We start from the raw sequence: 71,436 nt of genomic DNA on the forward strand, positions 1-71,436 counted from the left end.
AAATAAATTTTAGAAAGTGGCAACATTAGACACAAACACCCACACCCCCTCCATTGTGATTACCAACATCTCAGACTCCCATTCTTCTTAGAAGAAACAATGTGAAGAATCTAAGCTTACAGTAAATTATATAGCAACATTATATATTACACAAATATATACATAATACAGTGGTACCTCAGGTTAAAAACTTATTTCAGGGTATTCTCACAATTTTGCAGCTGTGAGCATAAAGATCCCTTGCTTTGGAATTTTGCTGATAAATATCCCCAGCCAGAAGGGTTCTGGACTCTTGGAAAAGTCAGTCTGATTTTTGATTTTTTTAAAAATCATTATATAACATGTCCAAAAAGACCTTACCCTCCTTGCAGGTCCACCCCATGTGACAGAATGACCCCCTGCAATATTTACATTTCCAAAACTTATTAGGTACATTCTTATACATTTGATCTAACCTCTTTGTGTTGAATGGTTTATTTAAATATTAAGGTTCATTATTGTTTTACAAGGTGTGTATCTCTTTAAAGGCCAGAGTAAATATCATGACCTAGTTTTACAGCTGTGAAACAGTATAGCAGATGCTGTTAAGTTCTGTTAATTAAGCTGTGTCAGCAATTGGATATAGTATACATTGGTACCTCTGGTTAAGAACTTAATTTGTTCCGGAGGTCCGTTCTTAACCTGAAACTGTTCTTAACCTGAGGCACCACTTTAGCTAATGGGGCCTCCCGCTGCCACTGGGCTGCCGCCGCCTGATTTCTGTTCTCATCCTGAAGCAAAGTTCTTAACCCGAGGTACCATTTCTGAGTTAGCAGAGCCTGTAACCTGAAGCATCTATTACCCGAGGCACCACTGTACTAACATTGCACCAAGAAAACTCTCCCAGGACATCTGTGGTGCTGCCACTCTTCATTTCTCATTGTCCAAATGCCAAATCCACATCATTCTCAATTTCTTTGAGTTTCATCAACATCACAAGAGAAACCAAAGCAAAGGACATGGAGCTGTGCTTGCGTATATCCAACCCCAGTAAAAGATAGTCCCTTAAATCTGCAATCTCCTCTGCACACAGACCTGCAATCCCCCCCCCCACCTGCTCTTAACTCTCCTTCCAGTGAGCACTCAGGGCTGATTTCTTCAGAATGGAGAGGCTTGATCTTTTTGCAGTCCATGGGACTCTCTTAACTATAACAAACCTATTTTAAAGATCAAGTGGACCAATTCCTTACCGCAAACAAGTGCATTTAATGGGAGTGAGGGGATCCGGGTCACTGTGCATTTTATTACTGTACCACAAAGGAAACTGTGGAGAGACATTTGTCCCCCTTTCAAAAAAGTTCATACTGTCAGGGATACTGCCTTGGCTTCCAGAAGCCTAATCCAATTTCAGTGCTGTAACCTGATGGAACTCGTTTCCCCACATCCAGGATTTAGAAATTGAGGCTGGCACAGATTAGGAGGGACGTGTCCTTGGAGTTATTGGAAGGGGGAAGAGATTTAATTGCTTTTCAACACTGTGCTTTACATTATGGTATAGCATAATTAGAATTCTAGCGATTTATGACACTGTCCTGAATCCATTGTTCCCGGGTGCTGGCAAAGTACTCCTTGCAATCCTCTACAAATTCCTCCAACTAAGCCTCTTCATGCATCAGTTCCTTGCTTGGCCCAGTGCTGTTCTCGAACTCCTTCCTGCCTCTTCAGCTCTCTAGAATGATGAAGACACTCCTGATCTCCTGCCTCCTCTTGGCCCTGCTTCCTCCAGGTGAGCAGAACCACAGCCGCTGGGCTGTTCGTCATGTTTCCAGGAAGGAACGAAGCGGGGGGGGGGGGTTCAGCCATTAAAGCAGGATGAGGAAGGAACCAGGACTTGTGGTTCCTTTGAAAGGGAGAGGAATAAAGCACAAGGCCAGATTACAAAGGATCCTCAATGATATATTGTTTTGTTCCCAATATTCAGTTTTTATTTAACCAAATGCGTACAGAGAGCTGTGGCATCCCCAAGTACATTGAGGGAGCGAGAAAGGCAGTAGTTCACTCTTCGATGAACCAGAATCCTAGCTCATATTTAAAGCAAAGAGTAAGTTTCTTGCATTTGTAGAAATTTATGATAGGAGACAATGTATAGGCACTATTCTTCTCATATTTTGGAGCGGAATTACCCTGCCCCCCCATGCAAACTTTAAGTTTCCTGGTGTTAAATGCCACTCCAATCTCTAAGTGGAGTCAGGTCACAGGGGTACCAGATGTGCTTATCAGAGTCTGTCATGTTTGCTGGTGCTGATGGGAGTTGTAGTACAACAACTTTAGGAGGGTTAAAGGTTTCCCCACACCTTCTCTACTGGTCTTCGCCTCATATGCAGGAGCCATCTTGGACAATCATTCTCTGGTCTATTCATTTCCCACCCCCATTCAGAGTTTAAGAACCACAGAGGGAATATATATAGAAAGCATTATGTAGCTGAACAATGGTCCATCTAGTGTAGCCTCTTGTTCTTATCATGGGTCCTTTGGGAAGCCCCTAAGAAAGATCTGAGTGCAACAGCACACTTTCTGTGGTTTCCAGTATCTAGTATTCAGACAAATAGTGCCTACAATATTGCAGGGGAAAAAATATCAATTGAGGATGGTAACCATGTATGCATCTAGTCTGCTGTTGAAGCTATCCAAGTCAGTGGCCTTTGCTGCCTCTTGTAAGATGAAGTTTGTAGCACAAAGTGTTGTGTTCATGTACCTTGACGCAGACCTATTATTCCTACACAGTTACTAATGTTTTCCAAATCCATTTTCCCCCTATCTGCAGTGGCATCTCTGAAATGTGAGTCTTGTTTCGATTCAGGAAAAGATTGCAGAAATGCCACCACTGTTGAGTGTGACGATTCCAGTGACCAGTCCTGCTTGTCTGCCAGTGGAAAAGGCAGACTGTGTAAGTGAGAAGAACTTTCAACCTCTTTGATCACCAAAACGTAAACCACCTGACTCACTTTCTAAGGCCATATCTTAGCCACAAGGCACGGAACATGACTTTTCATAAAGTAGTGTTCTAGGTTCTGCATTGCCTGTAGGAGCAGGGAAGAAATTCAAGTCAGTTCATATTTAAAGGTGCATTTACTCAATTGGCAGAGCAAAACAAAGCCATCCTTCAGAATCTGTCCTTCTCCCATTTTTGCAATTCAGTTGTCCAACCATGTAAGCAATAGATGCACATACTAGGGTAAAGTGTGCATACAATAACCTACAACAGCTTTTGTAGTTGGAGTCAGTCTGTCAGGTTCCCATCTCCCAGGCCAAGTGAAAAATGACCTGCAAGGCAGAAAGCTAGTTTGCCAGGATTCACAGCCAATATAGTCAACAAACATCCCCCCACCCCCATGGGGGAAACCATGACTACTTAAATCAGTATGACCCTGTAGATAGGGCCTAAGAGTAAAAATTACATTCACACTAAATGTTGATGGTGGGGATGAGGAGTTGGAAACTGATATGAAAATATGGAGAAATGAATTTAAAATAAGAAACCAAGAGAAACTGACACTGACATATTGCCCCTTCCTAATTGCCTGTGGTACATGCTCCCTTTATGAGCTCCAGCATCAACTCTCATTGGTCCAGTTACAGGGTGGATTTGGTTTCAATCACGATTTAAATCACAAGTCAATAAGACTTGATTTAATTATTATTTTTTCCTTTTTCGAATAATACATTTTCAGAGTGGTTTTTACAGTTATATCAAAAATTACTGATTTGGTTATACTATTAGAAATACATTGACAGATAATTATGAAATTTTTGTGAGGTTTAATAAATTAACTGTTTATATTTGGACAACTTTTCTGCTGTACTTTATTGGAAGGAAAAAATAATTATTTCCTTAATAACAATATAAACAATTTATTTAACTAAAACAATAACATTATAGCATATGTACCCATGTTTCTTAACTGATGTGGTGTCAGGGAACTGCCATCCAAAGAACCGGAGGTGCAAAGGCTCATTGAGGTTGAGAGAGAAGTAGCAGCGGAAGAGGGAACCAGTAGAGGGCGAGCAAGAACTCCAAGGGAAAGTGAGTCGGAGGGATGGCTCAGAGACGCTTCCAGCGAAAACAGTGGGGAGGTCTCAGGACCTCCTATAGGGACACCCACTCCTCGCCGGAAACTGTCACGCCGAGAGTCCAGAAGACGTGTTTCCGTTAAAGAGCTTTTATGTTGGAAACGATTCCGAAAGCAACCACTTTCAGATTCTACTAGCGATTGACGCAGCCATGCTGGAGGGGCGCCGTCACAGGCAGAGGTTTGAAAACCTGATCAAACTCTGAGGGACTTGCATTTTACGCACAAGCAGCTCATCATCCCATCACAGCAATCCGAAAGTCTCCGAAAGCCAGCTTGTGCAGGGAGAAGGCATCATGAGCAACCCAGCCGGAACTGGAGGAGCAGGAGCAGCTGGAGGGGGTCCAAGCCTGGAAGAAAGGTACAGGGCGTTGGAGATCCAGCTGGCGCTGCAAACGGCGAGGCTTGAGGAGAGGAGGGCTCAGGATGCAGAAAAGGGAAAGGAGAAAACCACCCCGCTCGCCAGAAAGGTGCCAGGATTGGTGCAGAAATTCGGGGGGGATCCCAGGAACTATCATGCCTTTAGAACAGAGATGCAATACGCTCTCAACCTGCAGTTTGATGACTTCCCCGATGAGGAATCGCGAGTGGCTTTTGTAATTGGCCATCTCGAATCGGGGGCGAAGGACTGGGTTAGACCCCTGATGGCAGCGAATAATGAGATCCTAAAGGACACGAGGAAGTTTTTTCGTGCCATGGACCTGATGTTTTCCAGCGACATTGAGCAGGGGGTGGTGCGAAGGCAGTTAATGGCTTGCCAGCAGGGAAGCCGATCTGTCCGTGAGTACTGGACTGAGTTTACTATGCTGATTCATAAATTGGGGTGGGACCTATCGGCGGAACCCATCCAGATGCTTTTCGAAGAGGGGCTTTCTTCGGCCGTCAAAGATGAACTTTCCCGGGGGCCCAGGGCGGAGTCTATGGATCAGCTGACCAAATCTGCGCTGTCCATAGGAGCGCGCCAGGAGGCGAGGGCTTTGGAAAAGCGGGAAGGGAAAGGAGACCGTTGGAGGGAGCTCCGCATTCCAGACATTCCAGAGCCACCTTTCCCGCCGGCAGAGCCGATGGAAGTTGGAACAGCGCGGGCGCGCGCAGTTTCAAATCCCAGTGAAGGGCGGAAGAAGGAGGGAAAGAGCGCCAAGAGATGTTATCTCTGCCAACAGCCAGGGCACTTTGCCAGAGTCTGCCCACAAAGAAAGGAATGGCAAGGGATGGCAGGAGCTGTTGGGGAAAAGGAAGAGGAAAGCAAGGAGCAAGTAAAAGCCAACGCCTGGCTGCCACCGTCGGGGCACAGCAGCCAGGCCAAAGAGCAGTGAAAGTGCCCACGCCGGAATCTCCCAGACCTGCTTTAGTGATAGAGGTGTTACTAGAACTGCCAAACGGACACCCACTAAAGATCAAGGCGCTTTTGGATTCAGGCAGCTCCTGTAATTTCATGAGTAAGGAGTTTGCAGCTGAGCACCAGATACAGACCATCCCTTTAAGTAACCCCTTGCAGGTGACTACGATTGACGGCAGAGAGCTGTTGGGGGGAGAAGTTAGCCAACAGACTGTCCCGATGATAATGAGGGTGGCAAGGCACACCGAACGGATAGCGTTTAATGTGGCCACCTTGGGAGGAGCTCCCATCATTTTGGGAATGAGCTGGCTGGCGCTACATGATCCGCTAGTGGGCTGGCATCAGAGGGTGGTCTCCTTTGGGTCAGCGCATTGCCTAGAACACTGCAAGGAGGGGAAGGTTCCGGGAGGAGCCAGAGTCACCCTAGCCGGGATGGAAGTAATGGACAAAGGGAAGGTGCCCCCGCAATACGCAGATCTGAGCAACGTATTCAGCGAAAGGGAAGCAGACAAACTGCCACCGCATAGACCCTTTGACTGTCAAATCAACCTACTCCCTGGGGCCCAACTCCCAGTGGGCAAGCTGTACGCCATGTCAGACAGGGAGATGCAGGAGCTGAGGGAGTTCATTGACAAAAACCTGAAGCGAGGTTTCATCAGAGAGTCCCGAGCGGTGGGGGGCAGCCCAGTGTTTTTTGTGGACAAAAAAAACACAGATAAGCCGAGACTTGTGTGTGACTTTAGGGCCCTGAATGCAGTGTCGGAACCCCTGGCTTTCCCTATGCCCCGAATTGATGACATTTTGACCAGGGTAAGGAAGGGAAAGATTTTTACAAAGCTGGACCTGCGGGGGGCGTACAATCTGATACGCATAAGGAAGGGGGATGAATGGAAGACCACCATGTTCACCCCTTTGGGAGCCTTTGAATACCTCGTTATGCCCTTCGGTCTACAAGGAGGCTCCGCGTGCTTTCAAGCTTTTATTAACCACGTTCTGGGACCTTTGCTCTACAAGAATTGTGTGGCCTTTTTAGACGACGTGTTGGTGTATTCGGAAGATGAGGAGCAGCATGTGAGGGACGTTCGAGAAGTGTTGGGCAGGCTGCAAGCCAACCAGCTGTGGGTGAAACTGGAGAAGTGCCAGTTTCATACCAAGGAGGTGGAATTCCTGGGGTACCGCTTGTCAGACAAGGGATTGGCCATGGATCCAGGCAAGGTCCAAGCGGTACTGGAATGGAAGACACTGGAGACCAAGAAGGATGTGCAAAGATTCTTGGGGTTTGGAAACTTTTATCGGAAGTTCATCAAGAACTTTGCCCACTTGACGGCGCCCATCACCGACTGCCTCAGCAGCAAGAAGAAATTTGTTTGGACGGCAGAGGCGGAGCGAGCATTTGAAGAACTGAAAAGGGCTTTCGCCTCGGAAGAACAACTTCTGCATGTGGATTTACGAAAACCCATGAGAGTGGAAACCGATGCATCCGACCGGGCGGTAGGGGCGGTACTTCTTCAACCGGGGAGGAGTACGTCGGAGTGGAGACCGTGTGCCTTCTTCTCGCGGAAGCTGAATAAATCCGAGAGGAACTACACGGTGTATGACAGGGAACTACTTGCCATTCACGAAGCGTTCCGGAGGTGGAGACATTTATTAATTGGGGCACAACACAAGGTGCAAGTGTGCACCGACCACAAGAATTTAGAGTATTGGAGAACAGCTCGAGTGCTCAACCAACGACAAGTGAGATGGGCACAGGAATTCTCCAAATTCCACTTTGAAATTTGTTATGTGCCAGGCCCAGAAAACGTCAGGGCGGACGCGCTCTCACGCAAACCAGAGTATTGGGAAGGGGAGGGGGCGATCGAAGAGAGACATGTCATCCCTGAGGACCGCTGGGTGTGTGGGGCGGCGCTGGTGGGGCAACGAGAACTGGTAGAGGAAACGGAAAATGATGAATATGCCCAGGATAAGCTCAGAGGTCTCAGGGGGGAGGGCGAGAGCCCCGGAGGTTTTGAGGAAAGAAATGGGGCATTGTATTACAAAGGGGCACTGTATATACCCGAAGGTGAATTGAGGGGGAGAGTACTCAAGCAGTTGCACGATAGCCCCACGGCGGGACATTTTGGGCAACACAAGACCATGTGGTTGGTTACCAGGGAATTTTGGTGGCCCAAGGTGAGGGAAGATGTAAGGGAGTATGTAAGAGGGTGTGACCAATGTCAGCGAGCCAAAGGGGAAAGAAGGGCGCCGGCAGGGTTATTAGAACCATTACCCACACCAGAACGGCCTTGGGAAGCGGTATCAATAGATTTTATGACGGATCTGCCGAAGTCCAAGGGGAAAACAGCCATCATGGTAGTAGTAGACCTGTTAACTAAGATGTGCCACTTTGTAGCATGCTCACATGCAGTCACAGCGGAAGAAACAGCGAAGTTGTTTGTAGAACACATCTTTAGGTTGCACGGGGCTCCCTTGAGGGTGATCTCAGACCGCGGCAAACAATTTACTTCCAGGTTCTGGAGGAAGCTCATGAGCTTGCTGCACGTGGAAGTCAATTTTTCAACTGCCCGGCACCCTGAAACCAACGGGCAGGCGGAAAGAGCAAATGGCATTCTTCAACAATATCTGAGGTGTTATGTCAATGACAGAGAGAACGATTGGGTCGAAAAGTTGGCGCTGGCAGAATTTGCCTACAATAATGCGGAGAATGTGTCCACAGGGATGAGCCCCTTTTTGGCTAATTACGGGTGTCACCCCAGGGCATTTCCAGGGGAAGGAGGGGAGAGATGGAGCGTCCCAGCGGCTGAACATTTTGTAGAAGAGATGGAAGCGATCCATCATCAGCTCCAGCTCAACTTAGAAAGGGCCAAGGCACAATATAAGAAGCAGGCAGACAAGAACAGAAGGGAAGGTGAAACCATAAGGGTGGGGAATCAAGTGTGGCTGTCAACCCAAGGGTTGCCGTTCAAAGGGGGTTGTAAGAAATTGAGGCCCAGAAGATTGGGACCCTTTGAGGTCATTCAGCAGGTCAACCCGGTGGCTTTCAAACTCCGGTTACCCAACCACATGAAATTGCACCCAGTGTTCCACAGGTCGTTACTGTCACCATACAGGGGGGGACGTGAAGGGGAGCACGTCAGGGGACCAGCCTTGGAAGAGAGGGAACGCCGCAACCATGTAGCGGAAATCCTCGATTCCAGGTGGAAGGGAAATCAGGTGGAGTATTTGGTGGCGTGGGAAGGGGAACCGGAGTCAGAAAACACCTGGGTGATTGCAGAGGAAGTCAATGACGAGGTTTTAACAGAAACGTTCCACCAAAGATTCCCGAGGAAACCTCAGCCGGTAGCAAGGTTTAGGAGGGAGTATTTCGGCACCACCGACGAGGAAGAGGAACTGGAAGGGTTCGCGGAGTCGGAGTTGGAAGAGGGAGTGGACTCCGATGACGAAGAGTACCGAGAGACCAGGGACAGCAACAAGTGGAGGGAAGTGTTCGAGACTTCGGAAGATGAGGGAGGTTCTTTCAGGGGTTTTACCTCCTCACCGCCCGTAGGGGAGGAGACGGGAGGGGGTGAAGGGGGCCCTGGAGGGGAGGTGGATGTCAGGGAACTGCCATCCAAAGAACCGGAGGTGCAAAGGCTCATTGAGGTTGAGAGAGAAGTAGCAGCGGAAGAGGGAACCAGTAGAGGGCGAGCAAGAACTCCAAGGGAAAGTGAGTCGGAGGGATGGCTCAGAGACGCTTCCAGCGAAAACAGTGGGGAGGTCTCAGGACCTCCTATAGGGACACCCACTCCTCGCCGGAAACTGTCACGCCGAGAGTCCAGAAGACGTGTTTCCGTTAAAGAGCTTTTATGTTGGAAACGATTCCGAAAGCAACCACTTTCAGATTCTACTAGCGATTGACGCAGCCATGCTGGAGGGGCGCCGTCACAGGCAGAGGTTTGAAAACCTGATCAAACTCTGAGGGACTTGCATTTTACGCACAAGCAGCTCATCATCCCATCACATGTGGTTAAATGATTTTTTAAGAAATACCTTGGAGGGAGTTATAAAGGTAAAGGTACCCCTGCCCGTACGGGCCAGTCGTGTCCGACTCTATGGTTGCGTGCTCATCTCGCTCTAGAGGCCGTGAGCCGGCGCCGTCCTCAGACACCTCCGGGTCACATGGCCAGCGTGACGAAGCTGCAGCTGGCGAGCCAGCACCAGTGCAGCACATGGAAACGCCGTTTACCTTCCAGCTATAAAGCGGTACCTATTTATCTACTTGCACTTCAGAGTGCTTTCGAACTGCTAGGTGGGCAGGTGCTGGGACCGAACGACGGGAGCTCACCCTGCCACGGGGATTCAAACCGCCGACCATACGATCAGCAAGTCCTAGGCACTGAGGTTTTACCCACAGCGCCATCTGCATCCCTGGAGGGAGTTATAGCACACAAGAAAAACTTAAAACAAATCCTTATTTCCTGATAGGAAATAGCCTTTGGATTATAATGTAACTTAAATAGGTTCTCCAAACAGCCAAAGGTTCTCCATTCCTGACTCACATTCAACAAATAGATAAAACTGGAGAAATCTCTTTCTGCTCCAAGCAGGGCCTGCTCAACACAATTGGATACCTGAGGCAAACCATGAAATGTTCCCCACCCCGCAGACCCGGAAGAAAGTGTGACTGAAGATTAGGCCTGGGTGATTTATTGATATATCACCCCAGGACCGGTATGAGGGGCAGACCGTGATGACAGCTTCACTCAGCAGTAAATCGGTGGGGGAAACCCCGCCTATCCTGAGTCCCTCTGCCTCCAGCACCCAGCACGCTAAGGAAAAACTAAGCAAGCAGCAGCCTGGAGCTGGAGGCAGAGGGACTCAGGAGGGGTGGCAGTTTCATGAAAGATATATCGCTGAGTGAAATCACCATCGTGGTCTGTCCTTCATACCAGCAGTGGGAGAAACAAGCTGCATGACGAAGTTTATAAAGATTATTCCTCCCTCCCTCCTTAAACTGCTTGGGTTAAGAGCACACCGCTGCCCTCACCTCAGCCAAGCAGTTTTGCAGAAACCCCAAATGAGCCAGTAGTGGGGCAGGGGCTCAGTTAAAGTGCTCCTCCTTCCAAGCTGCAAGAGCCTGGGTGGAGTGCAGGCTCTGGCCAGAGACAGCCTTGGCTGCCACCTGGTTGCCTTTTTCAGCACAGGAGGAAAGACGGAAGCCACTCTGCCAGTCAAAGGCAGCCAGGCACTGCAGGCAGCCCTGCAAGGCACAGGTAGGGTGGCTTTGCAGCCTGCGCTTTGCAAATGACAACCCAGCAAGGAAAGAGGCAGTGTGCCTGCATGGACACCAGAGAGGCGGAGGGAGCCTCAGAAAGGAGCTCCGAGGTGATATTTGATGCGGGTGGCACTGGGGGTTAAACCACAGAGCCTAGGACTTGCCGATCAGAATGTCAGTGGTTCGAATCCCCGTAACGGGATGAGCTCCCATTGCTCAGTCCCTTCTCCTGCCAACCTGGCAGTTCGAAAGCACGTCAAAGTGCATGTAGATAAATAGGTACCGCTCTGGCGTTAAGGTAAACGGTGTTTCCGTGCACTACTCTAGTTCGCCAGAAGTGGCTTAGTCATGGTGGCACATGACCCGGAAGCTGTATGCCGCCACCCTCGGCCAATAAATCGAGATGAGCGTCGCAACCCCAGAGTCGGTCACGACTGGACCTAATGGTTAGGGGTCCCTTTACCTTTTCAACTTGTGATGGGGGAAATCTGAAACCAGCGAGACGAACTGTTTGAAAAAGACTGGAGTAGATTTGTACAATATATTAATAGACATTGCAAACATTTTAAAATATTTGCAGGATTGATTTAAAATATTTTGTTAGGTTATGATTTGATACCTGTTTATAAATATTAGAAGTAAGTCTTTTAAGTATGGAGATAAAGTAAATAGGGTGATTTAGAAATGTGAAATAAAAGTGATTGCATATGGAAGTCAGGGAGGGGGATGGGAGGAAGTCAATGCTCAATTTGAGCAAACATATATGTGATGAAGAAATTTTATTTGGCTCTTATAAAGGGAAAAAGAAATTTTAATAAACATTATATTAAAATAGAAAAAGGAAGGAGCTTCAAGGTCCCTGTCACGAACAACAGGGACATAGGGTGGCTCAAATGGGGGAGAGGAACTGACGAGGAGGTGGCAGATCTTGCCTCCAAGGATCACACCACAGCTTCAAAGGCAGCAGCATCAGGCAATGCTTTTCTTGGTGGTCAGATCCCCTGCCCCTCTGGATCCTGCCACATAAGGTGACCATCAATCCTTGCCTCATGGGTGGACCAGCCCTATCTCCAGGTCTAGTTATTTCCTATTCCAATTCTTTCTTTTATAGCACTTATGGGGTCAAGAGTGGTTGTCAAGTCCTGCATCAATACAGAGTTGTGTGATGCAGACTATGCCAGTGTCTCCATAAGCTCATCATCGTACACCCTGATCAAGGTCTCCTGCTGCAAGACAGATATGTGCAACAGCGGACCTCCTGAAAGTAAGTATCATCATCAGGAAAGTTGGTCTCACAAAACTCAAGCAATGAGAGAGGTCATAGAAAGACAAACAAGTTTTTGGCAGTATCCTGATGTCAGGGACTGGCTAGACAATGAGGAGTGGTGGCAGCCAGTCGCTCCAGGAGGTGCCTGAGGGTGACACCAGGAAAGATTTCAAACCTGATTCAGACTGGTGGGACAGGGAGGAGCCACTGACAGAGGGAACGAGCAGGGAAGCATTGGAGCCATAGTATGGGGGTGGCGGGAACTAATAGAACAAAACCCAAAATCCCAATAAGAAGATTACCTGAACAACATACAGCATCTATTAGCAAAAATTACAAGGGAGCATAACAGTTTTGCCTTCTAGTCTATTCTAATCCAACCCTCTAACCACTACACTACACTGGTTCCTTGGTTTCCCGCAGTTCTAGCCCCCAAACCTAGAGTGACCCATTTTCTTTGATGCATTTGCATTTGTAGAGATATTTTTAGTGGGACAGGCCCCTGTCCTTCTTGTATGGGAAGGAACTGATTTCTTTTAGGTTTGCAATCAGGGAATTAATATCTTCAGGTTAAAGGAAATGCTAAGAAAAATATAGTCGATGCAATGGGCTCCAGTGCCACCTAATTACTAAGCTATAGAGGAACACTATCTACACAAAGGGGAGAAGAACCAGGTGGTGCAAAGAATAAAAAGTTTGAAAAATTACATTTGTTGCTCCACTCACTTTCACAACAGGCCCTGCCACTGGCATGTGGCCTTGAGAAGCTTGCCTAGAAGGAAATGTGGCCCTCAATGAAAACAGTTAATACGAAGGTTCAGTCTGTAAGCCCCGGCTCGGCACCTGGCATACGCCAGCTGCTGACGCAGGCCTGTATCACCATCCTTTTCAAACTAGAGACAGAAGCTAGAGTTGGGATTTGAACCAAGAACCCCAAAGCTGGAAGCTGTGCTGAGCTGGAGCCTGGCTTAGTGAGCTACCATGAATTGCATACTGAGACCCTCAGGTGCAGAGGAAGATAGGAGTAACAGCACACCAGTCCTGCTCTTTGCTTGGTATCCGATAGTTTGTTCACAGGCTACAATAATGAATGTTTTTAGCTTGATCCAGTGTACCTCGATCTTATCAGGGAATTCTGAAAGCAGATGGTCCTTAAGAGTCGTTTGGAAGCAATCCCACTTAATGGGATCTTGAAGGGCTTGAGTGCTCATTTTGCGCCTTGGTTTCCTTCCTTGAAGCCGGCGTTGAGGTAAAATTTGATAGCCATTGTCAGGGAACTGCCATCAGTGCCGGAGGGAGAGAGCAAGCTCCAGAGGGATTCCAGAGAGCGTCCTGGGATGGGGAGAGGCAGCCCAGCTTCTGGGGAAGAGAATCAGCATAGCTCCAGTGGAGAAGGGGGGCAGATGGGGGAATCGGCGAGGCGGTCCCATGACTCCTTCCCAGGGACCAGTGGGGAGAGTAAAGGTCCTCCGCTGCCTATGCCCTCCTTGCGCAGAAGGCTTCCGCGCAGGGAGAGTAGGAGGAGACTAGACGTCAAAGAGCTTCTTTGCTGGAAGAATTTTAAGAAACGCCCACTGACGGATTCTGCCAGCGATTGAGACAGCTGCGGGTGAGTGGCTGTCCGGACAGAAAAGGTTCACTCAGGCAAGGTGTTGGCACCGGCTTACGCACGAGCAACCCCTAGAACCATTACAGCCATCGTGGATCGCATTAGTCGGTGATCTGTCCAGCACTGGCACTCGTCATCGCTCTGGTAAGAAGCACATCATGGTGATCTTTAGCACAGACAATGACATAGTCTAAGAGGTGCCAGTGGCTTGATCAAGGATGCCACCATGAAGTTTTAAATTTATTTTTCTGTCAAAAGAGTGTGTTGGTAATAACAAGGTTGTGCGCTGCACATATTGTCAAAAGTTAAAATCACCCAGGAGGATGAGTTTATTTTCCTTAGGCGTTTCTGATAGGACTATATCCAGCTGAGAGTAAAATTTTTCTTTAATGCCTTCATTGGCATCCAGTGTTGGTGCATAAGCACTTATAATAGCAGCCTATTGGTTTTGGGTGAGTTTTATTTGGGGGGTTGAGAGTCACTCATTATTACTGTTAGAGACTTCTGACAGGAGCTTCACAAGATCATTTTTGATAGCGTGCAAACCCACTCACCACGACAAGGTGATGATCCAGCGAGTGAGAAGGCAGTATGATACCTCTGGATTGGTCAGGCCTTCTACAAACATCCGCAACATGGGCTCCTGTCTTCACCAACAGAACAGGGCTTTCTAAGAGGATATTTGCATTATTTAACAATATAGAATAGTAAAAGACAAACTGCAGATAGAACAAAACCAAAAACCATATATCAATAACAAGATTACTTGAATCGCATGCAGCATTCATGAGCAAATATTACAAGGAAGCTTCACAGTTCTACCTTAGTCCTAGAAACATACCTCACATGATGTTACTCACAGTCCCTCTCCTGCAGCAGTTTCTGATATTTACAACCCTACTCTTTCCTTCAAAGAGCCCTCATGCTCTCCATTTTAGCCTCAAACACCCATGTAAAATAAGTCAGGCTAAGGGGCAGTATCTGGCCCCAGGTCACCCAGCAAGTGTTGTGGCTCAAGTACAGATTTGAACTCTGGTCTACTCCCACCCTTGTTTCTGATTTAGATGTTCACATTCCCTTGTTCCTGATGTAGATCTTCACTCACCCCTCCTTCCTTGGTGGGAGGAGGCACCATTTTGTGGTTCACCTTAGCATTCCCAACACCCTAGTGTAAGCTTTTCTTGTAAAAGATATAACAACACTAGGACAAAGAATTCTGGGAGTGGTAGTTTCTTAAGGGTGCTGAGGGTTAATTGTTCTTGTTGTTTAGTCGTTTAGTCGTGTCCGACTCTTCGTGACCCCATTTACCAGAGCACGCCAGGCACTTCTGTCTTCCACTGCCTCCGGCAGTTTGGTCAGACTCATGTTTGTAGCTTCGAAGACACTATCCAACAATCCAACCAACCAGGGTTAATTGGAAAACCCCTATTCACCTCACAGAGCTATGTATTAGCAAACAAACCCCACACAATAGCTCTTATTAGCTGGCATTTTTTCTTAGGTGAAATCATTATTTTACCAAAACTAAGCACATGTTTTCCCAGATGTGATTTTTAAGGATAAAACTACTAAGAGCTTTCTTTCTCTTTACCACTCTACGAGGGCCATTTTGTAGAATTTTATCATCGTTTGTGTGCATCCATAGCTACCATTTTGTCTCTCAGAATGCCCCCCAATGCTGGTCAGTGCTAAGCCCAATTGCTTAAAGTGGTATCCCTGTGCTTGAAATGTATGCTGTGAATGTGGCCCCTGTCAAAAATCTCTTGCACCATGCCTTAATGTAGCCCTAGATGAATGGAGCATGGCTGAAGCACTCCACTTGCAGAAGTGCTAGAAGGTGGTACGCATCCATCTTGGAAGGGGAAGCACAATTCCCACCCCTCACGTACAGCAAGTTGTGGTTTGCATCTTGACTAATTGCAATGTTGGTGTGGTGTGGTGATTGTTTTCCAGTGCCTGAGACTGAGACAAGGGAGCCCAATGGGCTGCAGTGCCCGAGTTGCATCTCCATCTTGTCAGACAAGTGTGCGGTCAGAAAGGCCACCGTCAGCTGCAGAAAGGAGGAGGACCAATGCGTCTACATTAGGGTTCGCGTGAACTTTGGTGAGTCTTGCATGATGGAGTGCAGCTAGTGCCCCATCTGTACTACGCATTTAAAGCATAGATTTTGTTAAATAAAAATACATCTTTAAATTTGCACTTTAAATTGGAGGGGGAGGGGGAGGATGGAGACCCACAGGCCCAGGGGCCAAAGGCATTCCTCTAGGACTCTCTCTCTCTGGCCTTTGGGATCCACCTTAGCCACACCTCCTCTCCCTAGGCCACACCCATCACAAGCCCCACTTCATAGCCTACCTGTATGCTTTGGCCTGGCTTGATTGTTGCCCCTGAATTTTGGTTACCTGGAGTACAGAGACGGGCTTTGAATGTATCTAGAAGATAGCCTGCCATGTAAAGATGAATTTTACATATGTTTCCATTGGCATGTGGACCTCCCAGAAGGTCACCCAGACTGGAAAAAGGCTCTTGGTCTGAGAAAAGTTGCCCACCCTTCTGTTTGAGGGAGTGGGTTTTGGATTCCAAAAATATATGTGTATGTTTTTCCCAACAGCGGACAGCACGTTACCGGGCGCTCTCCGAGGCTGTGGAACAGCTAGTTTCTGTAACTACACTCAGGGGTTGATGGAGACTGATTTTGAATCATTAGGAATTGATATCATTCAAACAGAGTGCACTGACGCAATGGCCGAGGATCCCACAGAAGACACCACCGTTTCGCCTAGGAGTTGAAGAAGGGGTGGTCTCAGCCTGAGGACTCCCAGGTTTTCTTTCTAGAAGTCTAGAAGCTCCTCCTCAAAGACAGGCTGTATTTGACTTTCATGCACAAATGAGGTCATTGAATCATGCCCAAAATAAATATATATGGCAAATCATGTATGTTGTATCTTTTTACCAAAAGGAACATTTGTTGGGGAAAATAATAGTGCTTGTAGATGGCAGATAGCTTTGGCAGTGGGCAGGGATGACTTTCAGGTCCAATTTGAATCAATAATTAGTCGACTTTGGGTGGTGCATCCCATTTCTCCACTTAAGGTAAAATGGGGAGAAAAAAGAAATGGAAGGAAGATAAAGTCCCTAGCTGAGAAGAATGGCAGACTTTGGGCTGCCTTGCTGTCAAGAGTGGTCTATCCCATTTCGCCACTAGAGGTATAATGGGGAGTGCCACAGCTCATGTGCTGTGCAACCCCCACCAAAGCTAATACTTCAGGAATTTCTTTAAGAATCAATCAATGAGTACAGCATATTTTCTTCTGCAAAACCATGTAAATATTCTAAGGTATTTATTTTAAAGTTTGTTGTGGCCTGTCCCTCTTGTACAAATTCAGATACTTCTTAAAGGGTCATTTTGAAATTCCTGGCGGAGATTAATCAATCACAGTCATATACTGGGACACATTTCAGTCATGTAACAGCTCAGACTGAATGTTGAGGCAGACAATTTGGCCTCACAGTTAAAGAGAGCCAGCAAGCTTTGCGTCCATTTTTACTCCATGAAATCAGTTCCCAAGATGAAAGATCCCCAAACACCTCACATCTGCCTAAGTCTCCTCTCCAGGGCTTTTTCCATGACTGAGACTGTGTACAGCTGATCTCTCCTCTGCCCTTTTCATGCCCCGCCTGGGATTTTTTTTTGGGGGGGGGGAGAGAAGGGGAGTAGCCTCTTGCAGGAGGAGGAGGAGACACCTGTGACCAGAGGCACCAACCTGAGCCCCAGAATGTGGGTGCCCCCCCCCCCACACAAGCACAACATCACCTGCTGCCCTTCAAATAGAGATGTGTATTGATGCTCGGAAAAGTTGTATGTATTAGATATTATCCTCCCTTCCTCATGTTTGTAAGTTCAGCAGAGTGTATCCCCTTGCTGCTTAAAAAGTCTTTCGCCCCCCCCCCTTAAAAAAATAATCACACAGATTCGTGCTTGAAAAAGTTAAAGATAAACTTAACTTAAAATGGTAATCCAGTTACAAAGCCATACTTTGGTCTAGCTTATGATGGAGTCTGAGCTTTGGACCTCAGACAAGCACATATTTCTACATTGCTGGAAGAATGATGATGAGAGAGCAAAGTGCCCAAACCCTCCACAAAATGGGGCATAGTGGGTGAAATATACTCGGAGTGTGGATTTCATGCTCTTTATTCAGCTTTATTTACACAATGGGCCCCACATGATTGGCTAATTCCGGGATTCACCTGTAGGCCTATCAGGTTGTGGATTCACTACCACCTGGAGCTGGATTGGGTGGCTCCTGTGGACCAATCAGACTGCTGCATTCTGAATCCTATTGTTCTAGGACCAATCAGACTGCTTTATTTTGGATCCTATTCAACTCAGTACATAACACCCCTCCCCTCTAAGTTCCAGTCCTGCCCAGGAGGTTGCATTCATAGTCCTCAACGTATGCTAGCCACCTATGTATGCGTTGTGGCCTAGGGTGTTCCCTGGTCAGGGGTTTGGGTTCTGGCTCGTGTTCCAAGGATGTTGGCTGTGATGGTGCCGTTTGGTCTGGCGCAACCGGCTCATTCAGTCATGGCTCTGGTTCCGGTGGCCTTTCGACCTTGCGGGTCCTCTCTGTATTTACTGATTCTGCCTCCCCTGCAGCCCCTCCTGCTCTACGGGCCTCACTGTCCCACTGTTCCCTTGGGACCCCTCTGACCTGTCCTCCTCCTGGGAATCGTTTTTCCTGGGAATCGTCGCCATAGCTGGTCGCAGTGGCAGTGCCAGCATTGCCCCCCCCCTCTGTTAGCACCTCGTATGACACAGGGCCAATGACCCTGGTGACTGTGGCGGGTACCCATGCCGGGCATCCCCGCAAATTCTTTGCATACACTGGGACCTGGGCCATGAAGGTCCGGGGGTTCCTGCCTTCCCCCACCACTACCTCATCCTGAGCTCATAGTAGCGAGGACTGGAAGTTCCCCCCAACTGTCTGCTTTATATACATTATTTACAAAATGGGCCTCACGTGATTGGGTGAATCCGGAATTCTCCTGTAGGGCAATCAGGTTGCGGATTCACTTCCACCTGGAGCTGGATTGGATGGCTCCTGTGGACCAAACAGACTGCTGAATTCTGGTTCCTATTGTTCTAGAATCAATTAGACTGCTTTATTTTGGATCATACTCAACTCAGTACATAACAGTGAGAGTTCATTCTTGAAAACTTACAGGAAGAAACTCAGAGGGCTTCAGCTCCCGTCATTTGCCTATCTAGCAAACATGCATTGTTGATTTGGTTGCATGGTAAATATCCCACACTTCACAGGCGGGTGGCAGTCCCCTCACAGAGCAGAGCACATCGTCCACAGGAGAGGCGAGGAAAGTCCGCCTTCTTATTCACCTCTCACCCTGAGGACCCTGAGAACTCACACTATCTTTCACCAGGACTTCAGCGCCACGTCTCTAGATCCATGGGGAGAAGTAGGCAAGGGCATGTTAGCAGATGAGGAAGCAGACGGAGGAAGAGGCCTCATGGCATTCTGTGTAGTCTTACAAAAATATAAATGCTAGTCTTCACACAATATAGGCAAACATTTTCTGATGTCCCCCTTGTGATCCCAAACAGAAGAACGATGTACTACCTCCCCCCCCATAGGCCCTGTGGAGGGGGATGCAGTGGCTGCATTTGGCCCCCAGGTCAGCGGTTCCTCACTCCTGGTATAGATTACTAAAGGCCTCCATAGTTTCCCGATTTTCATTCTTCTTTGGCTTTCCTTACTCAGCCAAATGAACAGCTTGGTGATTTTAGAAAGAAATTGTGAAACCATGTTTCTTCAGCAGGTACATTGTGAATCCCCTCGTCTTCAGCAAGTCCATTGGGTGAGAACCACTTTGAGGCAATCAAAATTTGGGCTAATGTTAGATTTCCCACAAGCTTCAACTCGCACAGCTTCCATCAGCCTGCTGAACCAGTCCAGCTGTTCCAGAACCCTGTTGTTGCAATGGCCAGCAAGATGCCTGTGCAAAGCCTCAAAGCAGGACTGGACAGCAACACCAGTTGTCCCCATCCCGTCCCCCCGCTTGTGATTCCCACCAACTGACATCCACAGGAATACCGTCTCCAACACTTGAGGAAGAACATGGCCATCTTGGTTAGTAGGCATTGTTAGCCTTATCCTCCATTATTTTCTTCTAATCCTCAATCAAACACATCTACGTTGCTACCCATCTTTACTTCCTGAGAGCAAATTCCAGAGTTTAACCATATGCTATTTCATTTTTTTTAATGAATATTTATTGAAGTTTCCAATAATAGTACAATAAAAAGAAAAAAAGAAAAGATAAAAGTAGAACAAAAATAAAAAAATTAAAATTAAAAATAACACATAAGGTTTCCATTGCTTGTTTTTCATTAACTTATTTCCCAGACCTCCTCATACCTCCCTTTTTTGGATTCCAGTTCAAGTTGTTAGTTCAGCAAATCCTTATCAATAAATTTTAACCTATTTCTAAACCTTTTTTTCATGTTCTCTTAAAGCATTACAGCTGGAAACCACTTAATTTCTATCCAACATCATTCTAACATTCCTTAATTTTGCAATATTTCTGTAAATAGTCTTTAAATTTCTTCCAAACTTCTTCCGCCGACTCTTCTCCCTGGTCTCGGATTCTGCCAGTCATTTCTGCTAGTCCCATATAGTCAATCATCTTCATCTGCCATTCTTCCAGAGTGGGTAGATCCTGTGTCTTCCAATAGTTTGTGATAAGTATTCTTGCTGCTGTTGTGGCATACATAAAGAAAGTTCTATCCTTCTTTGACACCAATTGGCCGACCATGCCCAGGAGAAAGGCCTCTGGTTTCTTCAGGAAGGTATATTTAAATACCTTTTTCATTACATTATAGATCATTTCCCAGAAAGCCTTAATCCTTGGGCACGTCCACCAAAGGTGAAAGAATGTACCTTCATTCTCTTTACATATCCAACATTTATTATCGGGCAAATGATAAATTTTTGTAAGCTTGACTGGGGTCATGTACCACCTGTATATCATTTTCATAATATTCTCTCTTAAGGCATTACATGCCGTAAATTTCATGTAACCCAAGAGTCCACTGTAGTGTTTGAAATAGCATATGGAGATAACCATATGCTATTTCAAACACTACAGTGGATCCTCGGGTTACATGGCCTTTGGGTAACGTAACTTTTGGGTTGAGGACGTAGCAAACCAGGAAGTGAGTTTGCCACTCGAGCACACACGGAAGCGCTCTGCGCACCTCACGAATGCCCAGAAGTGCTCCACGGCGCTGTACACATGAGGAGTACAGGCGCCTCAGGTTACGAAGATTTTGGGATACGGACAGGCCTCTGGAACAGATCCCATTCGTAACCAGAGGTATCACTGTTCTTTCTTCCATCTTTCTCAAAGCTTCCAACATTCAATGTCATTGGCTGCCCACAAATTCTAGTACTGTGAGAAAGGAATAAAAGGTTTTCTCTCTCCTGTTGCACTAAAGCCTTCCTGTGAATTGAAAGCTGACTAAACCTCAGGTGTGTAGGGAGCTACAAGAACTGCCCCAGTCAAAGGATCTCAGTGCTTGAGGTGTAGCATAAGGGTTTGTGCATTCCTCAAGGCACTTTTGGCTCACATTGCTCAGGAATCAGTGGAAATAAACAAAAGCACCTTGAATGTGACGTGGCAGCAAATTGGCAACCAGTGCCACTGTCTCAGCAACAGAGTGACACGTAGGCAGTAGCCTGCTGCCATGAGCACTCTGGCTGCTGTGTTCTGCAATAGCTGCAGGTTCTGGACCTGATACAAAGACAGCCCCAAGGCATGCTGGCATGATCAAGTCGTGAAGTTACCACTGCATGAACCACTGTGTCCAGGCTGCCAAGCAATTGACCCAGAAATCACTCATTCATAAGGGCTCCAGTTTTTCACGGTTCAAGCTCAGTTTGTTGGCTGTCATGCACCATGGCATCCAAGCACGAATCATGAGTTTCACTCCAAAACTCCAGTTGACTCTTCCCAACAGCTTCATATTGATGTTCAGGAGCCACTGCATACCCTCCAACATTCCTCAGATGAAAACATGGACATTTCTCACTCCCCACAACTGACACACACACCATTTTTGTCCCCCACCCCATGCCCCCCCCCACAGCATTTTCTATCAGAAGAATGGCAAGTTCCACAACCACATCACGAACAGGACACAGCACGTACATCCTCCACTGACCTGAGAATACCCCATAATCCCAGTTTTATTTTATTTCATGTTTGGTACATTTACGAAAGAAAAGCATGCACCAATAAATAAATTTTAGAAAGTGGCAACATTAGACACAAACATAAAATTTTGGGGGGGTAGAAGCGAAATCTAGACTCTTTGCACTCCTCCCTCCAGGCCGCCCAAGGAGGCCTTGCCCTCTGCTTGCTCCTCAGATGCAATGAATTATGTGGAGAAGAGCCTCAGTTTTATCAGCCTCTCCTGCTTTACCTTTGCCATCTCTGCATATTCTAAGGCTTTCACCATCCATTCTTCCTTTCGGGGTATTCTCACAACTTTCCACCTCTGAGCATAAAGAAAAGATCCCTTGCCACTGTAGCTGCATACATAAACAGAGTTTGGAATTTTGCTGACCAATGTCACCTGCCAGAAGGGTTCTGGACTCTTGGAAAACTCAGTTTGAATCCACCCCCTCCCCATTATATATCATGCCCCAAAAGAGCTTAGCCTTCCTACATGTGACAGAATGACCCCTTGCAATTCTTAAATTTCCAACATTTTTTGGTACATTCTTATATATTCAATCTAAGCTCTTTAAAGTTAAATAAAATCGGTACATCATCATATAATAATTCCCTCTTATAGTATGAAGAAGAAGATGGTGAAGGAAGAGGACATGAGCCCAATGTCACTCTCCCCACCCCCTCCATTGTGATTACCAACATCTGGGAGTCCCATTCTTCTTAGAAGAAACAATGTGAAGAATCTAAGCTTACAGTAAATTATATAGCAACATTATATAGTACACAAATATATACATAATACAGTGGTACCTCAGGTTAAAAACTTATTTCAGGGTATTCTCACAATTTTGCAGCTGTGAGCATAAAGATCCCTTGCTTTGGAATTTTGCTGATAAATATCCCCAGCCAGAAGGGTTCTGGACTCTTGGAAAAGTCAGTCTGATTTTTGATTTTTTTAAAAATCATTATATAACATGTCCAAAAAGACCTTACCCTCCTTGCAGGTCCACCCCATGTAACAGAATGACCCCTTGCAATATTTATATTTCCAACACTCATTAGGTACATTCTTATACATTTGATCTAACCTCTTTGTGTTGAATGGTTGATTTAAATATTAAGGTTCCTTATTGTTTTACAAGGTGTGTATCTCTTTAAAGGCCAGAGTAAATATCAGGACCTAGTTTTACAGCTGTGAAACAGTATAGCAGATGCTGTTAAGTTGTGTTAATTAAGCTGTGTCAGCAATTGGATATAGTATACATTGGTACCTCTGGTTAAGAACTTAATTCGTTCCGGAGGTCCGTTCTTAACCTGAAACTGTTCTTAACCTGAGGTACCACTTTAGCTAATGGGGCCTCCCGCTGCCACTGGGCTGCCGCCGCCTGATTTCTGTTCTCATCCTGAAGCAAAGTTCTTAACCCGAGGTACCATTTCTGAGTTAGCAGAGCCTGTAACCTGAAGCATCTATTACCCGAGGCACCACTGTACTAACACTGCAACAAGAAAACTCTCCCAGGACATCTGTGGTGCTGCCACTCTCCTTTTCTCATTGTCCAAATGCCAAATCCACATCATTCTCGATGTCTTTGAGTTTCATCAACATCACAAGAGAAACCAAAGCAAAGGACGTGGAGCTGTGCTTGTGTATATCCAGTAAAAGATAGTCCCTTAAATCTGCAATCTCCTCTGGACACAGACCTGCAATCCCCCCACCACCACCACCACCTGCTCTTAACTCTCCTTCCAGTGAGCACTCAGGGCTGATTTCTTCAGAATGGAGAGGCTTGATCTTTTTGCAGTCCATGTGACTCTCTTAACTATAACAAACCTATTTTAAAGATCAAGTGGACCAATTCTTTACCCCAAACAATTGCATTTAATGGGAGTGAAGGGATCCGGGTCACTGTGCATTTTATTACTGTACCACAAAGGAAACTGTGGAGAGACATTTGTCCCCCTTTCATAAAAGTTCATACTGTCAGGGATACTGCCTTGGCTTCCAGAAAGCTAATCCAATTTCAGTGCTGTAACCTGATGGAACTCGTTTCCCCACATCCAGGGTTTAGAAATTGAGGCTGGCACAGATTAGGAGGGACGTGTCCTTGGAGTTATTGGAAGGGGGAAGAGATTTAATTGCTTTTCAACAATGTGCTTTACATTATGGTATAGCATGATTAGAATTCTAGCAATTTATGACACTGTCCTGAATCCATTGTTCCTGGGTGCTGGCAAAGTACTCCTTGCAATCCTCTATAAATTCTTCCATCTAAGCCTCTTCATGCATCAGTTCCTTGCTTGGCCCAGTGCTGTTCTCGAACGCCTTCCTGCCTCTCTAGAATGATGAAGACACTCCTGATCTCCTGCCTCCTCTTGGCCCTGCTTCCTCCAGGTGAGCAGAACCACAACTGCTGTGCTGTTCATCATGTTTCCAGGAAGGAATGAAGCGGGGTGGTGGTGGTCAGCCATTAAAGCAGGATGAGGAAGGAACCAGGACTTGTGGTTCCTTTGAAAGGAAGAGGAATAAAGCACAAGGACAGATAAAAAAGGATCTTCAATGATATATAGTTTTGTTCCCAATATTCAGTTTTTATTTAACCAAATGCGTACAGAGAGTGTGGCATCACCAGGTACATTGAGGGAGCGAGAAAGGCAGTAGTTCACTCTTCAGTGAACCAGAATCCTAGCTCATATTTAAAGCAAAGAGTAAGTTTCTTGCATTTGTAGAAATTTATGATAGGAGACAATGTATAGGCACTATTCTTCTCATATTTTGGAGCGGAATTACCCTGCCCCCCCATGCAAACTTTAAGTTTCCTGGTGTTAAATGCCACCCCAATCTCTGAGTGGAGTCAGGTCACAGGGGTACCAGATGTGCTTACCAGAGTCTGTCATGTTTGCTGGTGCTGATGGGAGTTGTAGTACAACAGCTTCGGGAGGGTTAAAGGTTTCCCCACACCTTCTCTACTGGTCCTCTCCCTCAGACTGCAGGAGTCATCTTGGACAATCATTCTCTGGTCTATTCATTTCCCACCCCCATTCAGAGTTTAAGAACTACAGAGGGAATATATATAGAAAACATTATGTAGCTGAACAATGGTCCATCTAGTTACAGATAGGTAGCCGTGTTGGTCTGCCATAGTCAAAACAAAATAAAAAAAATCCTTCCAGTAGCACCTTAAAGACCAACTAAGTTAGTTCTTGGTATGAGCTTTCATGTGCATGCACACGAAAGCTCATACCAAGAACTAACTTAGTTTGTCTTTAAGGTGCTAATGGTCCATCTAGTCTAGCCTCTTGTTCTTATCATGGGTCCTATGGGAAGCTCCTAAGTAAGATCTGAGTGCAACAGCTCCCTTTCTGTGGTTTCCAGTAACTAGTATTCAGACAAATAGTTCCTACAATATTGCAGAAAAAAAATATATTGATTGAGGATGGTAACCATATATGTATCTAGTTCGCTTTTGAAGCTATCCAAGTCAGTGGCCTTTGCTGCCTCTCATAAGATGAAGTTTGTAGCAGAAAGTGTTGTGTTCATGTACCTTGACGCAGACCTATTCCTCCTACACAGTTACTAATGTTTTCTAAACCCATTTTTCCCCTGTCTGCAGTGGCATCTCTGACATGTGAGTCTTGTTTCAATCAAGGAAAAGATTGCACAAATCCCACCACTGAGGAGTGTGACGATTCCAGTGACCAGTCCTGCTTGTCTGCCAGTGGAGTAGGCAAACTGTGTAAGTGAGAAGAACTTTCATCCTCTTTGATCACCAAAACATAAACCACCTGACTCACTTTCTAAGGCTATATCTTAGCCACAAGCCACGGAACGTGACTTTTCATAAAGTAGTGTTCTAGATTCTGCATTGCCTATAGGAGCAGGGAAGAAATTCAAGTCAGTTCATATTTAAAGGTGTGTTTACTCAATTGGCAGAGCAAAACAAAGCCATCCTTCAGTATCTGCCCTTCTGCCATTTTTGCAATTCAGTTGTCCAACCATGTAATCAATAGACAAATGGACATACTAGGGTAAAGTGTGCATAGAATAACCTACAACAGCTTTTGTAGTTGGAGTCAGTCTGCCAGGTTCCCATTTCCCAGACCAAGTGAAAAATAACCAGCAAGGCGGAAAGCTAGTCTGCCAGGATTCACAGCCAATATAGTCAACAAACATCCCCACCCCCACCCCCATGGGGGAAACTACTAAAATCAGTATGACTCTGCAGATGGGGCCTAAGAGTAAAAATTACATTCACACTAAATGTTGATGGGGGGTGGGGTGAGTTGGAAACTGATATGAAAATGTGGAGAAATGAACTTAAAATAAGAAACCAAGAGAAACTGATGTTGCCCCTTCCTAATTGCCTGTGGTACATGCTCCATTTATGAGCTCCAGCATTGACTCTCATTGGTCCAGTTACAGGGTGGATTTGGTTTCAATCACGATTTAAATCACTAGTCAGTAAGACTTGATTTAATTTATTTTTTTACAGAAAGACTCATTCTTACTGGTATAGTCTTAATATTTACAAGATGAGGGTTTTGTTTTTGGAATAATAAATTTTCAGAGTAGTTTTTACAGTTATATCAAAAATTACTGATTTGGTTATACTATTAGAAATACATTGACAGATAATTATGAATTTTTTGTGAGGTTTAATAAATTAACTGTTCATATTTGGACAACGTTTCTGCTGTACTTTATTGGAAGGAAAAAATAATCATTTCATTAATAACAATTTAAACAATTTATTTAACTAAAACAATAACATTATAGCATATGTATCCATGTTTGTTAACTGATGTGGTTAAATGATTTTTTAAGAAACACCTTGAAGCGAGTTATAGCAAACAAGAAAAATTTACAACCAAATCCTTATTTCCTGATGAGGATAGCCTTTGGACTATAATGTAACTTAAATAGGTTCTCCAAACAGCTAATGGTTCTCCATTCCTGACTCACATTCAACAAATAGATAAAACTGGAGAAATCTCTTTCTGCTCCAAGCAGGGCCTGCTCAACACAATTGGATACCTGAGGCAAACCATGAAATGTTCCCCACCCCACAGACCGGGAAGAAAGGGTGACTGAAGATTAGGCCTGGGCGATTTATTGATATATCATCCCAGGACCGGTATGAAGGGCAGACCGTGATGACAACTTCACTCAGCAGTAAATCGGTGGAGGAAACCCCTCCGATCCTGAGTCCCTCTGCCTCCAGCACCCAGCACGCTGAGGAAAAACTAAACAAGCAGCAGCCTGGAGCTGGAGGCAGAGGGACTCAGGAGGGGTGGCAGTTTCATGAAAGATATATCGCTGAGTGAAATCACCATCGTGTTCTGTCCTTCATACCGGCAGTGGGAGAAACAAGCTGCATGACGAGACTTCTAAAGATTATTCCTCACTTCCTCCCTCCTTATGACCCGGAAGCTGTACGCTGGCACCCTCGGCCAAAAAAGCGAGATGAGCGTCACAACTCCAGAGTCTGTCACGACTGGACCTAATGGTCAGGGGTCCCTTTACCTTTTAAACTTGCGATGGGGGAAATCTGAAACCAGCGAGATGAACTGTTTGAAAAGGACTGGAGTAGATTTGTACAAAATAAGAATAGACATTGCAAACATTTTAAAACATTTGCAGGATTGATTCAAAATATTTTGTTATGTTATGATTTGATACCTGTTTATAAATATTAGAAGTAAGTCTTTTAAGTATGGAGATAAAGTAAATAGGATGATTTAGAAATGCGAAATAAAAGTGATTGCATATGGAAGTCAGGAAGGGGGGTGGGAGGAAGTCAATGCTCAATTTGAGCAAACATATATGTGATGAAGAAAATTTATTTGGTTGTTATAAAGGGAAAAATAAATTTTAATAAACATTATATTAAAAAGAAAAAGGAAGGAGCTCCAAGGTCCCTGTCACGAACAACAGGGACATAGGGTGGCTCAAATGGGGGAGAGGAGCTGACGAGGAGGTGGCAGTTCTTGCCTCCAAGGAACGCACCACAGCTTTAAAGGCAGCAGCATCAGGCAATGCTTTTCTTGGTGGTCAGATCCCCTGCCCCTCTGAATCCTGCCACATAAGGTGACCATCAATCCTTGCCTCATGGGTGGACCAGCCCTATCTCCAGGACTAGTTATTTCCTATTCCAATTCTTTCTTTTATAGCACTTTTGGGGTCAAGAGTGGTTGCCAAGACCTGCATCGATACAGAGTTGTGTGATGCAGACTATGCCAGTCTCTCCATAACCTCATCACTGTACACCCAGTTCAAGGTCTCCTGCTGCAAGACAGATATGTGCAACAGCGGACCTCCTGAAAGTAAGTATCATCATCAGGGAAGCTGGTCTCACAAAACTCAAGTAATGAGAGAGGTCAAAGAAAGACAAACAAGTTTTTGGCAGTATCCTGATGTCAGGAACTGGCTAGACAAGGAGGAGTGGTGGCAGCCAGTCACTCCAGGAGGTGCCTGAGGGTGACACCAGGAAAGATTTCAAACCTGATTCAGACTGGTGGGACAGGGAGGAGCCACTGACAGAGGGAACGAGCAGGGAAGCATTGGAGCCATAGTATGGGGGTGGCAGAAACTAATAGAACAAAACCCAAAATCCCAATAAGAAGATTACCTGAACAACATACAGCATCTATTAGCAAAAATTACAAGGGAGCATAACAGTTTTACCTTAGTGCTAGAAACACCCCTCCCATAATGTTACTCACAGTTCCTCTCCTGCAGCAGCTTCTGGTGTTTACATCCTATGCTTTCCTCCAAAACACTTTAGCTCCTGCTCACCTTTTTAGCCTCAAAATATCCAGTGAAATAGGTTAAACTGAGAGATGGTTCCTGGCCCCAGGCCACTCAGCAAGTGCCATGGCTACAGTGGAATTTGAACCCTGGTCTCCTAGATTCCAATCCAACCCTCTAACCACTACACTTCACTGGTTCATTGGTTTCCCGCAGTTCTAGCCCCCAAACCTAGAGTGACCCATTTTCTTTGATGCATTTGCATTTGTAGAGATATTTTTAGTGGGATAGGCCCCTGTCCTTCTTGTATGGGAAGGAACTGATTTATTTTAGGTTTGCATTCAGGGAATTAATATCTTCAGGTTAAAGGAAATGCTAAGAAAAATATAGTCGATGCAATGGGCTCCAGTGCCACCTAATTACTAAGCTATAGAGGAACACTATCTACACAAAGGGGAGAAGAACCAGGTGGTGCAAAGAATAAAAAGTTTGAAAAATTACATTTGTTGCTCCACTCACTTTCACAACAGGCCCTGCCACTGGCATGTGGCCTTGAGAAGCTTGCCTAGAAGGAAATGTGGCCCTCAATGAAAACAGTTAATACGAAGGTTTAGTCTGTAAGCCCCGGCTCGGCACCTGGCATACGCCAGCTGCTGACGCAGGCCTGTATCACCATCCTGTTCAAACTAGAGACAGAAGCTAGAGTTGGGATTTGAACCAAGAACCCCAAAGCTGGAAGCTGTGCTGAGCTGGAGCCTGGCTTAGTGAGCTACCATGAATTGCAAACTGAGACCCTCAGGTGCAGAGGAAGATAGGAGTAACAGCACACCAGTCCTGCTCTTTGCTTGGTATCCGATAGTTTTTTCACAGGCTACAATAATGAATGTTTTTAGCTTGATCCAGTGTACCTCGATCTTATCAGGGACTTCTGAAAGCAGATGGTCCTTAAGAGTCGTTTGGAAGCAATCCCACTTAATGAGATCTTGAAGGGCTTGAGTGTTCATTTTGCGCCTTGGTTTCCTTCCCTGAAGCCGGCGTTGAGGTAAAATTTGATAGCCATCGTGGAGCGTATTAGTCGGTGATTTGTCCAGCAGTTGTTGGCACTCGTCATCGCTCTGGTATGGAGCACATCATGGCGATCTTTAGCACAGACAATGACATAGTCTAAGAGATGCCAGTGGTTTGATCAAGGATGCCACCATGAAGTTTTAAATTTATTTTTCTGTCAAAAGAGTGTGTTGGTAATAACAAGGTTGTGCACTGCACATATTGTCAAAAGTTAAAATCACCCAGGAGGATGAGTTTATTTTCCTTAGGCCACAGATAGGTAGCCGTGTTGGTCTGCCATAGTCAAAACAAAAAAAATTCCTTCCAGTAGCACCTTAAAGACCAACTAAGTTAGTTCTTCTTCAGATGCACACTTCTTCAGATACCCTAGTGCAAAGTTTTCTTGTAAACGCTATAACAACACTAGGACAAAGAATTCTGGGAGTGGTAGTTTCTTAAGGGTGCTGAGGGGTAATTGGAAAACCCCTATTCCCCTCACAGAGCTATGGATTAGCAAACAAACCCCACACAATAGCTCTTATTAGCTGGCATTTTTTTTAGGTGAAATCATTATTTTACCAAAACTAAGCAAATGTTTTCCCAGAAGTGATTTTTAAGGATAAAACTACTAAGAGCTTTCTTTCTCTTTCCCGCTCTAAGGAAGAGGGCCATTTTGTAGAATTTTATCATCGTTTCTGTGCATCCATGGCTACCATTTTGTCTCTCAGAATGCCCCCCAGTGGTGCTCAGTGCTAAGCCCAATTGCTTAAAGTGGTATCCCTGTGCTTGAAATGTGTGCTGTGAATGTGGCCCCAGTCAGAAATCTCTTGCACCATGCCTTGATGTAGCCCTGGATGAATGGAGCATGGCTGAAGCACTCCACTTGCAGAAGTTCTAGAAGGTGGTACGCATCCATCTTGGAAGGGGAAGCAGAATTCCCACCCCTCATGTACAGCAAGTTGTGGTTTGCATCTGCAAAAGAAATACATTGACTAATTGCAATGTTGGTGTGGTGTGGTGATTGTTTTCCAGTGCCTGATACTGAGACAAGGGAGCCCAATGGGCTGGAGTGCCCGAGTTGTATTGCCATCTTTTCAGACACGTGTGAGGGCAGGAAGAACATCAGCTGCAGAAATGAGGAGGACCAATGCTTCCACATTGGGGCTCGAATGAACTTCGGTGAGTCTTGCATGATGGAGTGCAGTTAGTGCCCGATCTGTACTACACATTTAAAGCATAGATTTTGTTAAATAAAAATACATCTTTAAATTTGCACTTTAAATTGGAGGGGGAGGGGGAGGATGGAGACCCACAGGCCTAGGGGCCAAAGGCATTCCTCTAGGACTCTCTCTCTCTGGCCTTTGGGATCCTCCTTAGCCACACCTCCTCTCCCTAGGCCACACCCATCACAAGCCCCACTTCATACCCTACCTGTATGCTTCGGCCTGGCTGGATTGTTGCCCCTGAACCCTTGGTTACCTGGAGGGAGGACAGAGAGGGGGGTTTGAATGTATGTATAAGGTGGATTTTACATAGTTTTCATTGGCATGTGGACCTCCCAGAAGGTCACTCAGAGTGGAAAAAGGCTCTTGGTCTGAGAAAAGTTGCCCACTCTTCTGTTTGAGGGAGTGGGATTTGGATTCCAAAAATATAAATTCAAATTCAAATTTATTTACAGCTATTAGCCCATAAAATATGTACAAACATAAAAGCACAGAAGCATAAAAAACCAATACATCTAACAACAGAAGGGGAACACCACGATGCAAGGGTGGGTCATTGAGCAGTGACAAATAACAGCTTGGGGCCCGGAAAGATCCAAGGGACGGTTCACAGAAAAAGGAGAACTGGAGACGAGATCCATCATGCACTCTCATCATAACTGTCCGATTAGTTTTTGTTGTTGTTGTTGTTGTTTGGTGGTTTTTGTGTGTGAGATAACCGCATTCAGGAATCTCGCCACCTGCAGAGTTACAGAAGGATCTGTATCCTGCAAAAGCAGTGCGGCATGTGACTCAACAGGCCTGCCAACCAAGCGCAATAAAGCAGGACCCAGGAATTTAGTCCTAGCTATGCTATGTAAGGGACAGTTGAACATTATATGTGGAAGAGATTCAACTGTTTTCCCATCACACTTGCATAGCGGAGACACCAAACCCTTGGAAAATCTGTGGCTCAGCAGGTTCGATGGAAAAACATTGAACCTTGCACGAATAAATGCAAGTCGGTGTGGTACAGATGAAAGAGATGACATGTATGATGGAAGGCCAAGTGGTGGGGTTATTCCGTGATACCTGGGGGAGCAGACACCCCCACCCCTGGAGAGGTTGTGTTGATTTTCAATGTCTGCTAATCTTTGCTCGATAAGGCTTTTGGCTGAGCGTAGGTTCATCTTTAAGGAGTCCGCTGGGGAAATTCCGAAGCTCAGAAGTTTAGCATGGATTTTTCCTACCCACGGGTTAACAAAGTCATCCCGCCAGAGACACTGAAAGAGGTAATGGTTGGGAAGCCTATGCCAGCTGGACAGCCAATAGCCAAAGACTCGCTTCCAGATGACCGTCTCTAAAGATGCAATCCTTAACTCCAGACGTATGGCTGCGTTGCTCACACACATGGGGAGTTTCAGGAGGCGACGGAGAAACTGATTCTGCAATGTCCCCAGCGATGTTAAATTGGACCCTGGGGCCCAGAGCGGGGCAGCATAACAGAGGGTGGAAACCACTTTTGCGTGGTACACCTTCAATGCAGAAGGGATGTGGGAGGCTCCGTCGACCGCAAAAAATTGGAGTAGAGTGTAAAGTATTGTTTTCCCTTTGTTCAGTAAATACTGTATCTGTGGCTTCCAGCTTAGGTTGTAGTGAAAAAAGACTCCCAGGTATTTTAATTTGAAAACCTGAAAATTTGAAATACACATATATGTGTATGTTTTTCCCAACAGGGGGAACCAGCATCCCGGGCGCTATCCGAGGCTGTGGAACAGCTAGTTTGTGTGACTACACTGAGGGGTTGCTGGAGACTGATCTTGAATCATTAGGAATTGAGATCACTCAATTAGATTGCACTGACGCAATGGGCGATGATGCCACAGAAGACACCACCGTTTCGCCTAGGAGTTGAAGAAGGGGTGGTCTCAGCCTGAGGGCTCCCAGGTTTTCTTTCTAGAAGTCAAGAAGCTCCTCCTCAAAGACAGGCTGTATTTGACTTTCATGCACAAATGAGGTCATTGAATCATGCCCAAAATAAATATATATGGCAAATCATGTATGTTGTATCTTTTTACCAAAAGGAATATTTGTTGGGGAAGATAATAGTGCTTGGAGATGGCAGATAGCTTTGGCAGCGGGCAGGGATGACTTTCAGGTCCAATTTGAATCAATAATTAGTCGACTTTAGGTGGTGCATCCCATTTCTCCGCTTAAGGTAAAATGGGGAGAAAAAAGAAATGGAAGGAAGATAAAGTCCCTACCTGAGAAGAATGGCAGACTTTGGGCTGCCTTGCTGTCAAGAGTGGTCTATCCCATTTCGCCACTAGAGGTAAAATGCGGAGTGCCACAGCAGATGTGCTGTGCAACCCTCACCAAAGCTAATTCTTCAGGAATTCTTTAAGAATCAATCAATGAGTACAGCATATTTTCTTCTGCAAAACCATGTAAATATTCTAAGGTATTTACTTTAAAGTTTGTTGTGGCCTGTCCCTCTTGTACAAATTCAGATACTTCTTAAAGTGTCGTTTTGAAATTCCTGGCAGAGATTAATCAATCACAGTCCTATACTGGGACACATTTCAGTCATGTAATAGCTCAGACTGAATGTTGAGGCAGACAATTTGGCCTCACAGTTAAAAAGAGCCAGCAAGCTTTGCGTCCATTTTTTAGGGGGACTGGGGGGTTTCTTCTGGTTCCACGAAAGTTTGAGTTAACTCTTTCTTAGTAAAAACACAATTTTCACAGAGTGTCAGGCCTGATGAATACAACAGCTCATTTCCTGTGGGTTTTACTCCATGAAATCGGTTGCCAAGACGAAAAATTAACAAACACCTCACATCTGCCTAAGTCTCCTCTCAAGGGCTTTTTCGATGACTGAGACTGTGCAGCTGATCTCTCCTCAGCCCTTTTCATGCCCCGCCTGGGATATTTTTTTTTGGGGGGGGGAGTAGCCTGTTGCAGGAGGAGGAGGAGACACCTGTGACCAGAGGCACCAACCTGAGCCCCAGAATGTGGGTGCCCACCACACACAAGCACAACATGATGGTATGACATCACATAATGCCATCACCTGCTGACCTTCAAATAGAGATGTGTATTGATGCTCGGAAAAGTTGTATTTATTAGATATTATCCTCCCTTCCTCATGTTTGTAAGTTCAGCAGAGTGTATCCCCTTGCTGTTTAAAAAGTCTTTCCTCCCCCCTCCCCCCCCCCCCGCTTAAAAAAATAATCACACAGATTCTTGCTTGAAAAAGTCAAAGATAACATATACTCATTCAGAATACTTGTTGAAGAGTAACAGATACAGCAGCTTTGTCCAGAGGGGCTTAAAATGGTGATCCAGAGACATACTTTGGTCAAGCTGATGGTGGAGTCTGAGCTTTGGAGCTCAGACAAGCAAATGGTTCTACATTGCTGGAAGAATGATGATGAGAGAGCAAAGTGCCCAAACCCTCAACAAAATGGGGCACAGTGGGTGAAATATACTCAGAGTCGAGTGTGGATTTCATGCTCTTTATTCAGCTTTATTTACACAATGGGCCCCACATGATTGGCTAATTCCGGGATTCACCTGTAGGCCTATCAGGTTGTGGATTCCCTACCACCTGGAGCTGGAAGAGGAAGTGCCCACACCCTTAACAGTCGGGGCACAGTGGGAGTGTCTTTCAGATTTCCTTCTAGGAACCATACAGGAAAATACTCAGAGGGCTTCAGCTCCTGTCATTTGCCTATCTAGCAAACATGCAGTGTTGGTTTCGCTGCATGGTAAATATCCCACACTTCAGAGGCGGGTGGCAGTCCCGTCAAGAGAGCAGATCGTCCACAGGAGAGGCAAGGGAAGTCTGCCTTCTCATTCACCTCTCACCATGCCCAGTCACGCTACCTTTCACCAGGACTTCAGCGCCAACTCTCTGTTTCCATGGGGACAAGTAAGCAGGGGCATGTTGACAGAAGAGGAAGCAGAGGGAGGAAGACGCGTCATGGTATTTTATGTAGTCAAAATATAAATGCTAGTCTTCACACAATATAGGCAAACATTTTCTGATGTCCCCCTTGTGATCCCAAAAAGAAGAACAATGTACTACCTCCCCCCCCCCCCCCGTTTCCTAGGCCCTGTGGAGGGGCAGGCAGTGGCTGCATTTGGCCCCCAGGTCAGCGATTCCCCACTCCTGGTATAGATCACTCAAGGCCTCCATAGTTTCCCGATTTTCATTCTCCTTTGGCTTCCCTTACTCAGCCAAATGAACAGCTTGGTGATTTTAGAAAGAAATTGTGAAACCATGTTTCTTCAGCAAAAATGCTCCACAGCGCCGCACACATGCGCATAAAGGGCGCCTCAGGTTACGAAGATTTTGGGATATGGCCAGGCCTCCGGAAAAGATCCCATTCCTAACTACTGTACTTCCTTCCATCTTTCTCAAATCCTACGGCATTCACTGCCATTGGCTGCCCACAAATTCTAGTATTATGAGAAAGGAATAAAAGCTTTTCTCTGTCCTGTTGCACTAATGGCTTCCTGTGAACTGAAGGCTGACTAAAACTCAGGGGTTTAGGCACTTTGGGCTCACATTGCTCAAGAATCAGTGGAAATAAACATAAGCACCTTCAATGTGACCTGGCAGCAAATTGGCAACCAGTGCCACTGTCTCAGCAACAGAGTGACATGTGGCCAGTAGCCTGCTGCTATGAGCACTCTGGCTGTTGTGTTCTGCAATAGCTTCAGCTTCTGGACCTGATACAAAGACAGTCCCACTGCATACTGCCAATATCAAGTCTTTAGGTTACCAGTGCATAAACCACTGTGTCTAGGCTGCCAAGCAATTGACCTATCTCCAAGACCCAGAAATCACTCATTGATAAGGCCTCCAGTTTTTCACGGTTCAAGCTCAGTGTCATGCACCAGGGCATCCAGGCACCAATCCAGAGTTTCACTCCAAAACTCCAATTGACTCTTCCCAACAGCTTCATATTGATGTTCAAGAGCCACTGCATACCCTCCAACATTCCTCAGATGAAAACATGAACATTTCTCACTCCACACAACTGACACACACATCCCATTTTTGTCCCCCCATGCCCACATACAGCATCTTCTGTCAAAAGAATGGCAAGTTCCACAACCACATCATGCACAGGACACAGCACATACAGCCTCCACTGACCAGAGAAAACCTCATAATCCCAATTTTATTTTATTTCATGCTTTGGTACATTTACAAAAGAAAAGCATGCATTAATAAATAAATTTTAGAAGGTGGCAACATTAGACAAAAACACATATACACACACACACACATACACACACACAGTGGTACCTCGGGTTACATATGCTTCAGGTTACAGACACTGCTAACCCAGAAATATTACCTCGGTTTAAGAACTTTGTTTCAGGATGAGAACAGAAACCACGCAGCGACGGCTTGGCAGCAGCAGAATGCTCCATTAGCTAAAATGATGCTTCAGGTTAAGAACAGTTTCAGGTTAAGAACGGACCTCCGGAACTAATTAAGTACGTAACCAGAGGTACCGCTAAATGTGTGTGTTTGTTTGTGTGTGTGTGTGTGTGTGTGTATTGGGGGGGAGAATCTAGACCCCTTGCACTCCCCCCCCATGCTGTCCAGGGAGGCTTTGCCCTCTCCCTGCCCCTCAGATCCAATGCATTATGTGGGGAAGGGGCCGCGAACAGACCCGGCCAATTTTAGACCAATTAGCCTGCTAAATGTTATCGGGAAGATCTATTCAAGATTTCTACTTAACAAATTAACGGCCTGGATGGAAAGCAACAATATCATCGCAGAGGAACAGGCGGGTTTCCGCCCTGGAAGATCAACAACAGACCAAATCTTAATTCTAAATCACTTGGCTACCAAGTATGCTGACAATGGCCTAAAAGCCCTCCACGTCGCCTTTATAGACTTTAAGCAGGCCTTTGATCTAATTCCCAGGAACCAGCTATGGGCAAAATTGGCAGCGACATCTATCGACCGCCGCCTTCTCCTGCTGATTATTAATTTGCATACTAATACCTTCCTGAGGATTAGGCTAGATAGCAAGGGGCTAGTCTCCAATCCAGTTGTCACCACTAGGGGGGTAAGACAGGGCTGTTTGCTTGCCCCTGCCCTGTTTAATTTCTATATTAATTCGCTAGTGGTGCCTATGGCAAATACTGATTTCCATCCACCAAAACTGGCAGGACAAGCCTTGAATGTCCTGCTGTATGCGGACGATGCCGCCCTATTAGCTACATCCCCCATCGGATTAAGGAGGATGCTTCGAGCTCTTCATGAATATGTGACCCAACATGAGCTCCAACTAAATTATGCCAAGACCAAAATAATGGTCTTTGCCACTCAACCGAAACCTAATTTATGGTCAATTAATGGTATTCCTTTAGAGCAGGTCAGTTGCTTCAAATACCTGGGCCAGGTTGTTAGATCAAATAGGTCCTTCTTGGCGCACAGAGAATACATAGCCTCGAACGCATTGAAAGCAGCCTTGGTGATTAGAACCCTGTACTCTAAGAAACAGGCACAATCTGTCAAAGTTGCCTTGCGACTCTTTAAAATGAAAGTCCTCCCTCTTCTACTGGTGGGCATTGCCTTGGGCTCACGTAGGGACTTTGAAAAATTGGAATCTATCCAAACCCAATTCCTCAGGGCCATACTCAGGATCCCCCCCCCCCCGTGGCAGGTGCGATCATGAGACTGGAAACCGGTTGCCAAGCCTTTAGGTATGTGGCCCTGAAAGCGAAGTTATGGCTATGGCTTAAGCTTTGTTTCAGACCGGCAGGTTTGGCCCCCTTGATTCTGAGGGATAACTTTAAATCTCCATGGGAAGGGGAGATAGTGGAGGAAGTGCAGAAGTGTGGGTTGTCCTCCCTTTATATAGAGTCCATGACGTATAGCCACACAAAGGCGGTGATCGCCCAAAGATTAAGGGATATTGCGAGACAGGAGGACATAGCCCGTGTGAAACCAGGGCTGTTTCTGGGGGAACAGATGTACCGAGCTGCTCCAGCTCGCTACCTGGCGGATATCCACTACGTGGAATACCGCAGACTATTTACCGCGGCTAGGCTGAATGTCCTTGACTCGGCGGTTCTGAAGGGAAGATATGGAGGAGTCCCATATGACCAGAGATTATGCCATTGTGTGTTGGGTGAGGTAGAATCCACAGAGCACATTTTACTGAGCTGTCCCTTCTACATCGATTTGAGACAGTATCTTATAACCCCATACTTACCCCACTTTAGCCCCCGACAAAGAGGAAAGCAGACAGCATATCTGCTAAATAAGTCTTCTAGGAAAACAACTTTGTCAGTGGCTAAATTCCTTTTCCTGGCACTCAAGCGTCGGAAACGTACAATTGAATGTCTTGATGTGGGTTATCTGTGAGAGGTTTAGTGCTGTGGCCCTACCTTATTCATGTACCCCTATGATGTTTTAGTTCATAATTCTGTATTGTGTTTTATTTCTGTGTTTTATTTCTGACTATCGGTCGAATAAAGGAATTGATTGATATATTGTGGGGAAGGGCCTCAGTTGTACCAGCCTCTCCTCCTTTACCTTTGCCATCTCTGCAAATAATAATAATAATAATAATAATAATAATAATAATAATAATAATAATAATCATTTAATAATCATTTATTGTTTATACCCCACCCATTTGGCTGGGTTTCCCCAGCCACTCTGGGCGGCTTCCAGCAGAATATTAAAACACAATTCTAAGGCTTTCACCATCCATTCTTCCTTTCAGGGTATTCTCTTTTTTTAAAAAAAATAAATTTTTATTTGTTTTCCAAACACATAATCAAAACAAACAGTAGACAAAACAAAAACATACAAACATATAAACATGTATAATTTCATAATCTTATTTTCGTACACCTTACTTCTCCGACTTCCCCATACCTCCCTTTTGCTGCATCCTTGTTTTACATTTCTTTAGCAACTCCTCCAATTAATTAATTATTTAATTCACTTTCATTACATTCCTTTTTCTTTAACTTATTAATTACAGCTGCAATTCTCTATTTCTTATTCCCTGACATCTTAACACTCCTCAATTTTACAACAATTTTTAAGATATATCTTAAATTTCTTCCAGTCTTCTTCCACTGTCTCTTTCCCCTGGTCACGGATTCTGCCGGTCGTCTCTGCCAGTCCCATGTAGTCGATCACCTTCGTCTGCCATTCTTCCAGTGTAGGTAGTTCTTGTGTCTTCCAATACTTTGCCAGAAGGATTCTTGCTGCTGTGGTGGCATACATGAAAAACGTCCTGTCCTTCCTTGGCACCAATTGGCCAACCATACCCAGGAGAAAAGCCTCAGGTTTCTTAGGAAAAGTCCACTTAAGGACTTTCTTAATTTCATTATAGATCATTTCCCCCTTTCAGGGTATTCTCACAACTTTCCACTTCTTAGCATAAAGATCCCTTGCCACTATCGCTGCATATATAAATACAACTGCATATATAAATAGAGTTTGTAATTTTGCTGACCAATATCCCCGGCCAGAAAGATTTTGGACTCTTGGAAATGCCATGCCCCAAAAGACCTTGGCCTCCCTACAGGTCTACCACATGTGACAGAATAACCCCTTGCAATTCTTACATTTCCAACATTTATTTGGTACATTTTTATACATTCAAGCTAAGTTCTTTAGAGTTAAATAACATCAGTACATCATCTTATAATAATTCCCTCTTATAATATGAAGAAGATGGTGAAGGAAGAGGACATGAGCCCAAAGTCACTCTCCCCACCCTCTCCATTGTGATTACCAACATCTGGGAGTCCCATTCTTCTTAGAAGAAACAATGTGAAGAGCCTAAGCTTACAGTAGATTATATAGCAACATTATATATTACACAAATATATACATAATACTAACATTGCACCAAGAAACCTCTCCACAGATAGCTGTGATGCTGCCACTCCCCCCCCCCCGCATTCCCCCAACGCCAAAGTCCACATCATTCACACTGTCTTTGACTTTCATCACAAGTGAAGCAAAAGCAAATGACGTGGAGCTGAGCTTGTGTATATCCAGCCCCAGTAAAAGATAGTCCCTTAAATATGCAAGCTACTCTGGACAAAGCCCTGCATTCCCCCATCCCATCTGCTCTTAAATGTAACCAACTTATTTTAAAGAGCAAGTGGAACAATTCTGTACCCCAAACAAGTGCATTTAATGGGACAGAGGAAATCTAGATCATGAGTCACTTTGCATTTTATTACTGTACAACAAAGGAAACTGGACAGACACTTGTCTCCCCTTACCAAAAATAAATAAATTCGTGATTCTGACTATCAGAGAAATCTGGCAAAATTGCCTGGACTTCTGGAAATCTAATCCAATTTCACTGCTGAGCTTTGAATTCTGGTGTCACCTGATGGGGCTTCATTTCCTGGGTGGTGAAATTGAGGGTGCCACAGGTTAAAGGGGGGGCATGTCCTTGGAGCTCTGGGAAGGGGGGAGAGATTGATTTACCCCAAATGCAACTGCATTTAATGGGAGTGAGGGGATCCGAGTCACCGTGCATTTTATGATTGTACCACAATGGAAACTGTGGACAGACATTTGTCCCCCTTTCAAAAAAGTTCATGCTGTCAGAGAAACCGCCTTGGCTTCCAGAAGCCTAATCCAATTTCAGTGCTGTAACCTGATGGGACCCATTTCCCCACATCCAGGATGGTGAAACTGACGCTGGCACAGATTAGGAGGGACGTGTCCTTGGAGTTCTTGGAACGGGGAAGAGATTTAATTGCTTTTCAACACTGTGCTTTATATTATGGCATAGCACAATTAGAATTCTGGCAATTTGTTGCACTGCCCTGAATCCATTGTTCCTGGGTGCTGGCAAAGTGCTCCTTGCAATCCTCTATAAATTCCTCCAACTAAGCCTCAGTTCCTTGCTCAGCCCAGTGCTGTTCTCGAACTCCTTCTTGGCTCTTCAGCTCTCTAGAGTGATGAAGACACTCCTGATCTCCTGCCTCCTCTTGACCCTTCTGAATCCAGGTGAGCAGAACCACAGCTGCTGGGCAGTTCATCATGTTTCCAGGAAGGAATTAAGGGGGGGTGTCAGCCATTAAAGCAGGAGAAGAAAGGAACAAGGACTTGTGGTTCCTTTGAAAGGGAGAGGAATAAAGCATATGGTCAAGCTACAAGGGATCTTCAGTCAGGATTGTTTGTTCCCAATATTTGTTTTTATTTAACCAAATACATACTGAGAGGTGCAGTATCCCCAAATCCATTGGGGGAGCAATGGGAGCAGTTCCCCATTCTTGGATAAAACAGAATCCTAGGTTTTATCTACAACAAAGAGTATGTTTCTTGAACTTTTTTCCTGTTTGCTTGCCTCATCGTCTACTCAAATTCTGCCCTTTCCTCCTGAAACTTTGTTCTCAATAATATTTATTTTACCAAATGCATACAGAGGTGTTGCATCCCCAAGTACATTGGGGTAGCAAAAGAGGCAGTAGTTCACTCTTCAATAAACCAGAATCCTAGCTTAAATTTAAAGCAATGGTGTCCAAACTTTTTTCAAAGAGGGCCAGATTTGATGAAGAGAAAAGCCGCGGGGGCCGACCAAAGGGCCAACCAAAGTTGTTAACCTTTTATTTCAGAGTGGAATTATCCTGCCCCCACCCCATGCAATCTTTGAGTTTGCTAGTGTTACACACCACCCCAATCTCTGAGTGGAGTCAGGTTCCAGGGGTACCAGATGTGCTTACCAGAGTCTGTCATGTTTGCTGGTGCGGATGGGAGTTGTAGTACAACAACTTCGGGAGGGTTAAAGGTTTCCCCACACCTTCTCTACTGGTCCTCTCCCTCAGCCTGCAGGAGCCATCTTGGACAATCATTCTCTGGTCTATTCATTTCCCACCCCCATTCAGAGTATAAGATCTACTGAAGGAATATATATAGGAAGCATTATGTAGATGAACAATGGTCCATCTAGTGTAGCCTCTTGTTCTTGCCATGGGTCCTATGGGAAGCCCGTAAGAAAGATCTGAGTGCAACAGCTCCCTTTCTGCAATTTCTAGTAACTAGTATTCAGACAAATAGTGCCTACAATGTTGCAGGAAAAAAGATATCAATAGAGGATGGTAAACATGAATTTATCCAGTCCATTTTTGAAGCTATCGAAGTCGGTAGCCTTTGCTGCCTTTCGTAAGATGGAGTTTGTAGCAGAAAGTGTTGTGTTCATGTACCTTGACGCTGACCTATTCCTCCTACACAGTTACTAAAGTTTTCTAAACCCATTTCCCCCCTGTCTGCAGTGGCATCTCTGACATGTGAGTCTTGTTTCAATGAAGGAAAAGATTGCAAAAATGCCACCATTGAGGAGTGTGACGAGTCCAGTGACCAGTCCTGCTTCTCTTCCCGTGGAGTTGGCAAACTGTGTAAGTGAGAAGAACTTTCAGCCTCTTTGATCACCAAAACGTAAACCCCCTGACCTTGACAGTTCAAGAAGGACACTGACAAACTGGAACGTGTCCAGAGCAGGGCAACCAAAATGGTCAAAGGCCTGGAAACGATGCCTTATGAGGAACGGCTAAGGGAGCTGGGCATGTTTAGCCTGGAGAAGAGGAGGTTAAGGGGTGATATGATAGCCATGTTCAAATATATAAAAGGATGTCACATAGAGGAGGGAGAAAGGTTGTTTTCTGCTGCTCCAGAGAAGCGGACACGGAGCAATGGTTCCAAATTACAAGAAAGAAGATTCCACCTAAACATTAGGAAGAACTTCCTGACAGTAAGAGCTGTTCGACAGTGGAATTTGCTGCCAAGGAGTGTGGTGGTGTCTCCTTCTTTGGAGGTCTTTAAGCAGAGGCTTGACAACCATATGTCAGGAGTGCTCTGATGGTGTTTCCTGCTTGGCAGGGGGTTGGACTCGATGGCCCTTGTGGTCTCTTCCAACTCTATGATTCTATGATTCTGTGATTCTATGACTCACTTTCGAAGGCCATATCTTAGCCACAAGCCATGGAACATGACTTTTCATAAAGTTGTGTTCTAGGTTCTGCATTGCCTGTAGGAGCAGGGAAGAAATTCAAGTCAGTTCATATTTAAAGGTGTGTTTACTCAATTGGCAGAGCAAAACAAAGCCATCCTTCAGAATCTGCCCTTCTTCCATTTTTGCAATTCAGTTGTCCGGCCATGTAATCAATAGACAAATGCACATACTAGGGTAAAGTGTGTGTATAATAACCTACAACAAAATCAAGTAACAGTCACCTAATTCATAAGAAGAGATAAAATTAAAGATAGAAAAGATGGATATCAGTAACAGCAACAAAACAAGCCAAACAATACCCCAACCCAAGTGTCGGTTCAGCAGCCTCAGCTTTTGTAGTTGGAGTCAGTCTTTCAAGAGCCTGGGTGGAGTGCAGGCTCCAGGCAGAGACAGCCTTGGCTGCCACCTGGCTGCCTTTTTCAGCACAGGAGGAAAGACGGAGTCCACTCTGCCAGTCGAAGGCAGCCAAGCAGTGCAGGCAGCCCTGCAAGGGATAGGTAGGGTGGCTTTGCAGCCTGCGCTTTGCGAATGACCACGCCACAAAGAAAGAGGCAGTGTGCCTGCACGGACACCCGCAAGGCGGAGGGAGCCTCAGAAAGGAGCTCCGAGGTGGAATTTGCTTAAATGCATAGAATTCAAGATAAGGTATGTTAAAAATGTAAGGAGGGGGAACAGAATTTCTTTCATATGTGGTGGATGTGTCCTAAGATTAAAGCCTACTGGGAATTGATATATAATGAACTGAAAAAGATTTTCAAAAATAATTTTTGTAAAAAACTAGAGGCTTTTTTATTAGGGATAATAGGTGAAAAAATTCCCCAAAAGACATAAATATATTTATGTATGCTACCACGGCAGAAAGGATACTTTTAGCCCAGAAATGGAAGCAGCTGGAACTTCCAACGTTGGAAGAATGCCAGACAAAGATGATTGAATACGCTGAGCTGGCGAGACTGACGGGGGGAAATCCGAAACCAGCAAGACAAAGTGTTTGAAAATGACTGGAGTTAATTTGTACAATATATGAATGAACGTTACAAACATTTTAAATCATTTACAGGATTGATTTAAAATATTTTGTTAGGTTATGATTTGATACCTGGATATAAATATTAGAAGTAAGTCTTTTAAGTATGGAGGTAAAGTAAACAGGGTGATTTAGAAATGAGAAGATAAAAGTGATTGCATATGGAAGTCAGGGAGGGGGACGGGAGGAAGTCAATGCTCAATTTCAGCAAACATATATGTGGCTCAGCTGGGGGAGAGGAACTGACAAGGTGGTGGCAGATCTTGCCTGCAAGGATCACATCACAGCTTCAAAGGCAGGAGCATTAGGCGATGCTTTTCTTGGTGGTCAGATCACCTGCCCCTCTGGATGCTGCCACATAAGGTGATCGTCAATCCTTGCCTCATGGGTGGTCCAGTCCTATCTCCAGGTCTAGTTATTTCCTTTTCCAATTCTTTCTTTTATAGCACTTTTGGGGTCAACAATGGTTCTCAAGTCCTGCATCGATACAGAGTTGTGTAATGCAGACTATTCCAGTGTCTCCATAACCTCATCAATATACTTGCGCAACAAGCTCTCCTGCTGCAAGACAGATATGTGCAACAGCGGACCTCCTGAAAGTAAGTATCATCATCAGAAAAGATGATCTCACAAAACTCAAGTAATGAAAGAGGTCAAAGATGTCAGTGTTTGTAAAAAGCAAAAAAGAAGAAGGAAAGGGTTCTGACCTCCCTTTGTCTCTTCAGCCTGGTCCTCGGACCCTTGTCTGCATAAAAGAGTCCACAAGAATATCCTTGCAGAGTTTTATTCTTAAAAGTCTTTGTGCAAAACACGACTGAATAACTATACACACCAGCAGTAACCAACCAACCAACCAACCCAAACACCAGCCTCAGCAACAAACATTTCTCACTTATATATACAACTTGCTGCAAACCGCTGACTCATGCTGACCCAGCTTTATTCGCATTAAAGAAACAGCAGCCATTTTAGCTGTGACACCCCTTCTGTTTCTTAAATGCGAAAAACCCCAACAGAAACAATACATACATACATTATATACATAAACCCAGTTTTGTCATCAATTCATTATGGCATGTTGCTGGCAAAGGCTTGGTAAACAAATCGGCAATATTATCTTGTGATTGACAATACTCTAGTTTGATTACTCCATTCTGTACACAATCTCTAACATTCGCATGACGGATAGCAATATGTTTTGATGCGGATTTCATTATTTCTGAGCCCGCTAACGCAATGCACGATTGGCTATATTCATACACTTGGATAGGCAAATCAACTTTACAATCTAGATCTTTATCTGTATAAACCACAGGATTTCATTGCATGCTAGCGGCAGGCTTCCATATTCTGCCTCACAGGATGAGGTCGCAACAAATCCTTGTTTCTTTGACCTCCATCCAACTATGGAATTGGCAAACATCGTGACCATTCCACTTGTAGATTTTCTGGTAGATACACAGCTTCCCCAATCCGCATCAACAAACACTTCTAGTTTTTCATCTTGTGTACTAGATATCTTTAAACATACATTTAATGTCCCCTTTAGATATCTGATAAGCCTTTTCAAAGCACACCAATCAGCAGTACTGGGTTTAGATACACGTTGGCTCAGAACATTTGTAGCACATGCAATGTCTGGCCTTGACCACTGGCTTAAATACAACAGTGATCCTATTTTTGAGTGATAGGCTGATCAAATTCATCATCACACACTGTCTTTGGGAAATCTGGTGTCATGGGTGTCTGAACTGGCTTGCAGTTTTCCATGCCAAACTGCTCTATCAAATGAAGAATTTTCTCTTTCTGACTCAATAGGAAGCTTCCATCTGCTTCCTGCCTTACTTCTACTCCCAAGTGATTACTTACAGGCCCTAAGGCTTTAAGCTTAAACCTATTTTCCAGTTGACTTGTGAGCTTCTGGATCTCATCTGTGGAACTCCCTGCCACAAGCAAATCATCAACAAAGACTAAGAGCATTAGATATTTGTTGCCTGTCCCCTTGGTGTACAGGCATGGATCAGCCACACTCCTTTTAAATCCAAGTTTTACAAGGGCTTCATTTAAACACTGGTTCCAACACCTTCCACTTTGTTTGAGACCGTAAACAGCTTTTTTCAAACGCCAGACTGCACCATTCTCCTCTTCAAAACCAGGGGGTTGTCTCATTAACACTTCATGGTCTAAATTTGCATGCAGATATCCAGCATCAACATCAAAATGGTGCACTGCTAGTTTTCTTACAACAGCAATGGAAAGCATTAAACGAAAAGTTTCACTCTTTACAGTGGGAGAAAACACTTCATCATAACTCTCCCCTTTAATCTGAGTGAACCCTCTGGCTACTAATCTGGCTCGAAAACGTGGTTCTCCAGATGCAAGGGTTTTTCTCTTGTAAACCCACTTGCATGACACCACTCTGCCACCAGGTGGCGGCATTATGACCTCAAACACTTTGTTACGTTTAAAAGAGTCAATTTCTTCTTTTATAGCTTGTTCCCACAAAGCACGTTCCCCAGGGGCTAAGTCTAAGACTTCATTTTAACTTTGTGGTTCCACACAACTCACATTGCATACTCTCACTCCTCCTAGGGTCAAATGCTGAGGAGGTACACCCTTGTTTGAATGCTGGGAGCGTCTAGGCACAACTACTACTTCTTCCCCCCTTATCTCTGGCTCTTCTTCCTCTTCCTCTAGAGAAGTATTATCTATTGCCACATCTTTTGGGGAAATCTGTGCCTCCTCCTCATCCTGCTCCTGCGTTGCCAATGGCTAAGAAGAAGCCTCTTCTCTTACTTGCAGGGGCAGTAGGCAATCTGGGTTGGCATGGATCGCAGTTCATCTGTCCTGGTCAGCAAAGTCTGCACTTCGTGACAGAACCACAGGTCCTGGGTGTAAATTGAAACGCCACCCTTTGCCATAGGACTGATATCCCACAAACCGCAGTCTCTGTGCTCTAGCACCCCCTTTCTGGCGCTGAGCTTTGGGGATATTTACATGTGCCCAAGAACCCCAATTATGGAGCATTGTTCACTCCGGTTCTTTCCCAAACAACACACGATAAGGAATATCTTTTATAGAGCTAGACCAGGTTCTATTAATCAAAAAGTTCACTGTAAGGAGAGCCTCGCACCACAGCCTATGGTTGTGACCCAATCCTGCATCCACTAGCAGGCAGTCCTTTACTGTCTGTATTACAGCCCCACGTCTTTCACACAGACCATTTTCAGCAGGGCTATAAGGGTTAGTCAAGCGATGAGTGATCCCCTTATGTCGCAACCATGCCCCAAATTGTTTGTTCAGAAATTCTCTGCCCCTATCTGTTTGTAACTGCACAACAGGGCGAGCGAAGAGCTTTTCAGCTTGGGCAACCCATTCTCTGAATGTGGGGAAACACTCAGATTTCTGCTTTAACAAAAACAACCAACTAAAACGTGATTTATCATCTATTACCAGAAAAGCATATCTGGCACCCCCTTCAGTCTTCTGTGGAAAAGGGCCTATCACGTCACAATGGGCAAGTTCTAAAACATCTTTAGATACTCTGTCACTTTCAGAAGCCATAGGCTTCATCTTAGATTTGGGCATTTTACATACATTGCAATCTAGGAAACAGTTACAGCTAGGTTCTTGCACACCTTTTGCATCTCTGAAAGCACACGGAAATTGACGTGACCCAGTTTTCTGTGCAGTTCATGTACACACCCCTTATGAACTGGCAAATTATCTTGAACTACCTGGGCTGCTTTAACAGGCTTGTCCTGCATTACATATAACCCATTTTGCAACTTTGCATGGCCACATACCTGAGTTCCATTCTTTATCAGGCAACCATCCTGCATGAACTTAACACTATACCCTGCATTAATCAAACAGCTTACAGACAGCAAACAATAGTCCAAACTGCTGACAAACAGAGTGTCTGGTAGAGTAGTGTTCAAGCACTGCAGGAAACATGTTCACTGGCCATCAATCTTGCTTCTACAACCATCAGCAAGATAGATTGAGTCTTTTCCATCAGCTGGCTTCCCCAGGGTCTTAAAGTCCTCCTGACGATTGCAGATAATCCTGCTGCTGCCAGAGTCCAGTAACCATGTTCCTCAAGGTATCTTTCTCGCCTCTTGAGAAAATGCAGAAGCAAACTGAGCAGAACGTGTGTTCTTCTTCCCTGAAGAGAACCCCTTCTGCTTACGTTTCTGCGTCGATTGCTGTCTCTGCTCCACGTTGTCTCCTGGAAGTCTTGCCCTGCACTGACGTTGGAGATGCCCAGGTTGGTTGCATCTATAGCATCTCTTCACCACCATGGCCAAGTCCAAACCTTGGCGTTGCTCCATTGGCAGATTCTGCTGCTGGCCCCCTTTGCTGTAACTCCTCCGCTCTTGGAGTTCAGCCTGTCTATCTGACCTTCTTTGTGCTTCTTCGGTCAATCTTCCAACCACATACTCAAGGGTCAGATCTCGGGGACACATACTCTCCATGCTGTTAATCACAGCCAACCAGCTTTCAGGCAAACTTGAAAGGATAATGTATGTTTGGTCAGTCTCATCATAACGCTTACCTCTCTGCTGTAGTTGAAGAAACAGAGATTTCAGCGTTTGAAGATGAGTTGCCAAACTGTTCAAACTGTTCCAGTAGTTAACGCTGAGTGCTTTCCTGATCCTCAGATCCTAGCCACTCCAGCGTTGCTGCAGACAGTTACAGCTTGCCGCCAACTGCTCCAACGCACAGCCACTGGCTTCATACACCACCAGGACTCACCAGCTCCCTGCTCAGATGCTGTCAGTCGTTTTGCACTCTGCACATGTTCAGAAACACTGGGCCCATAACCTGTCAGTGTTTGTAAAAAGCAAAAAAAAAAAAAAAGAAGGAAAGGGTTCTGACCTCCCTTTGTCTCTTCAGCCTGGTCCTCGGACCCTTGTCTGCATAAAAGAGTCCATGAGAATATCCTTGCAGAGTTTTATTCTTAAAAGCCTTTGTGCAAAACACGACTGAATGACACACCAGCAGTAACCAACGAACCCAAACACCAGCCTCAGCAACAAACTAACATTTCTCACTTATATATACAACTTGCTGCAAGCCACTGAGTCATGCTGACCCAGCTTTATTCGCATTAAAGAAACAGCGGCCATTTTAGCCGTGACAAAAGAAAGACAAACAAGTTTTTGGCAGTATCCTGATGTCAGGGACAGGCTAGACGAGGAGTGGTGGCAGCCAGTCGCTCCAGGAGGTGCCTGAGGGTGACACTAGGAAAGAAGATTTCAAACCTGATTCAGACTGGTGGGACAGGGACAAGCCACTGACAGAGGGAACAAGCAGGGAAGCATTGGAGCCATAGTATGGGGGTGGCAGGAAATAATAGAACAAAACCCAAAATCCCAATAAGAAGATTACCTGAACAACATGCAGCATCTATTAGCAAGAAATACAAGGGAGCATCACAGTTTTACCTTAGTCCTAGAAACATCCCTCCCATAATATTACCTACAGTTCCTCTCCTGCAGCAGCTTCTGGTATTTACATCCTATGCTTTCCTACAAAAAGCTTGAGCTCCCGCTCACCATTTTCACCTCAAAATATCCAGTGAAATAGGGTAAGCTGAGAGATGGTTCCTGGCCCCAGGCCACTCAGCAAGTGCCATGGCTACAGTGGAATTTGAACCCTGGTCTCCTAGATTCTAGTCCAACCCTCTAAACCACTACACTTCACTGGTTCATTGGTTTCCCGGAGTTCTAGCCCCCAAACCTAGAGTGACCCATTTTCTTTGATGCATTTGCATTTGTAGATATATTTTTAGTGGGACAGGCCTCTGTCCTTCTTGTATGGGAGGGAACTGATTTCTTTTAGGTTTCCATTCAGGGAATTAATATCTTCAGGTTAAAGCATATGCTAAGAAAGATGTATTAGATGCAATGGGCTCCAGTGCCACCTAATTACTAAGCTATGGAGGAGCACTATCTACACAAAGGGGAGAAGAATAAAAAGATTTAAAAATTGCCCTGAAGGAAATGTGGCCCTCACTGAAACAATTAATACGAAGGTTCCATCTTTAAGCCCCAGCTTGGCTCCTGGCGTACACCAGCTGATGACGCAGGCCTGTATCACCATCCTGTTCAAACTAGAGACAGAAGCTAGAGTTGGGATTTGAACCAAGAACCCCAAAGCTGGAAGCTGTGCTGAGCTGGAGCCTGGCTTAGTGAGCTACCATGAATTGCATACTAAGACCCTCAGGTGCAGAGGACGATAGGAATAACAGCACACCAGTTCTGGTGTTCCTTGGTTTGGTATCCAATAGTTTGTTCACAGGCTGCAATAATGGATGTTTTTAGCTTGATCCAGTGTACATCGATCTTTTCAGGGAATTCTGAAAGCAGACTCCTTAAGAGTCATTTGGAAGCAATCCCACTTAATGGGATCTTGAAAGACTTGAGTGTTAATTTTGTGCCTTGGTTTCCTTCCTTGAAGCCGGTGTTAAGGTATAATTTGATAGCCATCGTGGAGCGTATTAGTCGGTGATCTGTCCAGCAGTTGTCAGTACTCGTCATAGCTCCGGTAAGGAGCACATCATGGCGATCTTTAGCACAGATGATGACGTAGTCTAAGAGGTGCCAGTGGTTTGATCAAGGATGCCACCATGAAGTTTAAAATTAATTTTTCTGTCAAAAGAGTGTGATGGTAATAACAAGGTTGTGCGCTGCATATATTGTCAAAAGTAAGATTCTGTTCTGTTGCTGTTTTCAATTCCTTCTTTTCCAATAGTCCCAGGCCACAGAACGAAATCTTGCCCAACCCCTGCATTAAAATCACCCAGGAGGAGGAGTTTATTTTCCTTATAGTTCCTGATAGTAAAATTTTTCTTTAATGCCAGTGTTGATGCATAAGTGCTTATAATGGTGGCCTGTTGGTTTTTGGTGAGCTTTATTTGAGAGGTTGAGAGTCACTCATTATTACCGTTAGAGACTTCTGACAGGAGCTTCACAAGATCATTTTTGATAGCTAAGCCTACCCCATGTATCAGATGTTCTTGTTACAGAAGAAAGTGTAGCCTCCTTTTCCTTCTACTCAACTGCCTCGTTCCTTGAGTCAGAACGACTGAATCTGTATCCACTGCCCATGTGCCGGTTCATGAGTAAGGACTTCCAGATTTCACGATCCTACCCCATGACCATTTGCCAATCGCCATGGGACTTTTTGGGTTTCGGATGGGTTTTTGGAAGACGCCTGTTTGTAAATTTGTTTTATGTGTGTAGATCAATACATGCTGACCATGGCACAATCTTCCCAGTAGGGCTCTGTTCCGATGGCATGAGTAGTCACAATGAACCGGTAAATTGCTATCTGCTGCAGCCTTCATCTGTCTTCACAGCTGTTCTAACATACCTGTTGTAATCATCAACCTGTTCTGCCATTGCGGACTTTTTGGGATCATTCTTTCTCTAGCTCCTTTCCTTTGACCTTACTGCCTTGGGTGACCCTGCTGGGAGTACGAGATTCCCAACGGCTTTGCTCACTCAAGTCATAAGAACGTGCAAACCCACTCACCACGACAAGGCGATGATCCAGCAAGTGAGAAAGCAGTATGATACCTGTGGATTGGCCAGCCCTTCTACAAACATCTGCAACATGGGCTCCTGCCTTCGCCAACGGGAACAGGGCTTTCTAAGAGGATCTTTGCATTATTTAACAACATAGCATAGTAAAAGAAAGACTGCAGATACAACAAAACCAAAAACCATGTATCAATAACAAGATTAATTGAACAGCATGCAGCATACATGAGCAAAACTTATAAGGAAGCTTCACAGTTTTACCTTTGTCCTAGAAACATTCCTTGTGTGATGCTACTCACAGTCCCTCTCCTGCAGCAGCTTCTGATATTTACATCCCTACTCTTTCCTCCAAAGAGCCCTCATGCTCTCCATTTTAGCCTCAAACACCCGTGTAAAATAGGTGAGACTAAGGGGCAATGTCTGGCCCCAGGTCACCCAGCAAGTGTTGTTGCTCAAGTACAGATTTGAACTCTGGTCTCCTCCCACCCTTGTTTCTGATGTAGATGTTCACATTCCTCTGTTCCTGATGTAGACCTTCACTCACCCCTCCTTACTTGGTGGGAGGAGGCACCATTTTGTAGTTCTCCTTAGCATTCCCAATACCCTGGTGTAAGTTTTTATTGTAAACACTATAACAACACTAGGACAAAGAATTCTTGGAGTGGTAGTTTCTTAAGGGTGCTGAGGGTTAATTGGAAAACCCCTATTCCCTCACAGAGCTATGGATTAGCAAACAAACCCCACACAATAGCTCTTATTAGCTGGCATTTTTTCTTAGGTGAAATCATGATTTTACCAAAACTAAGCACATGTTTTCCCAGAAGTGCTTTTTAAGGACAAAACTACTAAGAGCTTTCCTTCTCTTTCCCACTCTAAGGAAGAGGGCCATTTTGTATAATTTTATCATCGTTTCTGTGCATCTGTGGCTACCATTTTGTCTCTCAGAATGCCCCCCAATGCTGCTGAGTGCTAAGCCCAATTGCTTAAAGTGGTATCCCTTTGCTTGAAATGTATGCTGTGAATGTGGCCCCAGTCAGAAATCTCTTGCACCATGCCTTAATGTAGCCCTGGATGAATGGAGCATGGCGGAAGCACACCGCTTGGAGAAGTGCTGGAAGGTGGTAGGCATCGCTCTTTGAAGGAAGAGTACAATTCCCACCCCTCATATACAGCACATTGTGGTTTGCATCTGCAAAAGAAATACATTGACTAACTGCAATGTTGGTATGGTGTGGTGATTGTTTTGCAGTGCCTGAGAGTGAGACGAGGGAGCCTAATGGGCTGAAGTGCCCGAGTTGCTTCTCCATCTTGTCAGACGATTGCGAGGGCTTGAAGACCGTCAGCTGCAGAAATGAGGAGAATCAATGCTTCTACCTTGGAGGTCTCATGAAGTTCGGTGAGTCTTGTATGATGGAGTGCAGCTAGTGCCCCATCTGTACTATGCATTTAAAGCAGTATCATGCCACTTTTAGCAGTCATGGCTTTGTCTAAAAGACGCTAGGATTCTTAGTTTACGCTTGTGCGTAAAAGCTTAATCCCTCTGGGGTTTGGCTGGTCAACCAAACCCAGGCACTAACGGAGCCCCCAAAGCATGACTCCGTCAGTCGCTGGTAGAATCTGACAGTGGGCGTCTACGGAATTTACTCCAACATAAAAGCTGTTTGACGGACATGCGCCTTCGTGACTCTCTGCGTGACAGTTTCCGGCGAGGGGTGGGAGTTGCTAACGGGGGTCTTGTTACCTCTGCACTATTCTCACTAGAAGTATCCCAGAGCCTTCCCTCCGATTCCCCTTCCGCTGGAACTCCTGCGCTCCCCGTGCTGGTTCCTGCTTCTGCTGTAGAGTCTCTCCTATTCTCCTGGAGCCTTACCCCCATCTCTCTCTCTGATGGCAGTTCCCTGACATCCACCTCCCCCCCAGGGCCCCCTTCACCCCCCGCCTCCTCTCCCACTGGCGGTGAGGGCGGAAAGCCCCTGAAGGAACTCTCCTCGTCGTCCGAGGATTCAAACACTTCTAGCCATGGCGTACCGTCGCTCTCCCCGTCTTCCTCTTCTTCGTCGGAGTCGGCTTCCTCACCCACCCCTGACTCTGGGAACCCTTCAAACTCTCCTTCCTCATCGGTGGTCCCAAAGTGTTCCCTTCTAAATAGTGCCACGGGTTGCGGTTTTTTTGGGAAACGCCGATGAAAAGTTTCTATTAAAACCTCGTCGTTGACTACCTCCGCGGGTACCCAAGTGTTTTCCGACTCTGCTTCCCCCTCCCATTCTACCAGATATTCCACCTGATTCCCCTTCCACCTGGAATCAATGATTCCTGCCACGTTCATGTCGCGTTCTCTCTCTTCTATCACGGGCGTTTGGGTGACCTCTCTCTCACGCTCCCCCCACTCACGTCCCTCTCGGTACGGCGACAGTAATGACCTGTGAAATACTGGGTGCAATTTCATGTGACTGGGCAGTCTGAGTTCGAATGCTACTGGGTTGACCTGCTGTATGACCTCAAAGGGTCCCAATCTTTTGGGTCTCAGTTTCTTACACCCTCCCTTGAACGGTAGTCCCTGGGTGGATAGCCACACCCGGTCCCCCACCCTTATAGTTTCACCTTCCCTCCTGTTTCTGTCTGCTTGTTTTTTATATTCTTCCTTGGCTCTCTCTAAGTTAAGTTGAAGCTGACGGTGGATTGCTTCCATCTCTTCAACAAAATGTTCCGCCGCCGGCACGCTCCACCTCTCCCCTCCTTCTCCTGGAAATGCCCTGGGATGACACCCATAATTTGCCAGAAAGGGACTCATCCCTGTGGACACGTTCTCCGCGTTGTTGTAGGCAAATTCTGCCAGAGGTAACTTATCTACCCAATCATTTTCTCGGTCCTTTACATAACACCTCAGGTATTGTTGTAAAATCCCATTTGCCCTTTCCGCTTGCCCATTTGTTTCTGGGTGCCGGGCAGTGGAGAAATTGATTTCCACGTGCAGTAAACTCATAAGCTTCCTCCAGAACCTGGAAGTAAACTGTTTCCCTCGGTCGCTGACCACCCTCAAGGGGGCGCCATGCAACCTAAAAATATGCTCTACGAACAACTTGGCGGTTTCCTCCGCTGTGACCGCATGTGAACAGGCTATAAAATGACACATCTTAGTTAGTAGATCTACCACCACCATGACAGCCGTCTTGCCCTTGGATTTTGGCAGATCCGTCATAAAATCTATGGAGACTGCCTCCCATGGCCTTTCTGGTGTGGGTAAGGGTTGTAAGAGCCCCGCTGGCGCCGCCCTCTCCCCTTTCGCTCGCTGGCACCTGTCGCAACCCCTGACATATTCCCGTACGTCCTCCCTCACCTTGGGCCACCAAAACTCCCTGGTAACCAACCACATGGTTTTGTGCTGTCCAAAATGCCCCGCTGTGGGGCTGTCATGCAACTGCTTGAGTACTCTGCCCCTCAGTTCCCCATCGGGTATGTACAGTGCCCCTTTGTAATACAGCGCCCCGTTCTTTTCTTCAAACCCCCCTGTGTTCTCCTCTGTCCTCCTGAGCTCTCTGAGTTTCCCTTGGGCGTATTCGTCGTTCTCCGTACCCTCTAACAGTTCTCTCTGCCCCACCAATGCCGCCCCGCACACCCAGCGGTCTTCAGAGATTACATGCCTTGCCTCAGGCGCGCCCTCCCCCTCTAAGTACTCAGGTTTCCTGGAAAGAGCGTCCGCCCTTACGTTCTCAGACCCTGGCACGTAACGAATCTCAAAGTTGAATTTGGAGAACTCCTGGGCCCATCTCACTTGTCTCTGGTTCAGCACTCGGGCTGTTCTCCAGTACTCCAGATTTTTGTGGTCAGTCCGGACTTGAACCTTGTGCTGCGCCCCAATCAGCAAGTGCCGCCATCTCCGGAACGCTTCATGAATGGCGAGCAGTTCTCGGTCGTATACTGTGTAGTTCCTCTCGGATTTGTTCAACTTCCGCGAGATGAATGCACACGGTCTCCATTCAGATGTATCTTTTCCCGGCTGGAGAAGCACGGCTCCCACCGCTCGGTCTGACGCGTCAGTCTCCACTCTCATTGGTTGCTGTAGATCCACGTGCAAAAGTTGCTCCTCCGACGCAAACACCGCCTTTAAACGTTCGAACGCCCGCTGCGCTTCTTCCGTCCAAGCAAATTTTTTCTTGCTGCTAAGACAATCCGTGATGGGCGCTGTTAAATGGGCAAAGTTTTTGATGAACTTTCTATAGAAGTTTCCGAAGCCCAGGAACCTTTGCACGTCCTTCTTGGTCCTTGGTGTTTTCCATTCCAGTACCGCTTGAACCTTGCTGGGATCCATGGCCAACCCCTTGTCAGACAACCGGTACCCCAGGAATTCCACCTCCCTGGTATGAAACTGGCACTTCTCCAGTTTCACCCACAGCCGATTTTCTCGCAGTTTGCTCAGTACTTCTCTAACATCTCGCACATGCTGCTCCTCATTCTCTGAGTACACCAAGACGTCATCTAAGAACGCTACGCAGTTCTTGTAGAGCAATGGCCCCAGGACGTGATTTATGAATGATTGAAAGCAGGCCGAACCCCCTTGTAATCCGAAAGACATAACTAAGTACTCAAAAGCCCCCAAGGGGGTGAACATAGTGGTCTTCCACTCATCCCCCTTTCTCACACGTATCAAGTTGTATGCCCCCCTAAGGTCCAGCTTGGTAAAAATTTTCCCTTTTCTCACCCGTGTCAGAATATCATCAATTCTAGGCATAGGGAAAGTCACTGGTTCTGACACAGCATTTAGGGCCCTGAAATCACACACCAGCCTGGGTTTACCCGTCTTCTTTTTGTCCACAAAGAACACTGGGCTGCCCCCCACCGCTCGTGACTCTCTGATGAAACCTCGCTTGAGGTTCTTGTCAATGAATTCCCTTAACTCCTGCATCTCACTGTCTGACATTGCATACAGCTTGCCCACTGGCAATTGTGCTCCTGGGAGTAAGGTGATTTGACAGTCAAAGGGTCTGTGCGGGGGCAGTTTATCTGCTTCCTTTTCGCTAAAGACGTCAATCAAGTCAGCATATTGTGGTGGCACCTTCCCCTTGTCCGTCACTTCCATCCCTGCTAGAGTGGCCCTGGCCCCTGCCTGACCCTCTCCCTCCTTGCAGTGTTCTAGGCAATGTGCTGATCCAAAGGAAACCACTCTCTGATGCCAGCCTACTAGCGGATCGTGTAGTGCCAGCCAGCTCATTCCCAAAATAATGGGAGCTCCTCCCAAGGTGGCTACGTTAAACGCTATCAGTTCTGTGTGTCTTGCCACCCTCATAATCATTGGTACAGTCTGTTGGCTCGCTTCACCTCCCAACAGTTCCCTCCCATCAATGGTGGTCACCTGCAAAGGCTTACTTAATGGAATAGTCTGTATCTGGTGTTCAGCTGCAAACTCCTTACTCATGAAATTACAGGAGCTGCCTGAATCCAATAGCGCTTTTATCTTTAGTGGGTGTCCGTTTCACAGTTCCAGCAACACCTCTATCACAAGCGCTGGTCTTGGAGGCTCCAGCGTGGGCACATTCACTACTCCCTGGCCTGGCTGCTGTGCCCTAATGTTGGCAGCCAGGCGCTGGCTTTTACTTGCTCCTCGGTTTCTCCTTCCTCCTTCCCCCCAACAGTTCCCGCCATCCCTTGCCATTCCTTCCTCTGCGGACAGACTCTGGCAAAGTGCCCTGGCTGTTGGCAGAGATAACATCTCTTGGCGCTCTTTCCCTCCTTCTTCTGCCCTTCACTGGTGTTTGAAACTGCGCGCGGGCGCGCTGTTCCAAGTTCCATCGGCTCTGTTGGCGGGAAAGGCTGCTCCGGAATCTCTGGAATGCGGAAGTCCTTCCAACGTTCCCCTTTTCCTTCCCGCTTTTCCAAAGCCCTTGCTTCTAGGCGCGCTCCTATGGCCAGCGCAGATTTAGTCAGCTGATCCATAGACTCCGCCCTGGGCGCCCGGGAAAGTTCATCTTTCACTGCCGGAGAGAGCCCTTCTTCAAACATCATATGAATAGGTTCACTTGCCAGATCCCACCCCAGTCTATGAATCAGCATAGTGAACTCAGTCCAGTACTCACGTACAGATCGGCTCGCCTGTTTGCACGCCATTAACTGCCTGCGCACCACCCCCTGCTCAATCTCGCTGGAAAACATCAGGTCCATGGCGCGGAAAAACTTCCTCGTGTCCTTCAAGATATCATTATTGGCTGCCATCAGGGGTCGGACCCAGTGCTTCGCCCTTCCCTCTAGATGGCTAATCACGTACGCCACTCTAGAGCTCTCATCGGGGAAGTCATCAAACAGTAGATTGAGAGCATATTGCATCTCCGTTCTAAAGGCTTGATAGTTCCTGGGATCCCCCCCAAATTTCTGCACCAATCCAGGCACCTTTCTTTCCCACGTTGCCCTCACAGAGTGTCTGGGATGGGCAGGAGCCCAAGGAGGAGGGATGTGTGTGCAGGGAGGTGGGAGGAGGAGGATACAGGGGAAGGGGCTAGTGATTTCTGCAGTTCTTGTCTGAAACCCTGTGCCTGTTTATTCCATTTTTTCCCCAGCAACACCTTAAAAGCCTATTCAGATAGGGACATGCTCTATTCCCTTTTGCTGTTCTGTGATGGGATAATGAGCTGCTTGTGCGTAAAAGCTTAATCCCTCTGGGGTTTGGCTGGTCAACCAAACCCAGGCACTAACGGAGCCCCCAAAGCATGACTCCGTCAGTCGCTGGTAGAATCTGACAGTGGGCGTCTACGGAATTTACTCCAACATAAAAGCTGTTTGACGGACATGCGCCTTCGTGACTCTCTGCGTGACAGTTTCCGGCGAGGGGTGGGAGTTGCTAACGGGGGTCTTGTTACCTCTGCACTATTCTCACTAGAAGTATCCCAGAGCCTTCCCTCCGATTCCCCTTCCGCTGGAACTCCTGCGCTCCCCCTGCTGGTTCCTGCTTCTGCTGTAGAGTCTCTCCTATTCTCCTGGAGCCTTACCCCCATCTCTCTCTCTGATGGCAGTTCCCTGACATGTTCATTCAATTGAGTTTTAAATTTAAGAGTTTAAAAGAGAGCCAGTGTGGTGTAGTGGTTAAGAGCGGAAGTCTCGTAATCTGGGGAACCAGGTTCGCGTCTCCGTTCCTCCACATGCAGCTGCTGGGTGACCTTGGGCCATTCACACTTCTTTGAAGTCTCTCAGCCCCACTCACCTCACAGTGTGTTTGTTGTGGGGGAGGAAGGGAAAGGAGAATGTTAGCTGCTTTGAGACTCCTGAAGGGGAGTGAAAGGCAGGATATCAAATCCAAACTCTTCTTCTTCTAAATGTTTTAATGGTTTTAACTGCTTTTATTGCTAATGTAAGTATTTCTTGTAAGTCCCTATCAGTTTTTACTGCAATCAAGCAGTATATAGATTTTGTTCAATAAAAATACATCTTTAAATTTGCACTTTAAATTGGAGGGGGCAGGATGGAGACCCACAGGCCCAGGGGCCAAAGGCATTCCTCTAGGGCTCTCTCTCTCTCTCTCTCTCTCTCTCTCTCTCTCTCCCTTCAGATCCTACTTAGCCACACCTCCTCTCCCTAGGCCACACCCCTCACAAGCCCCACTTCATACCCTACCTGTATGCTTTGGCCTGGCTGGATTGTTGCCCCTGAACTCTTGTTAACCTGGAGGGAGGACAGAGAGGGGGGGTTGAATGTATGTATAAAATAGCCTGCCGTGCAAAGGTTAATTTTACATATGTTTCCATTGGCCTGTGGACCTCCCAGAAGGTCACCCAGACTGGAAAACGGCTCTTGGGCTGAAATAGGTTGCCCACCCTTCAGTTTGAGGGAGAGGGTTTTGGATTCCAAAAATATGTGTGTGTTTTTTTTCCCAACAGGAGGAAGCATCCTGATGGGCGCTGTCCGAGGCTGTGCAACAAATAGTACGTGTGACTACAATCAGGGGTTGCTGGAGACTGATCTTGAATCATCAGGATTTAAGATCACTCAATTAGAGTGCACTGAAGCAATGGACGAGGATGCCACAGAAGACACCACCATTTATGACGGCCTAGTGGTTGAAGAAGGGGAGGTCTCAGCCTGAGGACTCCCAGGCTTTCTTTCTAGAAGTCTAGAAGTTCCTCCTCAAAGACAGGCTGTATTTGTCTTTCATGTGCAAATGAAATCATTCAGTCAGGTAAAAAATAAATATATATGGTTAATAATGTGTGTTGTGTTATTTTACCAAATGCAACATTTGTTGGGGAAAATAATACAGTGGTACCTCGGGTTAAGTACTTAATTCATTCTGGTGTCCGTACTTAACCTGAAACTGTTCTTAACCTGAAGCACCACTTTAGCTAATGGGGTCTCCTGCTGCTGCTGCTGCCACCGCGCCGCCAGAGCACGATTTCCTGAAGCAAAGTTCTTAACCCAAGGGACTATTTCTGGGTTAGCGGAGTCTGTAACCTGAAGCATATGTAGTGCTTGGAGATGGGAGATACCTTTGGCAGCGAGCAGGGGTGAAATCCCTGGCCAGACTTTCAGGTCCAATTTTAATCAATAATTAGTTGACTTTGGTGCATCCCATTTCTCCACTTAAGGTAAAATGGGGAGAAACAAGAAGTGGAGAAGAAGAATGCAAGAAATTGGGCTGCCTTGCTGTCAAGAGTGGTACAGAAGTACCTTTGGTTTCCTACTTAATTCGTTCCGGAGATCTGTTCTTAACCTGAAACTGTTTTTAACCTGAAGCACCACTTTAGCTAATGGGGCCTCCTGCTGCCGCCGCGCCGCCGGAGCACGATTTCTGTTCTCATCCTGAAGCAAAGTTCTTAACCCAAGGTATTATTTCTTGGTTAGCAGAGTCTGTAACCTGAAACATATGTAACCTGAAGCATATGTAACCCGAGGTACCACTGTATATCCCATTTCACCACTAGAGGTAAAATGGGGAGTGCCACAGCAGATGTGCTGCGCAACCCCCACCAAAGCTAATACTTCAGGAATTTCTTTAAGAATCAATCAATGAGTACAGCATATTTTCTTATGCAAACCCATGTAAATATTCTAAGGTATTTACTTTAAAGTTTGTTGTGGCCTGTCCCTCTTGAAGAAATTCAGATACTTCTTAAAGTGTCGTTTTGAAATTCCTGGGGGAGATTAATCAATCACAGTCCTATACTGGGACACATTTCAGTCATGTAACTGTTCAGACTGAATGTTGAGGATAGAACAATTTGGCCTCACAGTTAAAGAGAGCCAGCAAGCTTTGCGTCCATTTTTTAGGGGGACTCGGGGTTCTTCTGGTTCCACAAAAGTTTGAGTTAACTCTTTCTTAGTAAAAACACAATTTTCACAGAGTGTCGGGCCTAATGAATACAACAGCTCATTTCCTGTGGGTCTTACTCCATGAAATCAGTTCCCAAGACGAAAGATCCCCAAACACCTCACATCTGCCCAAGTCTCCTCTCCAGGGCTTTTTCGATGACTGAGACTGTGTACAGCTGATCTCTCCTCTGCCCTTTTCATGCCCCTCCTGGGATTTTTTTTTTGGGGGGGGGAGAAGGGGAGTAGCCTGTTGCAGGAGGAGGAGGAGACACCTGTGACCAGAGGCACCAACCTGAGCCCCAGAATGTGGGTGCCCCCCACACACAAGCACAACATGATGGTATGACATCACGTCAGGCCATCACCTGCTGGCCTTCAAGTAGAGATGTGTATTGATGCTCGGAAAAGTTGTATTTATTAGATATTATCCTCCCTTCCTCATGTTTGTAAGTTCAGCAGAGAGCGGTGCGAAGCCTGAAGCCTGGGGGGCGCTGAGCTCAGCGCGCCCCCAGGCTTCGGGCTTCGCGCAGCTCTCCCACGGCTTGTGGAGAGCTTCCTGAAGCCTGGAGAGCGAGAGGGGTCGGTGCGCACCTACCCCTCTCGCTCTCCTAGCTTCAGCGAAAGCCTGCATTCGCCCCACAGGACGCACACACATTTCCCCTTCATTTTTGGAGGGGGAAACGTGCGTCCTATAGGGCAAAAATACGTAATAATCACACAGATTCTTGCTTGGAAAAGGTAAAGATAACATTCACTCACTCAGAATACTTGTTGAAGAGTAACAGATACAGCAGCTTTATCCAGAGGGGCTTAAAATGTTGATCCAGTTACAAAGACATACTTTGGTCAAGCTTAGGATGGAGTCTAAGCTTTGGAGTTCAGACAAGCAAATGGTTCTACATTGCTGGAAGAATGAAGATGAGAGAGCAAAGAGGGAGTGGAAGTGCCCACACCCTCCCCAAAACGGGGCACAGTGGGAGTGTCTCTCAGAGTTCCTTCTAGGAAACTTACAGGAAGAAACTCACAGGGCTTCAGCTCCGGTCATGTGCCTATCTAGCAAAAATGCATTGTTGGTTTGGCTGCATGGTTCATATCCCACACTTCACAGACGGATGGCAGTCCCCTCAAAAGGCGGAGCACATCACCCACAGGAGAGGCAAGGAAGGTTCGCCTTGTCATTCACCTCTCACCTTGTGCACTTTCACCATGGGGGCCAGTAGGCAGGGGCATGTTGGCAGAAGAGGAAGCCGACAGAGGAAGTGTCATGGGATTTTATGTAGTTCTACACAAAATGTTAATCCTAGTCTTCACACAATATATGCAAACATTTTCGGAGGTCCCCCTTGTGACCCCAAGCCGAGAAACAATGTACCACCTGCACTCACACACGCTCTCCTGGACCCTGTAGAGAGGCAGGCAGTGGCTGCATATGGCCCACATGTCAGAGGTTCCCCACTCCTGGTATAGATTACAAAAGGGCTCCATAATTTACCTTTTTTTTTCCTTTCCTTTGGCTTTCCTTACTCAGCCGAATGATCAGCTTAGTGATTTTAGAAAGAAATTGTGAAACCATGTTTCTTCAGCAAGTACACTGTGAATCCACTCCTCTTCAGCAGGTACACTGGGTGAGCACCACTTTGAGGCAATCAAGATTTGGGCAAATGTTAGATTTCCCACAAGCTTCAACTGGCCATTGGTTACATCAGCCTGCTGAACCAGGCCAGCTGTTCCAGCTCACTGTTGTCACAATGGCCAGCCAGGTGCCTGTGCAAAGCCTAAAAGCAAGACTGGACAGCGACACCACTCGCCCCATTTGCAATTCCCAGCAACTGATTGGGAACTTGTGGAAATAAACTTGAGCACCTTGAATGTGACCTGGAAGCAAATTGGCAACCAGTGCCACTGTCTCAGCAACAGAGTGACACATGGCCAGTAGGCTGCTGCTATAAGGAGTGTGGCTGTTGAGTTCTGCACTTGCTACAGCTTCTGGACCCGATACAAAGGCAGTCCCAGTGCATGCTGCCATAATCAAGTCTTGAATTTACCAGTGCATGAACCACTGTGTCCAGGCTGCCAAACAATTGACCTATCTCCACGACCCTGAAATCACTCATTCACAAGGCCTCCAGTTTTTCAAAGTTCAACCTCAGTTTGTTGGCTGTCATGCACCAGGGCATCCAGGCACCAATCCATAGTTGGTGTAATGGAGATTCTAGAGTTGGATATCTTCAACATATGGATGACATTTCACTCCAAAACTCCAAATGATTGTTCCCAACAGCTTCATGTTGACGTTGAATAGCCACTGCATATCCTCCAACATTCCTCAGATGAAAATAGGAACATTTCTCACCCCAAAACTGACACTCCTCAACCCGTGCCCCATAAACATGGACACAAAATCTGTAAGACATCTTTAGTCCCACTAGTGATGATGGCACACAATAAATAAATATATTATTATGCGTTTGGGGGTTGCTAATGTCTACAAAGTCCATCTAATCCCTGGGTCATGGAAGTGTTAAAAGCTAGTCAAGGCTCCTAATTCCCAGAGCAGCCAAACCAGCTTCCTGGTGAGATGATGAGGGATCAAGGGGCTCCGTGCGAGATGGAAAATGGGTAGAGCCCTCTCCCTCAACAGACAGAGCAAGAGTTGAGAGCAGAGTTTTTGCAATGATGTCAGCCAGATGTCAAGCAGCAAACTAGGAGAAAGAATTTTGAAGTCTCTTTGAAACCAAGGCTGCGGCTATGGGAGAAACAAGACCTTTTTGGGTGTTAATGCTGTGAACCTCTCCATCATAGGCTCAGGTTTTATATACATGCAAATTAACTATCTGTGTAAAAGGCACAACGGTCTGCACTGTGCCTCATTTTCAAAGGAAACACGAACCCTGGGTAAGCACCAGGGACCCCTGGACTCTCGCAGCTTTGAGATTGGGGTGCTATGCAACAATATAATAATAAAACAGCAGTGTGTACCTGTGCCGGAGACAAAGTGTTATGTACTGAGCTGAATAGGATCCAAACTGCAGCAGTCTGATTGGTCCTAGAACAATAGGATTCAGAATGCAGCAGTGTGATTGGTCCTAGAACAATGCAGCAGTATGATTGGTTGGCAGGAACCACCCAATCATGCTCCAGATAGAAGTGAATCCACAACCTGATTGGCTTACAGTAGAATTCCGGAATTAGCCAATCATGTGCAGCCCATTGTGTAAATAATGTATATAAAGCAGATACTTTGAGGGGACTTTCATTTATTCCTCCTCACCACTATGAGCTGAATAAAGAGCATGAAATCACTTTGCGACTCTGAGTATATTTCACAAAGGTATGATGAGTATGGACTCCAAGGCCTTTAAGGCATGTGGTTGAAATCCCTTCCTGGAACTTTATTTAGATGTCCCCCTATTAAAGCACATTACCAGCAAGAGAAGAATAGATTGCACCTTTCTTGTGCCATCTGATTTTTTTTTGGCAGTGCTTCCCAGAGCCATGTCAACCTGCACCCGAACACTCACTCCAGCCTCACCTTTCAGAATGAGGCCCACTCTTCACTCTGTTTAACAGAGACAGTTCCTGGGTTCTCTCTCACTTGACTTTTGGGGGAAAATAAATCCAAAGTAAGTGGGCATAATATTTGGGCCATGCAACCCTATACCCTATACCTATACCCTATACCCAGTGAAAATCTGGACAAAATGACACCATTTTCAACACAATACTCTCCTTTGCAGATGGTACACTTTATAGAAACCTTGATTTACTTGCTGTACTATAATCAATGTTTTGTGTTTCCAGGCGCCCTACCCCCACCCCCACTTAGCAGACCATCTTAAACCATAAATAATGAGGCACGACAAGTTCTTATTTTAGGTCAAAGGATCTCCCTGACCAGTGCCGGATTTACGTATAAGCTAAACAAGCTATAGCTTAGGGCCCCACTCTCTTGGGGGCCCCCCAAAAAATAAAGGGGGAAAAACTGGATGTACATTTCCAAATATAAGATAAAAAACAAATAAAATAAAACCTACACACAGCAACAGTGAATTGAATTTTATTATTACCGTCACAGACGAGTTCCGGCTCACTTACAATACCAGGAAAATCATAAAACACAACAGGAATACATTGAATTGCAATTGGGTATAACAGAGACAATTCAGATATAGTGGCAATTAAAAATATATATTAAATCTTGATTACTAAAATATAACCTAAAATTATCATTTAAAACCTTAATCATTCTGGTAGTATAACTTGTTCCCTAAGTTTTATGGCAGTCGCACAGAATTTGGCCACACTTAGCATGATCTCTAGATCCTTGTCCTCTACCAGTAGTTTTAGACATTGAAGTTTGGACCCATTTAGAGATTTTTGTATAACAGGAGTGATAAATACCGAGCGTATATCCCTGTAGAAACGGCAGCATAACAAGACATGAGAGACAGTTTCTACCTCCATCAAGCTACATGGGTAGACTCATTCCATGTATGGTGTTTTGTTTTGTGTAGGCTCCTATGATTTATTTTTTATTTAAAAAAAAGTTTTATAAGTTGTATGTCTTTGTTTCTCTTGATCCTTTTACATGGTTTTGTATATTTTGTGGTATTTTATGCATTGTGATTTGCTGTTATTTTTATTGATTATAGATTGGTAATTCTTTATTGTGGTTGAACGGTTTAATTATTATTTGCTGATGTTTAATTTTACTGTTTACCATTAGATTCTGATGGATTGTTGAATGTTGCTTTGTTTGATATAAATTGTTTAAAGCTATTGTGACTTTTATATTGTTTTATGTTTTATTATATTTTTATGTCTTATTTATATGATGTTAGCTGCTCTGAGCCTGGCTTTGGCCAGGGAGGGCGGGATACAAATAAAAATTGTTGTTGTTGTTGTTATTTAAGTAGTGGGCCTGCTCCCTAAAATAACACCAGTTTGCTCATTTCTATATATAGGTATAGGGTGCCTACATTCTGCTATTTTTTATTATTATTATTATTATTATTATTATTATTATTATTATTATTATTATTAAATAATAAATAAATAAATTATTATTATTATAATTACAATACATTATAATGATAATACATGTATTGTAATACATTATAATAAATGGGGGATGCAGGTGGCACTGTGGGTAAAACCTCAGCGCCTAGACTTGCCAATCGCATGGTCGGCGGTTCGAATCCCCGCAGCGGGGTGCACTCCCATTGTTCGGTCCCAGCGCCTGCCAACCTAGCAGTTCAAAAGCACCTCCGGGTGCAAGTAGATAAATAGGGACCGCTTACCAGCAGGAAGGTAAACGACGTTCCGTGTGCTGTGCTGGCTCGCCAGATGCAGCTTGTCACGCTGGCCACATGACCCAGAAGTGTCTGCGGACAGCGCTGGCTCCCGGCCTATAGAGTGAGATGAGCGCACAACCCTAGAGTCTGTCAAGACTGGCCCGTACAGGTAGGGGTACCTTTACCTTTTACCTCCCTTCCCCTCCCCTTGATGGTTAATTTAATTATCTTTTACTGCTGCATATTCTAAATATTCAATGTTCTATCTTTTTCCATTTAATCTCAGATTACTTTATACTATGGAATTTTTTCAAATTCTGTTAACATTTTAATTTGTTCAGAGTGATTTTTAAAATATTCTACAAACCATTTTAATTCAGTTTGGATACAATAACAGAACTGGAGGCCACTCGACTGTCCTCGGGTCCAGTATTGGACCACTTTTACCAAATATCCCCAACCAATGTGGACAGACTCCTCTGAGCTGGAAAGCCCACCACCTGTCCTCTTGACCCGTGCCCATCCTGGCTGATTGGAGCGTGTCCAGACGAGGTGCTGGGCCCCCTAGGGGATATCATCAATTTTTCCCTTGGCACCAGGACATTCCCTGGGGAATTGAAAGAGGCAGTGGTGTGCCCGCTCTTAAAGAAAACATCATTAGATCCTTTAGATCTATCCAATTACCACCCAGTTTCAAATCTTCCATTCATGGGTAAGGTGATTGAGAGAGTAGTTGCTGAACAACTTGGTGGGTTTCTGGATGAAACATCAGCTCTGGATCCATTCCAATCCAGCTTCCGCTCTAGTCATGGGACCAAGACGGCACTGGTTGCCCTAACAGATGAGCTCCATAGGAAGCTGGATCGAGGCGGGTGGGGGCTGCTGATTCTTTTAGACCTGTCAGCAGCCTTCAACATGATCGATCACAAACTTCTGGACGACCACCTTGCCGATGTGGGGATCCAGGGCACAGTCCTTCAATGGCTGTGCTCGTTTCTCTCTGGTCGGGGCAGAGGGTGGCGCTTGGGGGGGGAACAGTTGTCATGCCACTCCTTGGTGTGTGGAGTGCCACAGGGTGCAATACTCTTCCCGATGCTTTTCAACATCTTTATGCGCCCCTTCACCCAGCTTGTCTGGAGTTTTGGTTTGGGCTGCCAACAGTATGCTGATGACACCCAACTCTATCTGTTGATGGACGGCCATCCTGATTCGGCCCCAGACACACTGATCAGCTGTGGCTGGATGGTTACATGGGAGCCGGTTGAAGTTAAATCCTTATCCTTCAAAGACAACTCCCATCTCTTGCCGGGGTGCAGTTAGTGCCAGCACCGTCCGTTAAGAGTTTGGGTGTAATCTTTGACACCTCCCTTTCAATGGAGGTGCAGATTGCAGCTATAACAAAGGCAGCATTTTTTCATCTCCACCAAGCTAAGCAGTTGGCTTCTTACCTCTCTCACCCTGACCTAGTCACAGTGATCCATGCAACGATCACCTCCAGGCTTGATTACTGTAACTCGCTCTACGCGGGGCTGCCCTTGAAGCTCATCCAGAAACTCCAGTGGGTGCAGAATGCCAAGGCGAGGCTCTTTATGGGGTCCTTGCTGTGGGATCACATTCACCCTGTGCTATACCATCTGGCTCCCAGTGGAGTACAGGATCAGGTTTAAGGTGCTGGTTTTAACCTTTAAAGCCGAATACGGCCTAGGACCCTCGTACCTACAGGACTGCCTCTCCTGGTATGTCCCACGGAGGACCTTACAGTCTTCAAATAAAAACATCTTGGAGATCCCGGGCCACAGGGAGGTTAGGCTGGCCTCAACCAGAACCAGGGCTTTTTCGGCCATGGCCCCGATCTGGCGGAACACTCTGTCACAAGAGAATAGGGCCCTGCAGGACTTGACATCTTTCCGCAGGGCCTGCAAGACCCTTGACATCTTTCCGCAGGGCCTGTTCCACCAGGCCTTTGGCCAAGGTACAGTCTGACCCCTTCTCTCCTTCTGTAATCTTCACAGAACTCTAGCCCAATGCTTGCCATTAATTTAATTTAATTGATTCTGAACTAATTTTAGAATGTATTTCAATTAATTGACTGTGATTTTATGTAAACTGTTTACTGTTGTTAGCCACTCTGAGCCTGGCTTTGGCTGGGGAGGGCACGGTATAAATAAATTATTATTATTATTATTATTATTATTATTATTATTATTATTATTATTTCTCAAAGGCCCCGTTAGTCCTGCTCTCTCATATTACTAGTTAAAATAGCCATTTCTGCATATTCCATCAACTTCCTCTGCCATTTCTCCTCCTTTGTTGGAGCTGGACCCTCCTTAAATTTCTGAACATATACCATTTGCTGTAGCTGCATATAAAAACATTTCCCCCCCCCCCTGATCTCTAAGGACCTCTACACTAGTTATTCCTAAGAGAAAGGCTCCCAGTCCTTTTCCAAAAGACCTTTTAAACAATTTTTTTTTCATTTCATTGTATATCATCTCCCAGAAGCCGTTGGCCATTTTACATATCCACCATGTATAAGGCGCCTTCCTTCCCTTTACATTTCCAGCAGGTATCTGATTTGTACATTTTTACTACCTTACTAGGTGTCAGGTACCATCTATATATCTTTTTCATAAAATAACATGCTAGAAATTTTAAATCTTTTTTCCATCATTTCTCCCACACACTGAACTCTATATTATGTCCTAAATTCCTCGTACAATATATCACAACTGATTTTACCAGTTCATCCTTCCTCTCCCATTCTAGAGGTAACTTATACATTTTGAACTGCCTGTAAGCTCCCTTTCAAATTTGGAACTTTGATTCATAAATCCATTTCATTTATCCTATCTGAAAGCTGCATTTAATTGATAATGTTGTAGCCAATCCATCACCCCCTTCCTGATTTCTTCAAATCTCTTTAATTTTATCTCTTGCTCTGAAAAGTCCGAGATCTCTGTACATTGCCCAATGTTGTTCTGTCTTCCGTCTTTTCAGAGAAATTGCATCTTTGGGTGAGAGCTATAAAAGTGTTTTCATTTCCTTTAAAAAAAAAATTATTAACAGGCCAATCACATCACATTATTCAAATCACATTAGTTCCAAATTATACAGCCAAATTTTAAATTTTGTTGAGGGTACCCATACATCAAACTCCGCACGAGTCCAAAATTCCGGATAACTCCAGGCATCACTTATTTTACTGCTTTAATTAGACAGTTCTATCCAGTTTGATCCGGATAGTCCTTTATTACTTTCTTTCTCTTCTTGTTGTTATCATATATTCCTTTCTTTGCGATCTCTGATGATTTTCACAAGCAGATTGAAAACTGGCGTCTCTGTGTGGGTTTTGTACTCTTCAAAGACCATATCGCTCAGGGACAGCCTCTGTTCAACGCTTCCATAAACAAAATTAATCTTCGGTCTGTCCTTTATTTTTTCTCAGGCTATCCAAATAAATCAAATAAATCAGAGGGCTCTGTCAGGTCAAACTTGCATTCCAACATTCCTTCTCTTTTGAACAATCCTGATTCTCCTCCCCCTGTCCTTCTTTCTCCGGCAAGCCTGTCTTGGCAAGACGCCATTTTTTAACTGCGTCATAAAAAATTTCCTCTTTCTCACTGTTCACCAATCTTCTCTCCTGTTGTAATCCATCCCACGCAGTTCTTAAAATCCTGCTTATGATTAGTAAAAACGTGACGATCTTATTTCTTTCTGGGGTTAAGGGTTATTAATATCACATCGTGCAAAGAAAAAAAGAGTTTTTTCCTCCACACACACCCCTTCGTTCCAAACATACAGTCTCCTAGTGGCAATTCATCAGAAGATTTACTTATCCATCCGTCACTCCCGGGTCACAGAGGTCCATTAATCAGCAGTCTTATCTGTCGAGCTTTACTTGATGTATGTGCTTCAGCTTCATTTCCAATCGTATGTTTCCAATTATAATTCCGAACTGAAGCAACCAGCACGCGCTAATTGGAATCGGCATCAGGAAGATCTGACTTCACCGAGGGCTCGTGCCAAGTGTTCGGCACCCCCATCTCTCGGATAAGGGGGTGCATTGTGAACACCGCTGGCAAGACAGTTCCCCCCCACCTCCTGGGGGGGTGGGAAGGCTGCATACTTCCCATAGCAGCCCCTTAATTACCTCACATGGGTCAGAGAGATGTTATTGTCAGCCATCTTCCAACGCGCCACATTTCCAGCAGGTTTTTATATTTTTCCTATACCCTATAAAGCTTCTTTCTAACTACATGGTTCATGCAACTCTTAGGTATTTTAGCTTTATCATACCATAGATATGCATACTGGCCAGAATTATTATCATGTCACTCTAAGTCTAGCAACTGAATAGTCTTCGGTATTAACCACTCTTTCAACCAACAAAGTCATGCAGCCACATAATAGAAATATAAGTCCGTCAGTAAGAATTGATGCTTTTGAATTATGGTGCTGGAGGAAGCTCTTGAGAGTCTCATGGACTGCAAGAAGATCAAACGTATCCATTCTTAAGGAAATCAGCCCTGAGTGCTCACTGAAAGGACAGGTCATGAAGCTGAGGCTCCAATACTTTGGCCACTTCATGAGAAGAGAAGACTCCCTGGAAAAGACCCTGATGTTGGGAAAGATGGAGGGTACAAGGAGAAGGGGACGACAGAGGACAAGATGGTTGGACAGTGTTCTCAAAGCTACAAACATGAGTCTGACCAAACTGTGGGAGGCAGTGGGACTTCCGGAGGCGGCGCAAAACGGCAATGGCGGTCCTCTTTACTCTGTGAAGAGGGGCTCCGCGAAAAAGGGTCGTCCGCTGCGGCAAAGCGGAGACCCATTAAGAAAAACCGCAGGCAGAGCGAGCCTGCGGCCGTGGGACTCGGCGGGCGCCAGAAGCCCCCCCAGAAACGAAGAAGGGACCTCGTAAGAGGCTCCGGAACGTGAAAGGGGGAGCGGCGCTGTGAGTTCATCGCTCTTTTCGTGGAAGTGAAGCCGCGCTGCTGCTGCTGCCGATGAGCGCTGACCTTTCTTCTTGAAAACATCGGAATTGGCTGCAAATTACCCGTGAGTAAGGGGTACCAAAGATTGGACTTAATTCGTGAAATTGGGCTGAAAACGGGAGGCGAGTAACAGGAAGTCCGTCTCCCGATCCTGCTAGCTAGATCAAAGCAAAGAATTTCAAGTGAGCTGGAGTGGTTAAAAGAGACTGTTAAAGTAAGACAAAGGGGCATTAACAGATTTTGCATTTAGAAGATAAAAGGATATATTGGCTAATCTTGCTGGTTTTTCTACCATGGAACTCTCCTCCTATCTTTGAGCTATTCGGAGTTAAAAGGGATAACCTAGTCGCCGGGCTGCCGGTGAGCAAAAGGAGAACTGTCAAACTGCTGAAAACTGTTACACTGTTACATAGACTGAGA

The 71,436-nt window shown here is 45.5% G+C and overlaps 2 protein-coding genes across 6 annotated transcripts; both read left to right on the plus strand.

Annotated features, from left to right (window-relative positions):
• Positions 1-1,684: 1,684 nt before the first annotated feature.
• LOC309376154 (phospholipase A2 inhibitor gamma subunit B-like) lies at positions 1,685-59,540 on the plus strand. Of its 4 annotated transcripts, none has more exons than XM_081922376.1 (5): positions 1,685-1,765; positions 2,804-2,926; positions 44,331-44,483; positions 52,684-52,830; positions 59,297-59,540. In XM_081922376.1, exons 1-5 carry the CDS (start codon positions 1,714-1,716, stop codon positions 59,500-59,502), a joined length of 681 nt encoding a protein of 226 aa, XP_081778502.1. In that variant the 5' UTR covers positions 1,685-1,713; the 3' UTR covers positions 59,503-59,540. The 4 variants fall into 4 exon arrangements, with proteins under 4 accessions (XP_081778502.1, XP_081778504.1, XP_081778503.1 ...); XM_081922378.1 differs by lacking the exons at positions 1,685-1,765; positions 2,804-2,926 and adding exons at positions 34,670-34,762; positions 42,121-42,243; XM_081922377.1 differs by lacking the exons at positions 1,685-1,765; positions 2,804-2,926 and adding exons at positions 40,666-40,855; positions 42,121-42,243.
• Positions 24,095-32,856, plus strand: LOC309376196 (phospholipase A2 inhibitor LNF2-like). Of its 2 annotated transcripts, XM_081922457.1 has the most exons (4): positions 24,095-24,226; positions 25,446-25,568; positions 28,003-28,155; positions 32,565-32,856. In XM_081922457.1, exons 1-4 carry the CDS (start codon positions 24,175-24,177, stop codon positions 32,741-32,743), a joined length of 507 nt encoding a protein of 168 aa, XP_081778583.1. In that variant the 5' UTR covers positions 24,095-24,174; the 3' UTR covers positions 32,744-32,856. The 2 variants fall into 2 exon arrangements, 1 of the variants encoding a protein (XP_081778583.1); XR_014171086.1 differs by lacking the exons at positions 24,095-24,226; positions 25,446-25,568; positions 28,003-28,155 and adding an exon at positions 30,735-30,805.
• Positions 59,541-71,436: the final 11,896 nt, after the last annotated feature.

Source organism: Podarcis melisellensis (genome assembly GCF_964234715.1).
Source record: "Podarcis melisellensis genome assembly, chromosome: 8".
NCBI classification, from domain to species: domain Eukaryota; kingdom Metazoa; phylum Chordata; class Lepidosauria; order Squamata; family Lacertidae; genus Podarcis; species Podarcis melisellensis.

What these genes read in the sequence shown, in the direction of transcription:
- LOC309376154 (XM_081922376.1), top strand. Translation starts at nt 1,714, where the DNA reads ATGATGAAGACACTCCTGATCTCCTGCCTCCTCTTGGCCCTGCTTCCT. An exon ending in CTTGGCCCTGCTTCCTCCAG is followed by an intron (nt 1,766 to 2,803) that starts GTGAGCAGAACC and finishes CCCTATCTGCAG; the next exon opens with TGGCATCTCTGAAATGTGAG. An exon ending in TGGAGGTCTCATGAAGTTCG is followed by an intron (nt 52,831 to 59,296) that starts GTGAGTCTTGTA and finishes TTTTCCCAACAG; the next exon opens with GAGGAAGCATCCTGATGGGC.
- LOC309376196 (XM_081922457.1), top strand. Translation starts at nt 24,175, where the DNA reads ATGATGAAGACACTCCTGATCTCCTGCCTCCTCTTGGCCCTGCTTCCT. An exon ending in CTTGGCCCTGCTTCCTCCAG is followed by an intron (nt 24,227 to 25,445) that starts GTGAGCAGAACC and finishes CCCTGTCTGCAG; the next exon opens with TGGCATCTCTGACATGTGAG. An exon ending in CAACAGCGGACCTCCTGAAA is followed by an intron (nt 28,156 to 32,564) that starts GTAAGTATCATC and finishes TTTTCCCAACAG; the next exon opens with GGGGAACCAGCATCCCGGGC.